We start from the raw sequence: 72,089 nt of genomic DNA, 5'->3' as shown, positions 1-72,089 counted from the left end.
TCTGCATATGGCAAGTTATCGTCCCAACTAGATCCATAATCTAGCGCACAAGCTCTCAGCATGTCCTCCAGAATCTGATTGACTCTCTCGATCTGTCCATCTGTCTGTGGATGAAAGGCTGTACTGAATTCTAGTCTGGTACCCAAAATTTCATGTAACTGATGCCAGAACTTTGAGGTAAACTGGGTTCCTCTATCTGATACAATGCTCCTCGGAACTCCATGCAGACATACGATTCTGGTCATGTATATCTTTGCCAACTTAGCACTGGTGTAAGTGGTCTTCACTGGGATGAAATGAGCTACCTTCGTCAAATGATCGACTACAACCCATATTGAGTCATAACCTGAATGAGTCCTGGGCAATCCCGTGATAAAATCCATGCCTAGTTTATCCCACTTCCATTCGGGTATCGGCAATGGCTGTAGCAATCCTGCTGGCTTCTGATGCTCTGCCTTCACTCTCTGACATACATCACAAACTGCTACATACTCCGCAATATCCTTCTTCATTCCGGTCCACCAGAAAGTATCCTTCAAATCCAAATACATCTTGGTATTTCCTGGGTGAATCGAATATGGCGAGTCATGAGCCTCCTGCAGAATCAACTTCCTGATCTCCGGGTCATGAGTGTGTTGACATGGCTCTTGCGGCTCAACGCATCTGCTACTACGTTAGCCTTTCCGGGGTGATAATGCAATCTCATATCATAATCCTTTATGAGCTCCAACCATCTCCTTTGCCTGAGATTCAACTCCTTCTGCGTGAAGATGTATTTCAAACTCTTGTGATCCGTGTACACCTCACAGTGGTTTCCGATGAGAAAATGTCTCCATGTCTTCAACGCATGTACTACGGCTGCTAACTCCAAATCATGCGTAGCGTAATTCATCTCATGGGGTTTAAGCTGTCATGAAGCATATGAAACAACTCTTCCTTCCTGCATAAGCACTGCTCCAAGTCCCCGATGAGAAGCGTCGCAGTATACTTCATAATCCTTGCGCTGATCTGGCAGAATCAACACTGGTGATGTAACCAAACGTTTCTTCAACTCTTGGAAACTAGCTTCACATTCCTCAGTCCAGTTGAACTTGGTGTCCTTCTTCAACAGCTCCGTCATGGGCTTAGCAATCCTCGAGAAATTCTCAATGAATCTCCGGTAGTATCCTGCAAGTCCAAGAAAACTCCGGATCTCTCCAACTGATGTGGGTGATTCCCAGTTTGTCACAGTGTCGACTTTGGTGGGGTCTACTGCTATTCCTTCTCCGGATATAACATGTCCGAGGAATCCAACTTCCTTCAACCAAAACTCACATTTGCTGAACTTGGCGTATAACTGATGTTCTCTGAGCTTCTCAAGTACGAAACGCAAATGTTCCTTATGCTCCTCTTCATTCTTGGAGTAGACCAAAATATCATCAATGAACACCACGACGAACTTATCCAAAAACTCCATAAACACCTTGTTCATCAGGTTCATGAAATAGCCAGGTGCGTTAGTCAGACCAAATGACATAACAGTATACTCGTACAGTCCATACCTAGTGGTAAAAGCCGTCTTAGGTATATCCTGCTCTCGAATCTTCAACTGATGGTATCCTGACCGCAGATCGATCTTGGAAAATACCTTAGCTCCTTGTAAGCGGTCAAACAGATCATTGATCATCGGCAGTGGGTACTTGTTTTTGATGGTCACTTCATTCAGTCCTCAATAATCAACAACCATCCTTAACGATCCATCCTTCTTCTCCATTAGAAGCACTGGCAATCCCCAAGGTGAAGAACTTGGGCGAATATAGCCTTTATCCAGCAACTACTTAATCTGCTTCTTAATCTCCTCCAAATCCTTTGCAGGCATCCTGTACGGTCTCTTAGATATTGGCCCCGTGCCTGGCAAAAGCTCAATCAAAAACTCAATGTCTCTATCCGGTGGCAAGCCTGGCAACTCCTCTAGAAATACGTCAGGGAAATCCTTCACCACTGGTACTTCCTCCTGTACAACTCCTGATAAAGAATTCACCTGAGTCCTCTTCGGCACATGCCAGGATACATACTTGATACTTCTTCCTTCTGGGGTGGTAAGCAAAATCGACTTACTAGCGCATTCAATGTTCCCTTCATACTTCGATAGCCAATCCATGCCTAATATCACAACCAGTCCTTGCGATTCCAATACTATTAGGTCCGAGGGAAACACGTAGTTACCAATCCTTAATGGTAACCGATCACACCATAGACTAGCCATATACTCTGCTCCTGGCGAGGTTACTAACATGGGTGACCTAAGGGCTTGGGTTGGCAATTTATACTTATCCACAAATCCCCTTGATATGTATGAATGCGATGCACCAGTATCAAAAAGAACAAGTGCAGTAAATGACTTAACCAAAAACTTACCTATTAATCCATCTGGCTGGGCTTCAACGTCCTCCATGCTAACGTGTTCACATGTCCTTTGTTGAAAGGTTTGGGCTTCTTCCCAGAGCTTCCTTTGCCATTTCCATTCTTAGCTTCAGGACACTCATTAGCATAATGTCCAGTCTTCTGGCACTTGTAGCAAGTGACTTGGCTCAGATCTCTCTTAGCTGGGGTCGATGGGTTGGTACGGTTCTGTCCGTTGCTTCCTCCATTCCCATTACCATTCTTGGGTCCACTATGGTTGTGCGAACCTCCTGCTCCATGGGTATGCTGAAAAGGTCCTCCCGAATTCGGGGTAAAACGTGGCTTCTGCTGAGCTCCAGAATTGTACTTCCCTTGTCCATACTTCCTCTTGCGGCTTTCAATCTGCTGCTGCTTCCCTTCAATCATGAGAGCTCTATCTACCAACTCCTGGTAGTTGTTGAAGGTTGCTACCATCAACTGCATGCTCAGCTCATCATTCAGCCCTTCCAGAAACTTCTCCTGCTTGGCTGCATCTGTAGCAACGTCATCTGGGGCATAACGTGCTAACTTACTAAAGTCCTCCACATACTGGCCTACGGTGCATCCTCCTTGACGTAAGTTACGAAACTCACGCTTCTTCATGGCCATAGCTCCTGCTGAAACATGGGCAGTATGGAAAGCTTGCTGAAACTGGTCCCATGTGACAGTGTCGATGGGGTGAGTGGCTGTGTAATTCTCCCACCATGATGCTGCGGGTCCATCAAGCTGATGTGCGGCAAAACGCACTCTCTCCGCATCTGTGCATCCTGCAGTGGTCAACTCCCTTCCAACTTTGCGGAGCCAATCATCTGCAACAATCGGCTCGGTGCTACTAGAATACACCAGCGGATATAGCCTCAAGAAACGGGTCAAATGATCAACAGGTGGTGGTGGTGGGTTGTTGTTGTTGTTGTTGCCTTGGTTATGTACTAGTGCTTGCATCAAGACATTCTGCTACTGAATCAACTGAGTGATCTCCGGTGGGAAAACAAATCCGGTGTCGCGTCTCGGAGGCATTTGATGGGTTTAGAAAAGATGAGAATTTAGAATAGAATGAGGTCTAGAGAGAAAACACTACCCATATGCACATGAGACAAACACAATCAATATCACTGAAATCAATTCAAACAAGGCATACAATCGATCTAACTATCGTCACAAAGTGCTCGGACTATACTATATACATGGTGGAATACTACTACTGATTATGGTGGTCTACTAGAAATTTTGATCGGTCGAAGACTCCATGATATCTGCTCTAGCTTCATCAACAAAGTCATCTTCACTGGGGTCCGAGTCGGTGTTGTCGATGATGATGTAGTTATCCGGGCAAGCGCAATCATCGTCTTCTCCTCCTGGTGCTGGGTCTCCCATGAATACTCCGATCTTCTTTATCAGGTCGTCATTCTTCTCCAACATCGTGGCGATCTCCTCCTCATATCCATCGCGCGTAGACTTGAGTTCTTCCTCCAACTCCGTGATCTTGGTCAATGCCTTCTTCAGATCTATCATGCCTGTGCACATTTGGTTCTCCTGGCGACGAATGTGTTGGTTTAACTCCTGGATGAAAGCTGCAATTGATCTATCCTTCTTGGTGCTGATCATCTCCCATTGCTCATCTCGGCGCCCACAAATCTGGTAAATGGTATCCTTAAGCTCCTTGTGGTAAATTTCTCCAATGTGTCCCATGGTGATGTGGGCTGCCATGCTCTTTCCTAGACTCCAGGTTGGTGCATCAAAGGAAAACACTATGGGCTCGGTGACGGGCATGAACGTCCTTCCTGGAACTTGAACTTGAATCATCCAACGCTCCTCTTCTGGTAGTGTGGCGTTGTAGGTTCCGGTGAAGCTTGGTATTCCGATGTTCAGGTATCTAGTGACTTCCTTCAAGTGGCGTCCAAAGGGTGTATCTTCATCTGGTTGCATGAACTTGTTCCTGGCATCCGCCATCCTAAAAGAGTGGAAAATGGAGAGGAGTCAGAAATGAGAAGAGAATAGTGATCTAGGGTTTTAGCTTAGTGGTCGTGTCCTACAGTCAGCATGTGCTCTGATACCATCTTGTAGCGACCAGACCTCAGACGGTCAAGTCTCTGTGCATCAGTCTCATCCCTGGATCAGTAATGCTGACACGCACAGTACTCGAAGGATTTATAACAGAGTAGCAATCACACACTTATTACATCGAATGTCTCAAAAGAGAACTTAATACAATAAATATGGCTTAAGGCCATCTAAAAACGATAACAGCGGAAGACTTGGAAGATAAGCGAGTCCATCAACTCCAACGGCATCACTGAGTATAGAACCACGACCTAAGGCACCTTACTCGTCGTCTGAAGAGTCTGCAACATGAAACGTTGGAGCCCGAAAACGGGTCAGCACATGGAATATGCTGGCAATGTAACACATAGAGAGTAATGAACAGAATAATGCTATACTACATGCATATTTGGCTGGTGGGAAGCTCTATGGTTACAGTTTTGCGAAAAGCCAATTTTTCCCTACTACAAAGGAATAAATTTTATTTAACTATCATGGTGGTTGTTAAACATTGAGAATGGGTGACACCATCTCAATCCCAATTAAGTTTCAACGTTAATCCCAACAAAATTAATTAAAGTAACATGATGAGATTCACATGATAATCCAAGTACTAGATACTCAAGTTGTCCATAACCGGGGACACGGCTAACCATGATTAGTTTATACACTCTGCAGAGGTTTGCGCACTTTTCACCACAAGACTCGATCTCCTCCGTTGGGATTCTCGCACTACATGATGTTTGAGAAACGGATGACGGAGAGATAGTCTTTCAGAAGCGTTTGCACCTTACGATCGGGTAGACAGTACCACCTACAACCCCTACATATGCTAGTCTACCACTGTAAGAGTTCACACAACTTAATCAACTATGCTAGAGCCCATAATAGCTTGTGGCTGCACACGGAAGTTTCTAGCATGAATAACCTCATGATCCCTTTGAGCCTGGGTGGCGGTCCACAAAAAAAACAGGCAATCGCTAGAATACCCAGGTGCCTCAATCCACCCAGATGTGTGTTTAAGTAGCCACCTTAAATTGAACCATTAATTAACAATCTCACATCTGTCATGGATACACTCACCCAATCCACGTCTACTAGCATAGCATAGCAATATAAGCAAACGTAGAAGTAACTCCCAAGGGTTTGGTAACAAACAGGGCAATAGGTTCTACCTCATCAGCTACTTCCCAACCCACAATTTAATCAGATCCTAACCATGCAATTGTTTGACGATTGATCTAATGCAATAAAACTGGGTATGAAAAGACGTATGATCAAAGTGTTACTTGCCTTGCTGATGATCCGTGAAACCTAGGCATTCGAAGTAGCAAGCGGTGCACTCCAGGTACTCTATCGCAAACAAACAAGCATACAATAAGTACTCGTCTAATGCACAGGTAAAACTCAAATAAGAGATCTAACCAGAAAGTTCAACTTAAGAACTCCGGTTTGCAAAAAGAATTAAATCAAACGAAGCAACGAAAGTCAAACGGCGAAAGAAACAAGCTTCGTTTACTAATCTGGACCTAAGTCAAATTTTACAGTAGCAACAACTTGTTTGAGTTGGTTAAAAAGAAAGAGGGTTTCGAGATGAAACTCTAGGCGCTTGATCCGCCTGATTCCAACAAACGAGCGAAAAGTTAAACCAAAACGAAAAACAGACCGGAAATCGCGATCAGAAATAATCGCAGAAAATCCGAGAAAAGGAAAAACTGACGAACAGTTTAACGAATGGATGTTCGTTAACTGTAACTAAACGATGAACACGTTCGTTAAAACGAACGAACGAGCGAACGCTCGCTAAATAAGAAAACCCAAAAAAAACCAATCTAAAAAAAACCTAGGGTTTTCTAAAAAAACTGAATCGGTTTTCTTCAGAAAACCGGGCGGCGGGCGGCTACCTCGGCTCGGGGCTTCGGCGAAGTCCGGTGGCTCCGGCGGGGCGACGGGAGGCGCCATGGGGCGGCGGGGCTGCGGGCGTCGGCGGCGGCGGCTTTCCCGGCGGCGGCGGCGACCTTGGGCGGCGGGACGGCTCGGCGGTGGGCGGCTCCGGCGGCGGGGCTGCTGGTTCGGTGGTGGGGTGAGGGGCGGCGGCGGCTATTTAAGGATGGGGGGCGGCGCGGCTTGGGGAAGGGGGCACCTCGGGAGGCGTGCTCCTCCCGGACTCGGGCGGCGGCGGCGGTCTTTGATCCGGAGACGGCGGCGGGAGGCGGTGGCGCGGGCGGGCCGGCCTGGTTCGGCTGGGCTTCAGCCCAGTCGGGCGCGCGGGAGTTAAAAAAAACAATTCCGCCGAAACTGAGAAAAATTCTAGAAAATAAAATAAAATTCTAAAAATGCCAAAATAAATTTTTCACCGTCTAAATAAAATATTTAGAACAAGATGAACATTTTCTTGGCCCTAAAATGCAATTTGGAAAAACGTGCAGTTTTCCTAAATTCAAATAAAATAGCAAAACTCCAAATAAAATAAGATTTGATTTTTTTATTAAATCCTCAATATTTCTTATTTTTTGGAAAGTCATTTTATTCCCTCTCTCTTATTTTTATAAATGAAATAATTGAAGATAAAATAAATAAAATCAAATGATCATATTTTCAAAATTTGAGAAAACCCAAATATGAAAATAACGAAATCCCCAACTCTCTCCGTGGGTCCTTGAGTTGCGTAGAATTTCTAGGATCAAACCAAAATGCAATAAAATATGATATGCAATGATGATCTAATGTATAACATTCCAAATTGAAAATTTGGGATGTTACATGAAATCATCAGAGACAGGCAAGTCAGGGCCGCTAGAGCCAAGGGCACAAATGTGCCACTGCTTTTGGATCCAAAGTTGATCCTCGACTATATTGATCTCTGGCACAAGGACCCAAACACTCCTATGCCTGACTTCGAGCTGACTCCTGGTCAAAGTCATATGCTGACTGCCTTCATCCAAGAAGAAAAATGGAAATTTGAGAAGGCCAGGCAGCTCAAGAAAGCACAGTACAGGAAGGAGAATTTCTGAAGAACAACGTTGTCTCTATGACAACTGATGAACTTGTGAAGATCCAGTCTGAAATCAAAGTCCTCAACAATGATTTCAATGCTTATTATGCTGATTGGAAAGGAGCCAAGGTCAGGTTTGTCAAACTGACTAAGATGTTCACCTCAAATGTTGCAGCCCCATCGCAACAAGAAATTCCTCAGGCTGAAGCATCTGCTCAGCCAACTGAAGAACATGCCAGCACCGCTGATGACAATCAGGCTGCTGAAGAAAATGTAAGTTCCAGGGCTGATGATTGCATTTCAGCCGCTGATGAAATTGCCAGGGTAGCCACTAGTGGTGCGCCTGAAGAAAATGAAGAGGTCAGGGCAACTGCATCAGTTGTGCCTGAAGAAAATCAACAACATTCCTCTGCTCCTCCTGCGCCTACTCCAACTCCAATCCTTCCATCTGCATCAAATGTGAAGAAGACCAAGGCTGCAGAGCGTGCAGTAGTGAATAAAAGGAAAGCATAAGCTCCTTCAGACTCTTCAGCACCGAAGAAGATGAAGAAATTAACAAGCTCATTTGCTAATCCAATTGATGCTGTTCCAGTTTCCTCCATGCCATCAAAGGAAATCATCCCTTTTGATGAAGAATATGTGATCCCTAGCGGATCTGATGAAGAAAATCCTTCTACTGCTTCCTCAGAGCAGATGGATGAAGAAATTGAAGTGGATAAAATCCCTTCAACCCCCACAGCTTCCTCGCCTATGCCTCAGTTTACTACTGAAGAGGCTGGCGTTGAAGAAATGGCAGATGAAGATGTGGACATTGGCTGTACCACACCAGTGAAGAATGATGACTTTTGGGAAAGTCAACACCCCAATTCTCCACTCTTCACTCCACTGCAGCAAATTCCTTAGTCCCCAGCCACTACAGTTCAAATGGGATCTGATGAAGCTCATGAAGACATTCCAGCCGCTAGTGCTGAAGAAAATGAAAATGAAGAATTCAAGAACCAGGCTGTCACTGAAGAGGAACCAGAAATTCCTCAGCCTGAAGAACCTGAGATTGCGATTCCTGAGGTCATCATGCAACTGACTGACACTCCTCTGCCCAAGCCAAAGGATCCATTCTCAAGGAAGCAAAAATTCAAGGCTGATGATTTCTTCAGTGAGCACGTATTCTTCACTGACTACAACCCCTATGACTCTGCTCGCATTAGGAAGAGGCGTTTCTGGACTGCCAGCCAGGACAATTTTTATTCCTCTGTGTTGTTCAACAAAGACAAAGTCTTCGATCATGAGCACATTCCTCACGTGGATATGGAATCTCTGCCATGCTTCGGGCCAGTCCTCAGTGTTCTCTACGACGCTGGACTGTTAAATTTCTGCACTGACATATGTGATTGGAATGAAGAGCTAATTCTTCAATTTTCTGGAACTCTGCACATCACCGGCAACTCTGAAGATGTGAATTCATGGGTGCTGGACTGGATGTCTGAAAGCACTCACTACAAAGCACCAACTACTGAATTGCTTCGTGCTTTGCCTCTCAGTCCTCCCCTTGAAGCTGCTTGTTGCGTCTACAATGAACCTGAGCTTACAGATCACTATATGCAAGTGCTGATGAAGCCATTGAAGCCAGGTTAGGCCCCAAGAACAAAATTCCTTGTGAAGGAATTATTATATGTGCCTCGGACTGTCGATCGCATTCTGACGAAGACATTGAGTTGTCATGACCGGATTTTTGGGATATAAATTCCCAGAAAAACGGCATGTGCGCTCATCAGCCCCAGGAATACTGTTAGCTGATGAGGTACCAACTCGATACAAGAATTCCAAGCAAGTACAAAAATATGTAGTACAAGACCATTCAGGCCTAGGAGTACAACATTTGGTTTTTGATGATTGAGGGCGGAAGCGATAGGGTACATCTGCGTCTATGGGACTCCATTTCCCACAAGAACAGCTGACCAGGATAACTCCTATCTTCGCGATGCTGTAAACGTCAACGCGTAGGTTCCGGGGTTGTCCCGCGATGCTTATCTCCGAGCAAGGAATCTGGCCAAGACAATAGCCAGGGACAAGCCAGTGAGTATGTTGGAATGTACTCGCAAACATTAAGAACACGGGTATAATATATCAAACATGCTCCGGGTTAATATGTGGTCACACGTCTATCACGAATAGATACGAACACCATGATGCACACATGTGGTAAAAATAATTCAAAGTAAAATACTGGGTGCCAAGCGAGTGTCTGAAAGACTCCTCGAGCGGAAAATGCGAAATAATAATACAGGTGCCAAACGAGTGTCTGAAGGACTCCTCGAGCGGAAAATGCGAAATAATAATACAGGTGCCAAACGAGTGTCTGAAGGACTCCTCGAGCGAAAATTGCGAAATAATGATACAGGTGCCAAACGAGTGTCTGAAAGACTCCTCGAGCGGAAAATGCAGAATAATAATGCCGCAGTCGGGCGTCGGGGCGACGCCACAGAAAGGGCTTATAAGAGAATAATCATAGTGAATATCCAGGAGGTAGAACCGTCCCAGGGATACTCAATAATATACGCAGTGTAAATGGTTAGTCCAAAATAATAAAGATCATAATCCATAGGTGCCACAATCATAAACAATATTTAGTACAGTCGTTTCTCCATCCGAAAACCGATAATTTAGTCAAGCCGTATCTCCATCCGAATACCGCTGCTATGATCTAGTTAACCGTGTCTCCATCCGAATACCGCTACAGAGTTCTAGTCAAATCGTTCTCCATCCGAATACCGTTACCAGATTTCTATTCAGACAGTGGTTCATACTCAAGGACATGACTATCCAACAGGATATATCCTCTGCAGAGGGAGTACCATTTTCCACGAGTAACGGGATTACTCAGTCCCTCGGGACTAATTCCGTCTACGGTCTTTTGATTGAAAACTCGCCTGACCTGCACACACCAGCTTAACTCACCAGTGTCTGGAATCACCCACGACACCTGCCAAGCAAAAATCTAAGTGGGGAGGCTACAACCTCGACGTAGCATGGGATCACAAAATTTATACCGCGCGCAAACTAGGGGAGCAACCCCCCTCGGCTCCAACCGGGAACACCCATGCCCCCAGACCGAATGACAGGCTTTAATCCGTGGCCACGGGACCCTCATCACGGCCTCTCTGTACGGTGTGTGCTTTGGAAAGGGGTTGACAACCTACTGAATCATACCCTGTCCCCTGCAGGGACAAGTGGTGGTACCGACAAAGAAGGAAGCTATTGATCAAGACTCGGTCTACAACCGACTCAGGTGGTCCAAGTATCCACCAACAATATCACCACTAGTGAAATGAATCACCACTCCTCGAGCCTCACCATGCTGTGCCGGGCATACTCGTCTCGATGAGGGATTAGGGGCAAGCTCGTGTCTACCCAAGACCACGACTTTCCCGTCTTCCTACCGGTGTGCAAGAGAAGCTCACGAGGATGACCCAAATCACTAGTGTATCCATTGTTGATCACAAAACAACTCCAAAGTGCACTCATGCACGAGACCATAACGATACATAAAGCTATCACATACTCCAAGTCAAAGGTGTTGTGATCGCATCCAAACACCACAACAAAATATTATGCCAGAGTTTAGAAATGCTTGCCTTCAAGAGTATGCAAAGGATGCACTTATTGGAAGCTTTCCTTTTCCTCCAAAAATCCTATTTTGCAAAATACACAAATACAAATATTTCAAACACAGAACCAAAACCTGTCTCAAATATTTTTGAAATAAATCTTAAAATAAACTAGATGAAATTTGAGAGAGGTAGGAAAAAGAATCAACTCATTTGGAGTTTTATTTTACAAGTTATAGCCAGTCAAAGTTTGGTCAACTCTGTTTTTAAATAAAACCAGAAAAGGAAAACGCTTCGAGGGAAATACGCTTTCGCAGCAGAGAAACGTACGCGGGGTTTTGCGCCTCCACTTAACCAGAGAGGGCGGACGCGCGGGCCACTGACAGGGGGTCCAGAGGGCCCACTGGTCAGGTTTGACCGTTTCTTCCCTCCTTCTCCTCTCTTCTGCCCGACGGGAGCGGGGCTCCGGCGACCGCTGTCGACGAACGGCAGCGCCTCATGGGCATCCAAGGGCGGGGATGGAACGGCTAGACCGAGGCGGTCCTTAGGGTGGTTGATGGGTCATCGAAGGTGGAGGGAATCGCCGGCGGCGAGCTCCGCGGCGGAGAAAAGCTACGGTGGTGGAGTGACTTTTGTGCTCCGGTGGTCTCCGATCGAGCTTGGGTAGTTGGGCAGCTCCGCATGGACTAGACGAAGCTACTAGTGGCGTTGGATTGGCGAAAGGGTGGCTGGTTGCGACGAATCGTGCCGGGGTTTGGCGGCGGCCGAGCTGGCCGGAGTTGGGGAGGACGGTCCTCTCCGGTCAATCTACTGCGAGGGGAGCTCTATGGGGAGGGTCTGATGTCGTCTGAAGCCTTGAACGAGCTCGGGGACCCTTTATATAGCGTGACGAGGCTGGCTCTGCGGCGGCAGAAGATAAGATCGCCGGCGACCACTTTCCTGTAGTTGCAGGGCATCGTGGCGGCGACGAAAGCGTTGCGACGAGCGGGAGGATAAGCACGGCCTGTGCTCCGGGGCAGCTGTCGTGCGCTGGTGGTTTGGGCGGCGCCGTCCGCGGCGGAATCCGCTGCGGACGCCGGCGTGCTGCCAAGGCGGCGCTGCAGGGTGCCAGGGCGAGCTTGGAGGGTACTGGAGAGAGGGCGAGTGCGTGGCGTGGTTCGGCAGGCGAGCAGGGGTCAGAGATGGGACGCGACGAGGGCGGCAGTGCGGCGTGTCGGTGTAGTGCGCGCGCGTGCAAAACGTGCGCTCTGGGCGCGCCCAGAGCACGCACGGCACCTGCTCGACGGAATGCCAGCGCGCTCTAGAGCTCGAGGGTGTAGCTGGTACTGCACAGGATGGAGGTAGGGTTAGCAAGACACTCAGTGGACAAGGTGGATAGGTCAGGGGTTCCAGTCCACAATGTAAACCAGAGAGCTTGCCAAAATTGACTGTGCACACTAGATGTTCGACAGAATGCCATATGCACTTAGGCAATTCTTGGAGTGGCCAAAATCTCCAGATCAGTGTCTCTTTAGATGTAGAAGATGGTGGTAAGGTTAGTTTGGCAAAAAACAGAAAGTTGATAGTGCAAGAATTTTAGAAAACCAGTTTTGGGCAGAAACTAAAGGCTAATATTGCACGCACCAAAAATATGCCAAAGGGTCCAATCTCCTGGACTTAAGAGTTTGGTAGGGAGGGCTACAAGTAGGAGAAAGCTCAGGGTTACTAGAGCAAGGAAAAATAAGGTTGCAGTACAAATCACCAAATTGGGTCAGAATGCAAAAGAGGTTGATCCACTCAAATTTCCCAAGGAACATCACTGGATTTTTGCTTGAAGATGAATTGTATACATCCCTTGACATCTCCAAACACTTGGAAGAATTTTTAGAAGAATATTTAAATGGTTTGCAGTGCAAAAGTGCCTACTGGACCAGATTGGAAAAGTTGGTGAAGAGCTCAAAATCTCCAATGGCCAGAAGGTATTTTTGCATAAAAGTGATGTGGAACCATCACATGACATCCCCAAATTTTGGTGGAATTTTTAGAAGCATTTATCAAATGGTTGTAGTGCAAATGGGCTCCAAATGCAAAAGAAATCATTTTATAAGAGCAAAGTTTTGAGAAAATAAATCTTGCAACATTTGAATCCACTGAATAAATAATCGTTTTATTATGGAGAGAGATCAAGTCCAAGAATACCTTTGAAGGTTTTCCCCACTTGAAGCAAAAATCCAAAGATCACAAAAGGTAAAACTTGAAAAAAAATGAAAAAGTTTTATTTCCTGGCAACATTTTAATAAATGAAAATAAGGCCAAAATTTTGGGTGTCACAACACTACCCCCTTAAGAAAAATCTCGTCCTCGAGATTTGTTAAAAGTTGTTTTGAAATAAATTGTTTTTATCAAGGAAATTCTTCAATTGCATAAAAACAAAACGGCTGCGGTGAGAGGGCAATAAGTGGTGCAAAACCACAATGGTACACTGGCGTAGCGTGGAAAAATCCACGGTTAGGGAAAACGAGATATTTCTACGAGGATACAGTAATTTAGAATAAATTCTAAATTACTAAAATACGTTGGTCGCACCCGAGAGCACAGTGCTCTCTCTGGCTGACAGGTGGGCCCAGGGCCCACTGTCGGCCTCTTCTCCTTCCTCTGGCTCTTTCTCTCTCGCGCGTTCTCCCGCGCTTCCTCCACCGGCGATGCCTAGCTCGTAGGGCATCGAGGCCGTACCGTGGTAGTGCGCGACGTGTTAGCTGCCGGTGCAGCGTGCACTCACCTCGCGGGCCAGGGCGCTGTCGGCACTGCTCGCGGACTCGCCTCCGAACACCGGCGGCCGAGCGACGGGTGGCGCTGGTGGACCTCGCCCACCGTACACCAATCTCGGGCTATAAAACGCCCGCGGTGCTCCTCTCTTCTTCCTCACACCCGGCCTCGCTCCCACTCCTCCTTCCTTCTCCTCCATTGCTGCTAGCAGGAGCTCGAGCCGAGGCTCTAATGGCGGAGGCAATGCCGGACTGGTATGTGGTCCTGGTGTGTGGAGGCTTGGCGGTGCTGCTGGGGTTCTCCATGCTCCTGTGCGCGATGATCCTGGATGATCGTCGTGATGCTACCGCTCGAGTGTTAGCTCTTCGCGGCGGCGGCGATCACGTGGATTAGGCGCGGCATCGGGGCTGACTGCTGTCGGTGTGCTAGGGCCGCTCGCGCTCGGATGAACACTCACAAATCTCTCTTACTGAGACTGTGGTGTCCTCGAGTGTGGTTCGATAGGCGCAAAAATGTGCTTGAGGATTTGTAACAGTGCTCGAGGTCGAGTGGTGGCTGCGGAGAGTTTGCTGCTACGATGCTGCGCGAATAAAAATCTATGTCGTGAAAATATATACGCAGCAGTGACTCGGAGAAAGAAATCTCCTCGAAAAACATGTTGCGAGAGAAGAAATAATTAAAACAAGACTAACAGCAGTAACACTGCTCACAAAACAGGAACTAAAGAAAAACTCGGATCCGTTGCACAAAGATTTTATGAACTTGTTGCAACACATAAATAGAAGTACTGGACAATAAATACATCGGAGGCGCTTACAAAGAAAACGGTAAAGCGACAGGGTCCTGAGAAAACGCCTCTGGCACCGGGGCACACTCCTCTTCTATCGGGGGAAGCGGGTTGACCAGTCGATGAATGCGCCCTTCTTGGTCAGGCCTCAGTGGTCTGCCAATAGCGATCCGAGGATTTAAATCAGCGAGGCTCTGGAGATAACCCATTACCCGCTGAGTTAAACGCTCCTGAGTGATGACGTACTGGGCAAGGTTGGCCAGTACTGGATCTCTCTCAATGCGCCCACCGAGAAAAGATGCAACTTCTCCGGGTGCTGCACGGCTCGGAAAATAATAGTATCCTCGTTCGCTGGCATAGGGCACTGCAAATCGAAGACGAGTGAGCGCCTCGTATGCAGCAGCTTCTATGGCCATCTGCGGAGTCGGCATGGATTTCCCCACGAAGGAGACTTCCGTTGGGTCTTGGTTTGGGTATGCGGGAGGGATGTGCACCACTGCCCAATATTTCGAGGTGGAAGGGGTGATCCTCCATTTGAGCAACTCGTACTGGGGTGGACGGGTGGCGCTCATAGTACTGCAGGTAAAGTCCCACAATAATTTGACAAAACTGCCGGGGGTTGCGTTTGGGGTTCTCAGATAAATGCTGGGGGTCAACATGGCAAGGAATGGCTATGGGTGCTGTGCACAAAGGTGAGGGGTGCTCGGCAAGGTCACGAAGTGCCTTTATATAGCACCGGGGCTGGGATATCTACCGGGGTGAAGGGTAACTGACTGCCGATCCTGTTTTTGGGTCAAAGCCACAGACATGCACATCACATAAATGTGACGCATTACTGTGTGCGCCGACGGGGTTGGTCTAGGTAGCTGCGCCCGAAATATAAAAAATGCAACTGTACGCCAACGTACACATGCATAGCTACTACTCCAAAAAAACAAGAGCGCTCAAACAGACATCATACAATAAAGGCGATACAAGGCCACACATTACAAAGCGTAGGAAAACTAAGGCTCGATACAACTTGAGCGACTTAGTCTACTTCGTTAATGTCTAAGTGGGCTGGCCTTGCGGATGACGATGCTTCTCCACGGTTCTCACCGTCGGGATTCGCTGGTTGAGGCTGAGGTGCTGCAGGGTCGGGAAAATGGTGATGACCATCCCGTGGGTTGTTGGCCCAAATCCCGTTGGAATGGGTTTCCAAAAGGTGACAAAGCGCTTCTGGGGTCACCAAAGTGCTCTGGTTGAGGGCTGGCGCAGACCTCAAGGGATCGATCGGGTGTCCGAACAGCACGACTGGGTTGTCGGTGTCGGGCTCCGCTTCTCTTCTCGCCGGGGCTCGGTGAACCAGCTCTCCACGAGCTGCGATCAGATCAAGAGTGACCTGGTCGAACAGTTGCTCTAGTGCGCTCACATAGCGCACCAGATGCAATAGCGCAGGATCCGTCTCGTGGTCTCCGTTGGCAACCTGGGGCGGCCTACCATACCCGTTACGAATGGGGTAGTAGTAGAACGAGCGACAGTTAACTCTGGGCGACAGGTGCCGGAGTTGAACTATAGCTTCGCGGGCTGCCAGTTGGATGGCTTGTGGCTCGAAGGGGGTTGTCCTTCCAGTGAACCTGTAGGGGTGTTCTGGCGACAGACCCCTACCGTAGATGTGCACAGTGGCCCAATACTGACGGCTCTCACCGTACATGGGTCCCTGGTACACAACATACTCAGGAGGCTCTTCTAACGCATAGACACGGTGGGTGAGGTTTGCGAGCATGGTCACAAAACCTCCAAGGTTGGTCGCTGTGGTCTCATTGTGGACAATGGGGCCAGGCATCGTGGCTCGGTTTGGGGGGAAGAGGCTGTGTTGTGATTGAGGCTAGCGTGCCCTTTTTATAGGGAAAGGGGACGGAGTCTTCCTCCGCACACTTGCGATAGAGACGGGTTGGGTGTCGGTCACTGGCGCGTGATCGACGGGCTAGGCTGATAGGTTGGGCACCGTCCGCCGAAAAGGGCGTCGGGTCACTGTGGGGCTACCTTACGCGGGAAGCTTGACCGGGGTTAAGCTAAGGTCTGATGGTTTGGGTTAACCTAGGTTTATTGACCTGGCTAGGATAGGATTAGCCAATGGCCAGCCTGGCTCTGATACCAAGTCTGTCACGACCGGATTTTTGGGATATAAATTCCCAGAAAAATGGCCTGTGCGCTCATCAGCCCCAGGATTACTGTTAGCTGATGAGGTACCAACTCGATACAAGAATTCCAAGCAAGTACAAAAATATGTAGTACAAGACCATTCAGGCCTAGGAGTACAACATCTGGTTTTTGATGATTGAGGGCGGAAGCGATTGGGTACATCTGCGTCTATGGGACTCCATTTCCCACAAGAACAGCTAACCAGGATAACTCCTATCTTCGCGATGCTGTAAACGTCAACGCGTAGGTTCCGGGGTTGTCCCGCGATGCTTATCTCCGAGCAAGGAATCTGGCCAAGACAATAGCCAGGGACAAGCCAGTGAGTACGTTGGAATGTACTCGCAAACATTAAGAACACGGGTATAATATATCAAACATGCTCCGGGTTAATATGCGGTCACACGTCTATCACGAATAGATACGAACACCATGATGCACACATGTGGTAAAAATAATTCAAAGTAAAATACTGGGTGCCAAGCGAGTGTCTGAAAGACTCTTCGAGCGGAAAATGCAAAATAATAATACAGGTGCCAAACGAGTGTCTGAAGGACTCCTCGAGCGGAAAATGCAAAATAATAATACAGGTGCCAAACGAGTGTCTGAAGGACTCCTCGAGCGGAAATTGCGAAATAATGATACAGGTGCCAAACGAGTGTCTGAAAGACTCCTCGAGCGGAAAATGCAGAATAATAATGCCGCAGTCGGGCGTCGGGGCGACGCCACAGAAAGGGCTTATAAGAGAATAATCATAGTGAATATCCAGGAGGTAGAACCGTCCCAGGGATACTCAATAATATACGCAGTGTAAATGGTTAGTCCAAAATAATAAAGATCATAATCCATAGGTGCCACAATCATAAACAATATTTAGTACAGTCGTTTCTCCATCCGAAAACCGATAATTTAGTCAAGCCGTATCTCCATCCGAATACCGCTGCTATGATCTAGTTAACCGTGTCTCCATCCGAATACCGCTACAGAGTTCTAGTCAAATCGTTCTCCATCCGAATACCGTTACCAGATTTCTATTCAGACAGTGGTTCTTACTCAAGGACATGACTATCCAACATGATATATCCTCTGCAGAGGGAGTACCATTTTCCACGAGTAACGGGATTACTCAGTCCCTCGGGACTAATTCCGTCTACGGTCTTTTGATTGAAAACTCGCCTGACCTGCACACACCAGCTTAACTCACCAGTGTCTGGAATCACCCACGACACCTGCCAAGCAAAACTCTAAGTGGGGAGGCTACAACCTCGACGTAGCATGGGATCACAAAATTTATACCGCGCGCAAACTAGGGGAGCAACCCCCCTCGGCTCCAACCGGGAACACCCATGCCCCCAGACCGAATGACAGGCTTTAATCCGTGGCCACGGGACCCTCATCACGGCCTCTCTGTACGGTGTGTGCTTTGGAAAGGGGTTGACAACCTACTGAACCATACCCTGTCCCCTGCAGGGACAAATGGTGGTACCGACAAAGAAGGAAGCTATTGATCAAGACTCGGTCTACAACCGACTCAGGTGGTCCAAGTATCCACCAACAATATCACCACTAGTGAAATGAATCACCACTCCTCGAGCCTCACCATGCTGTGCCGGGCATACTCGTCTCGACGAGGGATTAGGGGCAAGCTCGTGTCTACCCAAGACCACGACTTTCCCGTCTTCCTACCGGTGTGCAAGAGAAGCTCACGAGGATGACCCAAATCACTAGTGTATCCATTGTTGATCACAAAACAACTCCAAAGTGCACTCATGCACGAGACCATAACGATACATAAAGCTATCACATACTCCAAGTCAAAGGTGTTGTGATCGCATCCAAACACCACAACAAAATATTATGCCAGAGTTTAGAAATGCTTGCCTTCAAGAGTATGCAAAGGATGCACTTATTGGAAGCTTTCCTTTTCCTCCAAAAATCCTATTTTGCAAAATACACAAATACAAATATTTCAAACACAGAACCAAAACCTGTCTCAAATATTTTTGAAATAAATCTTAAAATAAACTAGATGAAATTTGAGAGAGGTAGGAAAAAGAATCAACTCATTTGGAGTTTTATTTTACAAGTTATAGCCAGTCAAAGTTTGGTCAACTCTGTTTTTAAATAAAACCAGAAAAGGAAAACGCTTCGAGGGAAATAGGCTTTCGCAGCAGAGAAACATACGCGGGGTTTTGCGCCTCCACTTAACCAGAGAGGGCGGACGCGCGGGCCACTGACAGTGGGTCCAGAGGGCCCACTGGTCAGGTTTGACCGTTTCTTCCCTCCTTCTCCTCTCTTCTGCCCGACGGGAGCGGGGCTCCGGCGATCGCCGTCGACGAACGGCAGCGCCTCACGGGCATCCAAGGGCGGGGATGGAACGGCTAGGCTGAGGCGGTCCTTAGGGTGGTTGATGGGTCGTCGGAGGTGGATGGAATCGCCGGCGGCGAGCTCCGCGGCAGAGAAAAGCTACGGTGGTGGAGTGACTTTTGTGCTCCGGTGGTCTCCGATCGAGCTTGGGTAGTTGGGCAGCTCCGCATGGACTAGACGAAGCTACTAGTGGCGTTGGATTGGCGAAAGGGTGGCTGCTTGCGACGAATCGCGCCGGGGTTTGGCGGCGGCCGAGCTGGCCGAAGTTGGGGAGGACGGTCCTCTCCGGTCAATCTACTGCGAGGGGAGCTCTATGGGGAGGGTCTGATGTCGTCTGAAGCCTTGAACGAGCTCGGGGACCCTTTATATAGCGTGACGAGGCTGGCTCTGCGGCGGCAGAAGATAAGATCGCCGGCGACCACTTTCCTGTAGTTGCAGGGCATCGTGGCGGCGACGAAAGCGTTGCGACGAGCGGGAGGATAAGCACGGCCTGTGCTCCGGGGCAGCTGTCGTGCGCTGGTGGTTTGGGCGGCGCCGTCCGCAGCGGAATCCGCTGCCGACGCCGGCGTGCTGCCAAGGCGGCGCTGCAGGGTGCCAGGGCGAGCTTGGAGGGTACTGGAGAGAGGGCGAGTGCGTGGCGTGGTTCGGCAGGCGAGCAGGGGTCAGAGATGAGACGCGACGAGGGCGGCAGTGCGGCGTGTCGGTGTAGTGCGCGCGCTTGCAAAACGTGCGCTCTGGGCACGCCCAGAGCACGCACGGCACCTGCTCGACGGAATGCCAGCGCGCTCTAGAGCTCGAGGGTGTAGCTGGTACTGCACAGGATGGAGGTAGGGTTAGCAAGACACTCAGTGGACAAGGTGGATAGGTCAGGGGTTCCAGTCCACATTGTAAACCGGAGAGCTTGCCAAAATTGACTGTGCACACTAGATGTTCGACAGAATGCGATATGCACTTAGGCAATTCTTGGAGTGGCCAAAATCTCCAGATCAGTGTCTCTTTAGATGTAGAAGATGGTGGTAAGGTTAGTTTGGCAAAAAACAGAAAGTTGATAGTGCAAGAATTTTAGAAAACCAGTTTTGGGCAGAAACTAAAGGCTAATATTGCACACACCAAAAATATGCCAAAGGGTCCAATCTCCTGGACTTAAGAGTTTGGTAGGGAGGGCTACAAGTAGGAGAAAGCTCAGGGTTACTAGAGCAAGGAAAAATAAGGTTGCAGTACAAATCACCAAATTGGGTCAGAATGCAAAAGAGGTTGATCCACTCAAATTTCCCAAGGAACATCACTGGATTTTTGCTTGAAGATGAATTGTATACATCCCTTGACATCTCCAAACACTTGGAAGAATTTTTAGAAGAATATTTAAATGGGTTGCAGTGCAAAAGTGCCTACTGGACCAGATTGGAAAAGTTGGTGAAGAGCTCAAAATCTCCAATGGCCAGAAGGTATTTTTGCATAAAAGTGATGTGGAACCATCACATGACATCCCCAAATTTTGGTGGAATTTTTAGAAGCATTTATCAAATGGTTGTAGTGCAAATGGGCTCCAAATGCAAAAGAAATCATTTTATAAGAGCAAAGTTTTGAGAAAATAAATCTTGCAACATTTGAATCCACTGAATAAATAATCGTTTTATTATAGAGAGAGATCAAGTCCAACAATACCTTTGAAGGTTTTCCCCACTTGAAGCAAAAATCCAAAGATCACAAAAGGTAAAACTTGAAAAAAATGAAATTTTTTTATTTCCTGGCAACATTTTAATAAATGAAAATAAGGCCAAAATTTTGGGTGTCACATGAGTCCTATCAAGGGCCACGACTCGAATGAAGAAGTCGTTGGCATCATGAAGAATCTGCTTTTCAATATCATTCATGGCGTTCCCGTCAACTTCCATGATTTCTTCATGAGGACTCTGGCCAATGTTGCAATGTCACCATTTGAGTTGAAGCCTTATGCACCGTGGATTATGAGACTCATCAAAACAAGGTCTTCACTCAACTACAAAGCTGATACACTGAACCATTGTAGCTACTTGCCCCCGATTGAAGTCTTCAAACGGACATTTTCCTCAGCTGATGAAAAGGGCAAGGCTACGGCTGTAATTGATGAAGGCATTCGTCCATTGGATGGTCAATTTCGCAAGGCTGCATCCTACTCCACCAATGATGAGTCTGCCACCCATGACTCTGCCGCCAACGCACCCAAGCAAAATCCTCAAGGCACAGCTCCCAGGGTGATGACTGACCGTGAGCTTCTCCTCAGTCTTCACCAGAAGGTTGATCGCAATCACAAATGGGTCAAGCGTCAGTTTGGTTCAATTCTTCACAACATGACTGCTACCCACAATGCAGTGAAGAAAAACCACTACTACCTTCATGAAACCCTCAACAGCACGTGGGCTGTTCTGTCGCACATATATGGTGAAGAAGATCTGAAGAAAATGGGTCTCAAGGAAGATTTTGACTGGGCTGCACCTCCTCCGAAGAAGTACAAGAAGGTCAAGGTTCCTTCCTTGGTGGCCAGCTCCTATTCTTCATCACGTGACACTGATGAACATGAAGACTTGGACGACACTGCGGCAGGCCCTACTACAACAAACGACCCCAACAACGCTGACGCTCCTTCATCAACTTGATATTCTTCAGGGGCGTTAGTCCTCATTTTCGAACCTTTTGGTCATTCAATGACAAAGGGGGAGAAATTTGAGTTAGTCTTCAAGCGGGTCTATTATATGGGCGTTTTTTCCTAAGTTACAACTCTCGTTCTTCTGATGACTTTGTTGGATCGAGTTGTAAACTTAAACTCTATGGTGGCCTGATACTATTGTTGTTTCTTCTGCATGCTTATTCCTCGTTAATGTTATTGCACGCATGCTGAATTACATCAGTCACCATATTTCATCATGCATTTCAAATTCTTCATATATTATGTCAAATGCGTGTATGAATTACAAGATATAGGGGGAGATCTCCATGATTCAACTCTTCAAGTGTGCATTGCTTCAAAAGCAAATTCCTCACTATGCACATCTTCAGGGGGAGTTCTTCTATATCTTGCAATAAAATTCCTCAGTATCAGTATTTACACTTCATATGTTTATCCCCGTTGAAAACTTAACCTATATTGTCGTCAATCACCAAAAAGGGGGAGATTGTAAGTGCATCTAGTGCCCCTTAGTGATTTTGGTGTATTGAAGACTTATAGGTTAAGGGACTAATGTGTTTATGAGTGTACACAGGTCTATAAGTCTATGAGGAGTTTGATATTTACAGTGAAAGTCGACCCCTAAAAATGAAGTTCTTCGACAAAAGACTTTGGATTTCTGAAGACTTTCTGAAGACTTTGAAAGTGAAGAAATTGGTGTGACCTTGAAGACCTGGTATTCATTTGAGGAACATGAAGCGTGAAGACTTTGTTTTTCGTAGTTTCATTTTCTCTTTCTTGAGTCGTAGGAAACACCGTATTGTTAAAGGGGGTCGAGGAAATACTAAGGAAAAATTTCCATGTGATCCTCAACTCAAAATCCTACACCTACCAATCCCTTCGAGTGAAGCCATTGGAAATCTCATACAGTTCAGTCATATTCTTCAGTGACAGAGACGAAGTTCTTCTGGTCTCTGAGGAATTTGTTCTGACTGAGGAGTTAGGAATTCGCCAGTGCGGATTGCCTACACAGTGAGGAACATGATAGCCCTGAGGAATTTGATACTCAAATTTCCGACCGTTGCTGTGCTATGCGCCAGCTGTCCCAAAATATCTACCCACCTAACGGTCATATCATTGAAGGGCATTTATGTCTTATCATGCCGGGCTGCTCCCTAGGCTATACATAGCCGCCCCCTACAACCACTAGCTGGTTGGCTGCTCCGAGAGAAACTGACACTTGTCATTTGAGAGCATCCCATCCTCCGAGGACTTTGAGCGAAAATCATCAAGTGAGGAAAACCCAAACCCAAACACCCACAAAACCAAAGTGATTGAGCATCACTGAAGAGATTGATCCTGCTTGGATCCGACGCTTGTTACCTTTGAAGACTGTGCTTCTTCCAGACGGTTAGGCATCATGGTCTAGAGCATCCAAGAGGAAATTGTGGATCGCCGAGTGACCGAGTTTGCGAAGGTTCGGAAGTCACCTGAAGACTTACCACGAGTGATTGGGCGAGGTCTGTGTGACCTTAGCTCAAGGGGAATACGGTGAGGACTAAGTGTCCTGGACTGCGTGTTCAGGACTGTGTGTCCTCGGGTTTAAATACCTAGCCGCCCTAACCAGATGTACAACTGAGATAGCAGTTGGAACTGGTCTACCAAATCATTGTCTTCACCAAGCCTACTGGTTCTATTTCCTCAACTCTTTCATTTCCTCATTACTGTGTTGTGTAGTTGTTCATTCTGTGTTTGAAGACTTTGACTGAAGACTTTCTCAATTTCCTCAGTTCAATTTCTTCAGTCTGTTTGTCTTCATCCTGTGCTATCCTGTGTTTACGCTTCTGTACTCTGTGCTTATCTTCATTTCATCATGATGACCATGCTTGTGTTCTGCTATGCATACTTTTGAGTACTTATTCCGCTGCAAGTAGTTCTTCGCTAAAGAATTTCCTCAACCGCAAATTCCTCAGTGAAGAATTCATAAAAATTGCCTATTCACCCCCCCTCTAGTCGATATAACGCACTTTCATTAACCTAGAGACCAGTGCCAGTTCCTGTTTTTTCCTTGTTTTTGAGTTCTACAGAAAAGGAATATCAAACGGAGTCCAAATGGAATGAAATTTACGATGATTTTTCTTGGACCAGAAGACATGCACGGGACTTGGAGTCCAAGTCAGAAGAGTCCCGAGGGCTCCACAAGCCCTCAGGGCGCGCCCTAGGGGGGCGCCCCCTGGCTTGTGCCCCCACCCCCCGGGAGTCCACCGACCTCCCTCTAAGTTCTATAAATCCCCAAATATTCCCAAATGACCAGAAGCGTCCACCAAAATACTTTTCCACCGCCGTAACCTTCTGTACCCGTGAGATCCCATCTTGGGGCCTTTTCCGGCACCCTGCCGGAGGGGGATTCGATCACGGAGGGCTTCTACATCAAGTCTATTGCCCTTCCGATGAAGCCTGACTAGTTTACCACAGACCTACGGATCCATAGCTAGTAGCTAGATGGCTTCTTCCCTCTCTTTGATCTTCAATACAATGTTCTCCTCGATGTTCTTGGAGATCTATCTGATGTAATCTTCTTTTGCGGTGTGTTTGTCGAGATCCCATGAATTGTGGATTTATGATCAGCTTATCTATGAATATTATTTGAATCTTCTCGAAATTCGTATATGCATGATTTGATATATTTGTATTTCTCTTCGAATTATCGGTTTGGTTTGGCCAACTAGATTGGTTTTTCTTGCAATGGGAGAGGTGCTTAGTTTTGGGTTCAATCTTGCGTGATTTCACCCAGTGACAAAGTAGGGGTAGCGAGACACGTATTGTATTGTTGCCATGAAGGGTAAAAAGATGGGGTTTTCATCATATTGCTTGAGTTTATCCCTCTACATCATGTCATCTTACTTAAGGCATTACTTAGTTCTTTATGAACTTAATACTCTAGATGCATGTTGGATAGCGGTCGATGTGTGGAGTAATAGTAGTAGATGCAGGCAGGAGTCGGTCTGCTTGACACAGACGTGATGCCTATATTCATAATCATTGCCTTGGATATCGTCATAACTTTGCACTTTTCTATCAATTGCTCGACAGTAATTTGTTCACCCACCGTATTATTTTCCTTCAAAAGAGAAGCCTCTAGTGAAACCTATGGCCGCCGGGTCTATTTTCCAACATATATTTTCAGATCTATAAACCAAAAAACCCCAAACTACCTTGCTGCAATTTATTTACTTTTATTTTGTTTTACGTTTTAGTAATCTTTTATACCTATCTCTATCAGATCTCACCTTTGCAAGTGACCGTGAAGGGATTGACAACCCCTTTATCGCGTTGGGTGCAAGTGTTTGATTGTTTGTGCAGGTGCATAGATTGGGGACTTGCTTGTATCTCCTACTGGATTGAATACCTTGGTTCTTAATTGAGGGAAATACTTATCTCTACTATGCTACATCACCCTTTCCTCTTCAAGGTAAAAGCTAACGCAAGCTCAAGAAGTAGCAACAGGTTCGAACTTTAGCGGGCCCAATAAGTTGATGGGCTGTAACTAGGCTGAAAGCTCTATTGGGATGCTATAATTGAAATGAGCCAACAGTTAATGCTTGGCCCAGTTACCTCTAGGGTCATTAACAGGCCGAAAATGAAGCGGGCAATAAGTGGGCCCATTCGATTTCACGGGCCGTTAACAGGCCGATACTAAGGTCCTGATGTATATGGCCCAACTGTATTGTGGGCCTTTAGTAGGCCGAATGAGACAGCGGGCTGGTATTGGACCATGAAGAGCATGGGCCGCTATGAGGCCGAAAGTCAGGTCGGACTATCTATGGACCAACTGTGTTGTGGGCCTTTAGGAGGCCGAAAGAGAAACCGGTCTGGTATTGGACCATGAAGAGCATGGGCCATTAAGAGGCCAAAACTAAGGTCAGACTGCATATGCACTGCAAAAAAAAGACACATCCGTGACGTTTTGGGCCAAACGAATTTTTTTCTATCATAATTATGACACTTCTATGATGATAATTGTGACAAAACACGGTATCATCATAGATGTGGTGGGGTCCTACTTCTATGACAAAAAATCATGATAGAAAATGGGCTTTTCGTCCTGGGTGGGCCAGAGACGCAGCTGCATGACATTCTTTGGGCCGTCCATGACAGAAAAAACCATGGTAGAAGCGAGGGCGAGGAAAATATCGGGGTGTTCCCGGTTACAGTGGGTGGTCGGGGCTGAGCGATGCGCGTTTCTTTCGTACATGCACGCGCGTGGGTGCGAGGCGTTGGGCTCTAACTGTACCCGAGCGAGGCGTTGGGCTCTAACTGAACCCGAGCGATTGCACTATAGGCTACGCGTTACTGAACCCGAGCGATCGATCGATGGCTGTTAACTGAACCCGATCGAGCGATTCCTTCGCTACTGCTGCTAACTGAAGCCGATCGATGCTGCCTTTGGATGAACAGTGAGCGTTGCTGGGGGGGGGTTTGGATGAACAGTTCCCGATGGGGGTGGATGAACAGGACCCCGTGGTGTTGCCTCTGGATGAACAGGACCCCGATCGATCGAGCCGGTTGGGGCTGGATAAACAGGACCCCGTGGAGGGCAGGATGAACAGGACCACCCTGTGGAGGGCAGGATGAATAGTAGACGGTGGAGGGCTGGATGAACAGTATCCTGTGGAGGGGTGGTTGAACAGGAGCCCGTGGAGAGGGCTGGTTGAACAGTAGCCGGTGGAGTAGCGCGCGGTGAAGGCTGGATGAACAGGAGCCCGTGGATGAACAGTCGCAGGTGGAGGCTGGAGGAGGTCGACGGTGGATGAACAGTAGCCCGTGGAGGCTGGAGGGGGTTGACGGTGGAGATGAACAGTATCCCGTGGAGTCCCGTTTTGCGGTACGCCACACCCCTCCCGATGAACAGGACCCCCGTTTCGACTGTAGCGCTCCAACACAAGTCTGTTTCCTCTGTTTTGCGGTACGCCACACCCCTCCTGATCAACAGGACCCCCGTTTCGACCATAGGAGGTCCGTTTCCTCCGTTTTGCGGTACGCCAGACCCCTCCCGATGAACAGGATCCCGTTTCGAACGTGCCGGTCGAACACAAGGCCGTTTCCTCCGTTCTGTGGTACACCAGGCCTCGTTTCCATTGGGTGTTCTATCCAAGCCCTCCCGATGAACACGACGACGTATTCCGTTCCGACCCAGCCGGTTGGCTCCCCATGAACACGACGACGACACTGTTTCTCCGTTCCGACCCAGCCATGTACACGAGCCCTGGCCGTACGTACACGCGAGTAGGCGTTCGAGACCCCCCCCCGTATGTACGTACGTGGCCCTATTTACTTTCTTGCACCCTGGCCGCTGTACGTACGTGTACATGCTACGTGCGCGCCTCTACATTGACCAGTATGTACGTCCACGTTCGCGACCAGAATGACACGCTACGTACACTTCGACCAGGTGGGTCCCGACTGTCAGGCACTTCCTTGCGTGCGAAGATGTAGCTGGTGGGTCCCAGCAGTCAGGGGGTGAATCGTTTTTTTGTTTTTGCCCGGACGCACTTCCTTGCGTGCGAAGATGTAGCTGGTGGGTCCCAGCAGTCAGGGGGAAACATTTTTTGTCACGAAATACGGTGGCCCGTCTGGTGGGTCCCCGCTGTCAGGTGGAGGAATAATTATTTTGTGCCTAATAAGGAGGCACTTCCTTGCTGCGGCCGTGGACCCAGCTGTCAGCCTCTCCACGTACAGTCCATGTCCGATGGAAGCCGTTCCTTGACCACGTTGACCACGCCGCACCGAGAGCACCAGGGCAGTGGACGACGGCGAGGCCTAGGAAGGGGACGGCGCGGAGCCGGGGAAGACGCGGCAGTGGAAGCCCGCGCGGAGAGGAGTACGAGGGTTCACTGGTTCGGCTGCGGTGTGAGGCTACCGACACCACAGGGCCTGGCCAGCGGTGGGAATAGTAGGGGCGGTGAGGCCTCCGCGGCAGCACAGCCGGCCACGGGAGCCAGGAACATGCGGCACGACCGACGCTGCTTTGGGCGGTTGGAGCAAGAAGACCAGAGGTTGAAGAAGCACTACGGCCGTTGGATGGACATCACGGTCACTGGAGCTAGAATCGTTCATATTGACTAAGTTGACAAAGCACTCCATCCCCGTCAACTTAGTAGGCCCACAAGTCAGCCACCCACCAAGGTGGGTCCCAACTAGCAGGGGGAGTATTCATTTTTTGTGCGTAATAAGGAGGCACTTCCGGTGGGTCCGAGCTGACAGCGGGGGGAACGTTTTTTTCGCGAAATACGGTGGCCCGTCCGGTGGGTCCTAGCAGTCAGGGGGGAAACGTTTTTTCGCCAAATACGGTGGCCCGTCCGGTGGGTCCCTGCTGTCAGGTGGAGGAATAATTATTTTCCGCGTAATAAGGAGGCACTTCCTTGCGGCTGTCGTGGACCCAGCTGTCAGCCTCTCCACGACAGTACTGTTCCGCAAGATATGATTTAGATTTGAACCTTGACCATCCTTTAGCATCAATCATCATGCGACCATCCTTTGTACTTACGGTATATTGAGCAGGTTCATTCACACCAAGGCTGCGCATGGTAAGAGAAACTTGGCCGCTGTCGCCCGGATTGTTGAACGACTCCCTCGTTGCTCTAGGAATTCTCTGTTTGCAAACAAGAAGACATACCCAAACAGTTAGATCAACACAGTGAATCATGCGAAACAACATGGAAAGAAAAAAGAACGAAACACTTGGGCGGCCAATGCTTACCAAGAAGGTGGACATGTCGGTTTTTGTAAGGACTTTGGTATATGAAGTGCGAACTGCAGCCCAGTCTTTTGCCGGTGCAACTGCTCGTTTGGTTGCCGCTACACGGGCCGGAGCAGATGCAAGTGCAAGTGTTGGTGCAGGTGCGGAAGCCGCTGCTGCTGCCGGAGATGGTGATCCTTGTAGAGCTGGTGTCGGTGTCGATGCCCGATCCTTCGGTAGATCAGCCTGATCCGCTGACGCGGTCGGTGCCCTATCCTCAGCTAGATCAAACTGAGCTGCTGCCGCTGTCAGTGGTAGAGCAACTGTCGGTGCTCGATCCGTTGCTGATGGTGGTACCGATGTGCGACACAGTGGCGATCATGTCTGGTCTGCTATGATCAGCTTTCTAACTTGACTAGGCTTCATGACCGTGATCCAGTTTTTTTCTTCATTTCTTTTAAACGCGAGAAGGACTAATTGTGGAGTTTTTGTTAAACCAAACTACAGTTCATCATAGGGATTCAGCTTGTACTCAGACAACAGAATGATCTAATTTTTTCCAGTAATATAAGTGATGGACAGTGCCTTCGTTACTGACACGACATAAGAAGTGAAACCTCCAAAAATAGCCATCGTAGAGCAAACCAAACGGTTTATTCTGTGATGAATGTCACATGGCAAAACTTGCATCGTAAAATTGCAGGAAAAGAAAGAAAACATGAGATTAAATCAATAAGATTTAGACAGTAAATCAATAAGATTTACTTGATGTGACACGAGTGAATCCTTACCAGGAAATCACTATGTTGAAGTACTAAACAGAAGATTGACCGTCCAACTGCGGGTGGCATCCAGGGGCCCTGCCTACTCCCACAAGCAGGACAGTCCAAAGGTCGTGACAAATCGTATGGACCGAACATCCATGGGACTAGAAATCCTGGTGGGAGCGATAAACCCTGCAATGCATACAGATATTGGAGTGTAACCATAATTGATAAACCGTCCTCACAAAAAAGATGATCTGGATACTTCAAAATATACAGACTGAATTGAGTGGACAGACATTAACATAGACCATTCTCAGGACTGACCACACACCAAAAGCGGCAGTACTAATAACAATACAGGGTTCACAAACACAAATCAAGTACTGAACAATAGTACTTACTACAGACAAGCAAAGTTGCACTAATTAAACTCTGCAGACTATTTCTTGCCACCGACCTACGGGATAAACCCCGCATAACTGACTAGGCCATGGACTTCATGAGAGATGTCTACATGCACCATCACCATCACGTCAACCTTGGAACAATAGTACTTACTACAGACAAGCAAAGTTGCACTAATTAAACTCTGCAGACTATTTCTTGCCACCGACCTACGGGATAAACCCCGCATAACTGACTAGGCCATGGACTTCATGAGAGATGTCTACATGCACCATCACCATCACGTCAACCTTGGAGAACCTAACAGAGTGGTCTTTCCACTCATAAACATGATCATGAAGACACGCCGCATCAGATTTGTTGGGAAGCTTTACAAGAACCACACCCTTCGTAATCGAAGGCACAACCAGGAAATTGTTGTGGTCAAGTACAACCTCGAGAACACGCCTGACAACAATGCTACAGGAAAACACTAGTTCAGGACACGTGGCGACAAGGACACAGCAGCTGGATAGTTTAGCAGTAGAACTCATCCTCAGGTCTTCCAGTTCACACGGCATGACTTTGAGAACTTCATCTCCACCGCGGACCTGGTTCTAATTCAAACAGAAACCATATTTTATTACTACCTCCGTTCAGAAATATAAGACGATTTTCGATATTATACTCCATATATGACTACATATACGCATAGAAATGAGTGAACAAAGACATTAGAACATGTCTTCAAAGGCATGAGAGCAGAGGGATTACTTGCAGTATCCATAACACAAGTTACCGAGGAAAATATACCCTCTTCAAAGGTAGCATTGATGTTCATAAAGTACTCCCTCCGTCCGAAAATTCTTGTCTTAGATTTGTCTAGATACAGATGTATCAAGTCACATTTTAGTATTAGATACATCCGTATCTAGACAAAGCTAAGATAAGAAATTTGGGATAGAGGGAGTGGTTGAAAGTAATCTATAAGAAATCATTGTCAACCTCTCGCATGTTTTGGTCAAAAGACGAATTTAGAACCGTCATTTGGCACGCAAAAATCACATGCAAGATCACCCAGAAAGTTGTACTACTAGTACTAGTACTGCATGTTAGATGAAAAAACACGATCACGATCGAGAAAAAGATCGTCAAGAAGAGATATTACCTGGACTTGCTTAATGAGGGATCCCGGAGAGGGGGTCTTGGACAGGGCGATGGCTTTGAGCTTGTCTGCGGTAGTCTCGGCGGGGTGCTTGCGCTTCTTCGTACCATGAGCCTCGACGGTTTTGGCCAGAGCCATAGACATCACTTCGGCCGGTGCTCCAGCGTCCATCAAGAAACTGTCAAATAGAAATAAAAGAAAAGAAACCATAATCACAAACCCAAAAGAAGAAAAGAGAGGGAGTTATAGGATCAGTCTCGGGGTTGCAAGACCGGGCCTTGGCTAGAATCAACACCATTGATGCGCTCACCTTTCCTTCTTTGGGAGAGAAGAACAATGGCAGAAGCAGGTCGGGGTTTTCTTGAAGAAATGAGGAACAAGATGAGGAAGAAGCGAGTTGGGTAGAGAGGAAGCTGAGAGAGAAGAGTGAAATGATGGTTGCTTCGTCCGTCCAACTTACTGCTGAAAAGGAGGGGGTTTTGTGATTTGACGGCTCATTGGGCATTACTGCGGCGCTTTGACCGGGGTAGTCTACCGTCACTCTACTACGGATTAATTTAGTGCATGGCTGGTGGACCCCGATGCTGGCTGTCCCACACGTCGGCGAAAGTGAGTAATTTAGTGCATGGCTGGAGGAGGATCCGCACGGTAGAGCGTGTCCACTGTTTTTCTGAAGAAAAAATGATTACAGCAAGCGTTTCCACTCTTACGACGGAGGAGTGCGAAACACGACAGCCACTTAAACATACACAGTGCTCCTACTACTAGGCATGTGCAGTGGTTCATACGTCAGTACTACAAAATCTTGTTGCTAGTGTAGTAAGATATGACGATAATAAATGATGTTGTGCGCATGTCAACTATATGAACAGTAATGTAGTAACATAGTACCGCTTTCTCGAATGTCCGGTCAAGAATGAACGTTGAGATAAATGTTAACAGAACTAGGTCTACAGCGCATGGAGATTACGGTGCTACAGTACTCCACGAAACATGAACCATATGAAGCACGAATAGTGTTAGGCAGGGTGTATGAAGGGTGCACGAGGTGGGAGCAAAAGTTCCCTTCTCGACCCACTTTTGGGTGTTTGGCAGAGTGCATGAAGGGTGCATGAGTCCACACTAGTAGGTTAACACAAATACACGAAGAGGAAACAACTATATTGAGATGAGAATGCAACCAAAAACACCCACACGCTTTGTGCTACAATGACCGATCTGCACCGTCTGAGTTTGATCCAACGGTCGTGTTGTGCACTACGACCAAGGCGGAGAGGAAAATGAGAACACTTATTGTCTTTTTACTAATTAATAGCATTTCATGCAATGAACTAACCACCGCATGTCATGTTTATTAGTCTCAAGTCATTGAAAGCATGCACGGCCCACGTCTCTTATTGGTTGATATGTCACAAAACAAGAAACGGGAGGGAGTTAATGTACCGTGCCTAAGTGTTTTGGGATTATTTGGTTTTCGTAAGGTGACTTACACACCTAGACAGAGGAGTATATTGAGATGAGAATGCAACCAAACACACCCACACGCTTTGTGCTACAGTGACTGATCTGCACCGTCTGAGTTTGATCCAGCGGTCATGTTGCGCCGAGACATGGACATGCCCATGCAGAGGGCGCCTAAACACCACCGAAGTCCCTCTACTTCTCGAGGCGCACGACGTTGGTGACGCAGGGGGCGAAACGGCTGAAAGGCAATGCAATCTATGTGAAGGCGGAGGGAGCCAGCCGAGGAGCGGGGAATCTTTTGGTTTTCACCATGGTAAAACACCAGTCGACGACTTCGCACATCAGGGAGCAGTGGGTTTTACAGGCGGAGTCATCATGACTAATTGCTGCTGCACCTGCTCCCGTCAATCAAAAAATTAAAAATCCTGCCGCGCTTGCTCCCGTCAATCAAAAAATTAAAAACCCTGCCGCACTCAAACACCAGAGCAACGCCGCGGTGGATAATTAAATTAACCTGCCGGCAAGTAGATAAAAAAAAGGGGTGAAAAAACAAATGTGGCGGCGGCCTAGCTAATCGGTCGAACTAGCCCAACTAGCTAGCCACCGTGCTTCACTGATGTACTCGGCGGGAAAAGTGGTCTTTCGTGATTTGACGACTCATTTACTTTCTTCAGCAAAAACGCGCGGTAGGGCGTCCCACGTCAGGAAGAATATATGCGTGCACCACCCGGGAGGACCCCGAAACCACGCGGTAGGGTGTGCCATGTCTCAGCACGGAGGAAAAATGTGCGTGTAAAAATTTACTGTGTCAGACGTAGTACCTATGGTTCGACCTCGGGACCCAGCCAGTCGGTCGAAAACACCCCACTAGCCACACAGCTTCATCATGCAAACATGGCACGGAGGATAGGTGTGGTTAGCTCCGTCTCGACCAGTCACAACGTCTCTTGTTCTAGGCGATTCTTCTATTTTCCAAGCTTTTTTAGTTGTAATAACACCACGGCAAGCTAGCGCCGCTCTTCGTGTGTGCCCGTGCAAAGGTTAGACGATGGAGAGAAGAGAGAGATCGCAGACCTGGGACCCACCAGTAAGTGAGTCAACGTTCATGCACGTGTTGACGAGGCACTCCCTCTACTCTACTCAACGTAATACTGTATAAAATCAAGTTATGGGACAAAGCCAACAACCGTTGTTGTTTCAGCCTATCGACTTACGCTTTGTAGTCCAGGTTGCCAGTTCGAATCTCGTCTTTTATATTTGTTAGTTTTAGGTCCAAATTTGAGTAATGACAAGTGGGACCCCCGTGTGTTGTTTCGATATTTCAGTGTAGGATGGTTTTTTTGAACAAACAATTTGCGCGGTTAGACAAGTAACGGCACAAGTTACACGTATTTTGCAAGTTTACGAACAAAAATGACAACGACATAGAATATCACATCCACCCCGCAGCTTAGATGCTATAGTGATACGAGTTTTTACACCGTTGGAAGTGAGATCCAATGGCTTGGGAGTAGTCTTTGTAATTATGCGCAATTTCCAAACTCTCCAAAGGTTTTTTTGCAAATAAACCATTCAGGCCTCGTGTGTGCCGCTGCATCTTGGATCCAACGGCTGCCCGTTGCTCATATTAGGTGCTCCCCGTAGCTTAATTACCCGCTACGGTGATATGAGCATCTAGGTCGTATGACAGTGATCAGATGGCACATGCGTAGTACTTGTACTTTCTGCGCAATTCCCAAACTCTCTCAGCCGTATATTGCAAAAACATTCAAACCTCCTACTGTGGGCCGTTAGATCTCCGTGAACTCGTATCACCATAGAATCTACGGTGCGGGAGCACCTCATATTCTTCCGTGCGAGAAAACATAAGGTGCTCTCGCAGCTTGGATGCTACGGTGATACGAGCTTCAAGGTCGTTTGATCTGAGATCCAATGGCATCTGAGCAGTCTTTGTGCTTGTAAGCAGTGGCCGAACTCTTTGGGGGATTTTCTGCAAAAAACCATTCGAACCACCGAGGATGTGTTGGGTCACAAATCCAACGGCTCCGAAGAGCTTGTATCACCAAAGCATCTAAGGTGTGGTAGCACATGACATTCTTACATACAGGAGAATATGATGTCCTCCTTCATCTTAGATGCTACGGTGATACAAGCTCCGAGGTCGTTGGATATGGGATCCAAGGGCATCTGAGTAGTTTTTGTACAAATTGTGTGCAATTCTCAAACTCATCAAGGTTTCCTGTAAAAATATTAAGACATCATGTGAGCTGCTATATCTCAGATCTACAAGCTCCAAGCAACTCGTATCGGCATATAGCATCTAAGGTATGGGGGCACATGATATTCTCCTGGGGAGGAGGGGTGGGGGGTGCACAACCAATCGGTGGTTGGGAGGGTGGGGACAAATATAATCTAAACAACCCTAAACAAAGCTTCACAATTTTATCTAAGGTCGAGGGGGTGACCCTCGACAATCATAGCTCCGCCTAATTAAACACAACATTTGCATGTACTGTAGTACTAGACTTAATATTCATGTTTCAGTTTCATGTTCGTTTTAAATATTGAATTGAGGACCATGCATGTCTTACATTTTACTCCCTTCGTTCCTAAATATTAGTCTTTTTAGAGATTTCAAGTGGACAGGCACATACGGATGTATATAGACATATTTTAGAGTGTAGATTCACTCATTTTGCTTCGTATGTAGTCGCTTGTTGAAATCTCTAAAAGACTAATATTTAGGAATAGAAGGAGTATTTTTGAATTCGTGTCATACATGCATGGTTTGAAAAAATAGATGCACTATACTTATTGGATTGTTGTTGTGTTCGTGTGTGGGTGTCTCTGTGTGTGTGTGTCTGTGTGTGTGTGTGTGGTCATATGCTTGATACATACAAAGTTTTCTCACCTCCATATTGTTCATCTTTTAAATTTGAATTTGCATTGAAAAACTTACCAGGGATACCATGAAATGTGAAATCCACGTTGAGATCACTATATCACAAACTCACTCTAATTCAACAACTCGTCATAAATCAATTACCACGTTGAGATTAGTATTTGCAAGGAAAATACGGGCATTGTAATACACATAGATTCGTTCGGCAATTTAAAAGGTTCCTTTCGTATTCTCGAATGGTAGGACCCAATGGTGTACAAGCCAGACCTTGGCTTGTGTTGATCCTAAAAAATAAAAAATAAAAAAACCGGGCTCGTGTCCTTCTGGTGGCGTGCGTGGTATGCACATTAGGCAACCCCAACCAGTCGAGCCTCCGCGTCTCGAGTCGAAATATTTGGCAGCCAGAATTCCAGCCCTAGGAAATTCCCCTCATGTCCCCGGTCCATAATGACTACCGATGAACAACGGAGTGATGCTTTAGTAACTAGACAACGTTACCTACCGTGCCAAGCATGGTTCAATTCCCTCGGTCGCCGCTCGCCAAGGTCACTTGTCAACTGCATTGCCTAGTACTACTACTACTACACCAGGATGAGCACAGAATTGAGCCCGTTTGTTCGTGCCTAGTACTTGAGTTAATATATCAGGCAATGCATTGGTACGGAGGGATTATCCTTTTGCTCTGCATATATAACTTGTCTGAAGTCTAACTAAGCAAAATGTTTGACCAAATCCTTTCTTAAGAAATACAACATGACAGATGTATGGCTTCAAAATTTATTGAATGATGCAGGTTATGGTATTGTTTCGAATCCTGGATCTTAAATTTTAGAAAATCCAAAAGTGACCATAAATTCTTGAAACTGAGCATGGTCACGTGATATGGCACAAATATTACTTCGTAATTTTTTTCTTCAATTTTGAGACAAGCTGCTTATGACAACTTGCACAAATGAAGAGCCAAGGTATTTTGGAACAAAGACCTGTCACGTTAAGGTGAACGCTTTCACTATTGAAACCGTGGGCGTTTACGTGTCGCCACGAGTCCCGCTTCTCATCGGCAGGTGCCGTCCGAGCAAGCATGTGAGTCGACGGGAGGCGTGCGAGCAGACCGCTGCGCCGGCTGACAGGGAGGCGTGCGAGCAGACCGCTGCACAGGCTCACCGGGAGGCGAGCCCTTTGACCAGGCTCCGCCGCCCACCTTCGTCCCAACTGCTCCCACTTCTAATGTCGCCGGCGCCGCAGTTTAAAATCAACCCCGCACTACCCGGTATCGCTACAATCTTCTCTTCCTCTCCGATTCTCCTGTCGTCTACCTTCAACCATCCTGACCTAAACGTACGCCATGCTGCATCACGATGGTCTGCCCTTATTCTTCCAGTTTCCTGAGGAAGACACCCAGCCGGAGTCTCAAGAACATAAGGCGCTTTGGGACGAGCTTGAACTGGCCTTGCGGGAAGACGTCGTGCCTGTCCCCGCTCCCTTTCCGGCTCCCGTCGCCCCGACTGCGCCAGCGCCCATCCCCGTGGCATTGATGGGCTGGGAGCCGCACATTGTCGCCGAGCTTGATGCCACGGGGTTCCATGAGGTCCCCACCGACTTTCACGCGCCCGTGCACCTGCCATCGCATGCGCCTGCGCGTGCACTGATGCGCACGCCCGTGCCGGTGCCCGTGCACCTGACAGCGCTTGCGCCTGCGCGTGCACTGACATGCGCGCACGTGCCGGTGCCCGTGCACACAAATGTCTCCGCCGTGCCGTTGGCAACGCCTGTCCCCGCGCGGGTGCTAGTGCCCCCCTCAGCGGCATGGATGGCCGCCATCGACCGCTTCCTTGCACCAACGCCAATCGCTTCCTCCCGCCAGTTGACTCGCTCCGAAGTCCTGAACATTTTGGCCTTCCTTGGAGCTAGGCCAACGTCCATGAGTACGCCAACAACGGCACAAGGCGCCGCCGTCGCCGTCGGTCAGTGGCCCGACGACACACAGAGCACGGCAGAGGAGCCGCTTCCCACCGCAAGACGCCCCCGCCGCCGCCGCGTAATCTAAATTTGCCATGAAAAACGTTCGGATTGCCATGCTTAAAATCCGAACGTTTATCATTTCCGTTTATTTTAGATCGATTGTCGTATAATTTAAAGTCGGAGTCGGACTGAACGAAATCTTTGGTTTGATCGATTGAATGTTCTGCTAGAGCCGTATCAAATTAAATATAAAACGTCATCAAGCCACATGTATTCCTTGTCATCCAACGACCTAGACCGCTTCAATGTCGAGCGCTCAACACGTTTAGCGTGCAGTTAATTTCATGCCAAAAATAGTGCTAATCACATAATAACACGCAAATAATATCCTACTTAATATCCGCAGGCACTTAATATACTTCCAAATTAACGTGCATTGCACGTACACACTGACTAGTGCTGCTAGCACGTGAAACTGGTGATGTAACTTGTGAACGCGTCCAGATATGATCAACGGCAACATCGCCCGCGAGTTCTTCGTGTTTGCCCGTGCGTCTAAACGCAGAAGGGGAGGAGAGAGAGAGAGCACACATGGAACCCACCAGTAAGTGAAGGCGAATAGTACTAAAAATAATATTATAAGTTATCGATTAAAGAGGTTGTGGTAATATAAAAACATTATGTGAACAAAGGGAGGTACAACAAACATTGTTGTTCTATGTATGTTGCCTATTGACGTGCGGCTTGAAGGCCCTGGTCGCATGTTCGATCCTCGTCCTTTATTTTTTAATTTGTATATGGGTCCAAATTTGTTTCATGACATGTGGGCCCCTCGGTGTGTAGTTTGTAGCACTTTAATTTGTGGGTCGAAATTTGTTCCATTCCAAGTGGACTATCGGTGTGTAGTTTCGTAGCTTATTTATAATAATTAAAGAGAACAATAGAGTTTTTTGCAATAATACCATGGTGCGACGTTGAAGGCGAGAAAGGACGTGCGAGAGAGCGATGACCGAGCCAGAGGGAAATCAACTAGGGGAGTTGCGGGGGTTGCAACGGTGTTTCGAGTAGTTGTGGGCCGAATGCTACGAAAATATAATCTAAACCGGCCGGAATAAATGCCTACACAAATTAATCCAAGGTTGGAGTGCCCCTCGCAATGTAAATAGCTCCAGCTTTGCGAGGGATGGAGAGGTAGCTTCAATGTGTGGAAGATACGGCGTGAGAAAGCGAGGTCAATCGAGAGACATATAGATAGAGAGACAAAGTGAGTGTGGACCGACATTCATTGAACAAATATATATGCTCTGGAGAGATATTGTCCGATTGAGCTTTTGGCAAGGGTGAGGGCTGTAAGATAGAGCTTGAGAGATGATCCAGTCACAGACGTGTAGATATATTTTGTGCGTGGGAGGAAGCAAGGTCAATCGATCACATAGGGTCGTCGTGCGAAAGAGTGAGACGGGTTGGAGAGAGTGACCTAGATAGACAATGTGCGTGAGAGAGTATACAATGTGAATAAGTCGAATTGGGCTCAAACGTGGTGATATGTCGTTTTTGTCCGAGAAAGAGCGAGGTCAATCGAGACATACAAAGAGAGAGAGAGAGAGAGAGAGAGGGAGAGAGAGAGGGAGAGAGAGAGAGAGAGCATGGCCCGCCATGAGGTCGAAAGAGTGGGGGCGGCTTTGATGGACTGACCTAGATAGACAATCAACGTGAGAGAGTATAGAGTGTGTCGATCGATGCCCGAACAGGGAGATATATCATTTGTGTGTGAAAGAAAATGAGGTTAAACGAGACTCAGATAAAGAGAGCGAGATTGAGCGAGTGTGGCCTGCCGTGCGGAAGAAAGAGTGAGACAGTCTCGAGGGAGTGACCTAGATAGACAACGTGCGTGCGTGCGCACGAGAGGTTGGGGGGCTAGATTGGCAATGCATGTATTTAGCGCGAGAGGGTGAGAGGGAGAGGGAGAGAGAGAGCTCGGCATGGGGTGCAATCGCGGGTGTGTGAGGTAAATACATTTTGTAACAGAGTGGAAAAGGGGGTTGTGTAGTTGAGAGAGTTAGAGATCAAAACATGGAGAGAAAGAATGGATGTGTGTTGGAAACCGATAGCTTCCTAAGGTGGTTAGGAGAGGAAGATTGACCGATACAGGAAGTATGTAGCGTGTGTGCGGGGGGGGGGGGGGGCTAAAAAGAACATTTGAATGTAGATAGTACGAGACTTAATATCGATGTTTCAAATCGGTGTACATTGTAAGATTTGAACTGGAGACCATGCATATGGGTAATTATTTCGAATTCGTGCCATACTAGGTTTCGAAAAGTTGACATTGACTCGATTTGTTGTGCTATGTTGTAGGTCATATGTTTGAATCCATCCAAAAGTTTTCTCACTACCATGGTGTTCATCATATACATATGAATTTGTATTAAAAAAGTAGCGTGGATACAGTGAAATGCGAAATCCACGTTAGAATTGGAGATCGCTATGTGACACACACTCTAATTCAAATAACTAATTATGTGACACACACTCTAATCCACGTTAGCGTGGATACCGTTTCGACTTTTTTTTCAAATAACTCCTCATTGATTAATTTATAGTATCTCGTTTCGAATGACTAATTATTGCAAGGAAAACACGGGCATGGTAATACATATAGATTCGTTTGCAAATGAAAGAAGATTCGTTTGCATTCTCAAATGTAGGCGCACCAGGCAGACCTGGGTCGTGTCGTGGTGGTCACGTGTGTCGGACGGACGCTTAGCACCCGCAACCCACCCCCTCCCTCCCTCCCCCCCCCCAAAAAAAGGACGGCGACAAAATAAGTTGGCGCTTCCACGTTTCGGATTGAAATATCTGGCGGCCCCAATTCCAGCCCTGCAAAATCTCCCTTCTCCACCGTCCCCTTCCGCTCCCAGATTGCTCAAATCCCTAATTCGCCGCCAACTCAAGCAAAGTTCGAATCGCCCCTCATCTCGTCTCTTTCCCCACCTCTGTGTCGGACGAAGACGACGGTCGCGCTTCACCACCGCACCGGAGCTACCTCATCTACGCCCTCGTCCACCGCACCGGGTGGTCCACCGACAACGTCGGCCGCCGCAACCGACGTGCCTCACAGACACCGACTTCCATCGCATCAGGTGCGCTTCACCGACATCGTCTCCCAGCTCACCGGGGCTACTTCACCGAGCACATCGTCGCGCCTCCGCCCCCCGAGGCCGCTGGGGCTTCACCAACGGTCTCGTCCACCGCATCGTAGCGCTCCGCTGCCACTCAAGATCTGCATTCGTGCGCAGCCAGCCAACGCCAGCTCATCACCCTCAACGGCCCTGAAGTGACCCGCACTCTAGCTAGGCGAGCATGCCCAAACGCCGGCCCGAACTAGGTATCCACACATCACTCCCTTGTGCACTGTTCCGACGATGTTTGGATATCCTTTCACTGCTCTCTTAGCTTTCACGCCTATCCAACTCTGACTTTAACTCTTATTTCTTCTGGAGATATCATCTGAAACAAGCAAATCCATTTTTTAGTGAAGCATGACGGCACTACGGGATCTGGTACACATCCTGCACACCCGTATAACCTTGTAAGTATCTGTCCTCTGGTACAACAGCAAGGTCGATTCCTCTTATTTGATCAGCCATTCGCCGTGTCAAAAATGCAGAGGGGGATGCAAGGCCTGCACATCCAAGCAAGTGGTAACATCCCAAGCGCAAGCCGAGCTGCATCGAGCCTGTACAACGAGCTAGCGTAAGTCCTTGCATTTCATTTAATTCGTACTGGCATTCGTGTATGATTTGTGTGCAGTGGCGGATCCACGAATTCAAGTTACTAGGGGCGAACATTTAACTTAAAAAATACGAAGGCACTTGCACTCCGGAAATCAACATAACTTGAGAAATGTGAAGCTACATGCACTTTGAAAACCAGCTAATGATCCAAAGTAGTTCAGATTATAAACACTAAATGATGCAAGCACCAAAAAACACAAAATGCAACATGGTGTAGAAGGACTACAAACATGGTCTGTACCTGCTTGAATTATTCGTTCTCTGGCTGAAAATATCAAAGTGTAATTGCACCTATAACCAGTGCGCAAACTGCATATCAATATATCTATCCTGCACAAGTATGCCAATAGTTTCAAACAACAGATTATAGAAGTATTTATGCTACATTGTCATGATACGGGGACTTTCTGGTAGGATACGGGGAATTTCTGGTAGATGTCCTCGACGTTTCCTCAAGCCATGAAAATGCACTATAATTTGCTTATCATCAATGCCGGCAAATCTCTATGTCTCTCTCAACATAGCAGATCATCATTAGACACTAAATCCTTCAATGGGAGTGATGCGGAGCATCCTACGATCATCCCCATGTACCTACCATCGTCTCATCAAGAGCCAAGAGGACCTATGACACGAGAACGAGCTAGAGCTCTCGAGAACGAGGTGACTTCCTTCCTTAGTGATATCACATATGATCCACTCGAGACATGGCTACTACCTAAGTCCGATATGCTATGCATGATTAGGTGTCAAGAGGAACCTCCCGAGGATGCACGTGAAGATGGACAAGCCACCAAGTTCACGGATGAAGAGAACCGCCGGAAGGAGAAGAAGACAGCTCCAGGGCCCGGACATCCGGCCCCAGCCCCGGACATCCGGCCGCTGGAGACATCAACAACAGCAGCAGCCCAGCCAGCGAACTACTACAGGGCCCGGACATCCGGCCCCATGCCCCGGACATCCGGCTCTTCCGGAAGCCCCAGAAATCCGGCCTCTCGCCCGGACATCCGACCCCGCCTATCCATAGACTACAGAAGTTTGCACCGCCAGCCCGGACATCCGGCCCCCAGCCCGGACATCCGGCCCCTCCTGAAGCCCCGGACATCCGGCCCGACGCCCGGACATCCGGCTCCGTCTGTCTGCGCATGGTAAAGGGCCGAAGCCATGTACCCCTTCGCCCCCTAGACTATATATACTCCATCCCCTTCCTCTTTCTAGGGTTCGCATTGGTTTAGCTCCTATGTGAGATAGAGCTTTGCTCATCCATTACGGATGTACTCCACGAGAGAGACTGCGGCCCCTCTACGGAGAAGATCACCTTGGATTCAAGACCCCCTCTTGGGTGGCCCCCATCAAGGCCTCCTTTCGGAGAAGAACCGGTTACCTTTGTATCGTCCTTTGTTGGACTTGGATCTTGTATCTTACCTTTGTGTTCATCGATCTAGCGCATGTGTGATCTATTCTTGTTGGTTGAGTGATTTCTCTCGTGTTCCCCTCGTGTTACCCTCGTGTTTCCCCTCGTGTTCATCGCGTTCTTCGTGGGGATCTGCTCCTTTCGTGAAAGATCGGCCATCTAGGGTTCCACCCTACATCATCTTGGTATCATGAGCCAGGTTGATCATGATTTCGGAGCCCCCTCTCTTTGTTTTCTAGCTTGATTTTTTTTGTTTTTCGTCCTAATCCGAAAATTGCCCCACAAAAATAGCCCCAATTTTTTTTTATTTGTTGGTGTGATGAAGTTTTGTTGGATTTGATCCGCGGATTTCGTGTGTTGCAGGTAGATCTAGCTTTTCCCCATCTTTTTCCCAAATTCCATCCACAAAATCTTCCGAATTTTGCCCTGGATTTGACCTCTCCACGCGGTGTTCTTCGAGTTCGTCCACGGATCCCGAGCCCGGACATCTGGCCCGACAGCCCGGACATCCGGCCCGCCCCGGACATCTGGCCATCAGCCCGGACATCCGGCCCTTGACAGCAAAATGTCCATCCTCCACTCCGTTTACCGCCTAACTTTCGTCCAACTTTGTTCCGGGGCCCACATACACTTTCGCATACCACCACCACTTCCGCATAGCACCACCATAGCCTTTCCCGCTACCAACTCCGACAATTTTGACCCGTTTTGCTTTGAGAATTTGAGCTGTGGTTTCCGTGTCCTATTGTGTTTCGGTTATCTAGGTACGGTTCGGCATCAACATCACCACCGCTCATCTTCGCCAAGGACTACTACGAACGGCTACATCACTTTGGTATCGTGATATCATCATACTCTCTTGCATTTGCATTGATAACCCCATGGCCTTACTTTTGCGTAGCTTACCCATCGAGACTAGCCTTTGAGTATTGCCGGCAACGTGACTTGTGCACATTAGTGATCATACTTCCCATAGCATACATACCATCATCGTGTTGCATATCTTGGTATCATCTCTTGTGTCACAAAGTTGTCTTCGCGTACACAATTGATATCTTGGTTCGTGAAGCATTGCATGAGAAAAGAGCTCAAACAACAAAGAGCCAAACAAGCTTTTAAGCAAAAGAGAAAGATAAGCAAAGAGCTTATAAGCAAGAACCATAGCATCATACAACATTAAGATTGTCATACTCGATCATCTTGGATCAAAAGCATAGAAACATCATACATATAGCATACTTGGGATAGAATTCATTGCATTTTTGCTTAGTAGGTTGTGCACAAGTTCGTATCCGCCTATTGTGCAATCGTGCTAGCGTCTCTCTAGTGTTGTGCAACAAGAGCATCTTGGTGGATTCCACATTTTTGCTCATCCTTGGTTGCTCAACCCCACTTATCTATTTGCGTGTGTGTTTCCGTGTACCATATCTTGCTATTGGTCTACTTGTTGCATTTACAAGTCACGAATCGTTTCCAGCATTATTGAGTCTCACTTACAATTGCATCAAATTTTTGTGCCACCATCCTAACCAAGCTCCACCATAAGCTTTTACTTGTGCAGGTGTGAGAACCGACAAGAATTGGTACCAATTGTGCTATTTCCTTGCTACACATTGGAGTGATCTTTGATCCATTTTCAACATCGGTCAAGGTACATTTGGTATTGGTTCTTCTCTTTCTCCCACTCACATATCTTTGTTTGGAATGATGGATAGGCCAAGTACTTCTACCAACCCACTTTTCTTGGAGCAAGACGACGACATGTCATCCTACGTCACCAAGACCCAACTATTTGGTGCACATCGGGCTTTGCATCAAGAACAACTTGCTTTCGGCGACCGCATCGACAATCTTGCCACTGACCTACGACAATTCGAGCAACGTACAAGAGACTACTTCGACACATCCATGAGTTCCCTCAAAGAAGATATCCGAACCGTGATGGTCCGCTCTTCTACAACTTCGTCCTCGTCAAGACGGAGCCGCTCAAGTCGTCACTCCGAAGACACCCTCTCCGGTTCAAGTACACTGACATCAAACACTCTTCGTCGTGCCACGCGTCAAGACCGTCAAGCTAACTGCAATCCTCTACACGACACCGACTCTCAAGAGCATCGACATCGTCAAAACCAAGCTGCTTTCGCACAAGCACAAGAACGGCAACGCCAACGACAACAAGAACAAGAGGAGCGAGCGCGACAACATCAAGATTCACAAGACGCCGAGGCGCAACGTCAAGAACAACAACTACGTGAAGCTCAAGCACTTGAGGCGCAACGTGCCCTTCAAGATTCAAGTCGTGCCATAGCCAATCGAGGCCGACAAGCTCGACTACATCAAGAAGCACTTCGCGATGAAGCTCAAGAAAGGATTTACCAAGCACGCGTGCATCGACAAGCTCCTCGTCAAGATTGACAAGCTCCTCGTCAAGATAGACAAGCTCCTACTCAAGCGAGACAAGAACATCAAGTCCATCGAGAGCAAGAAGACAATGGACCCCCTCCTCGCCAAGAGCAACATGAGATTGTCAATCCTCACCGACATGGGCGTCATCATCCCCGACCCCAACACAATGAAGAACAACGATATGGCAAGCTAAAGTTCACCATGCCCAAGTTTACCGGAAGCAATGACCCCGAAGAGTACATATCATGGGCATTGAAGGTTGACAAAATCTTCTGCTTGCACAACTACGAAGAAGAGAAGAAGATCGCAATGGCATCCCTCGAATTCCAAGACTACGTCCTCATTTGGTGGGAACAAGTCATTGAGCGCCAAGCGGCAAGAGGTGAACCACCCATCACCACTTGGGCACAAATGAAGGATGTCATGAGAGCACGATTCGTGCCAAACTACTACAACCGCGACCTCTTCAAGAAACTCCAACAACTCAAGCAAGGAACCAAGAGCGTTGAAGAATACTACAAGGAAATGGAGATTGCCATGATACGAGCCAATGTCAAAGAAGATGATGAGCAAACTATGGCGCGTTTCTTGAATGGACTCAATCACCCTATCAAGAAGATTGGCGACTTCCAACCTTACTCGAACCTCATCGAGCTAGTGCATCAAGCTACGAAAGCGGAACGGCAAGTCCAAGACGACTTCAAGTATGCCAAGTTCTCATCCAAGTCCTACGGCTTCTCCAACAATCAAGCTTCAACGACTCCCACTACAAGCAACGGCGACAAGTCAAGTTACAAGAAAACTTCGACAAGCTCAAGTCGTCCTCCTACTACAAGCAACTCCAAGAAAGCTTCATCATCATCTACCCCAACCGATGAGACCATCAAGACAAGTTCCATCAAATGTTTCACATGCGGTGGCCGAGGCCACAAGTCCTTTGAGTGCACAAACAAGCGCACCATGATCCTCAACAACGATGGAACCTATGACTCCATGAGTGAAGGAGAAATGGAAGCCCTTGAGCAAGTGGCCATCCACCGACAAGTGAACAATGAAGAAGAAGATGATCACATCTTTTGTGACGAAGAATCAAGTCCCGCTCTTGTTGTCTCCAAGGTCTTGACTCTTCAACATCAACAAGACGAAGATCAAAGATGCCATATCTTCCACACAAAGGCCGGCATCAATGGACGGTCCGTCAAGGTCATCATCGATGGAGGGAGTTGCCATAACTTGGCAAGTGAAGAACTATGCTCCAAACTCCAATTGGTCAAGATGAAGCACCCGCACCCCTACAAGGTTCAATGGCTAAGCGACAACGGCACCATCCAAGTCGAGCATAGGGTACAAGTCTCTTTCAAGATCGGCGCCTATGAAGACACTTTGGAGTGTGATGTCCTTCCGATGACCGTTTGCCACCTCCTTCTTGGACGGCCATGGCAATTTAACCGAGGTGTCATTCACAATGGGCGTACAAGTCACTGTAGCTTCAAGATGAAAGGGAAAGAGTTTGTGCTACGTCCTATGTCTCCAAGCCAAGTGCTCGCCGACACGCAAAACACCCATCGTGGAGAGAATAGTGAGAGACCGAACCACCAAAAAGAGAGTGAGCGCCACAAGCCCAAATTGAGTGCCTCCACGATGAGCGACAAGAAAACCTTAGTTCTCTTTGCCACCAAACGTGAGATGAGAGAAGTGTGTGAGAACCCATCAAGTGTCCTACACTATGTCCTATTGTGCAAGGACGAGGCACCAAAAACTAACAACTCTCACAATATTCCTCTAGTGTTATCTTCTTTATTGCAGGAATTCCAAGATGTTTTCCCTGATGAGCTACCTCCGGGTCTACCTCCACTACGAGGCATTGAGCACCGAATTGATCTCATCCCCGGAGCGCCACTTCCAAACAAAGCTCCCTACCGCGTCAACCCCGAAGAAACCAAAGAAATATAGAGGCAAGTAAAGCATCTCATAGACCATGGTCATGTGCGTGAAAGTTTGAGTCCTTGTGCCGTACCGGTCATTCTTGTGCCAAAACGAGACGGTAGCTTTCGCATGTGTTCCGATTGTAGACATATCAATGCTATCACCGTTCGTTATAGGTACCCCATTCCACGCCTTGATGATATGCTTGATGAACTTTGCGGTGCCACTATCTTTTCCAAAATTGATCTTAAAAGTGGTTACTATCAAATCCGCATAAAAGAGGGTGATGAATGGAAAACTGCTTTCAAAACAAAGTTTGGTCTATATGAGTGGTTAGTCATGCCTATGGGTTTATCGGAAGCACCCGGTACCTTCATGCGTCTTATACATTATGTGTTTCGCCCTTACATTGGTGAATTTGTTGTTGTCTACTTTGATGATATCCTCGTTTTTAGCAAATCTCTCAAAGAGCATGTCACCCACCTTCGCACCGTGCTACAAACTCTTCGAAAAGAGCAACTTTATGCTAATATGGAAAATGCCTTTTTGGTGTTGATAAGCTTGTTTTCTTGGGTTTCGTAGTATCTTCTAAGGGTGTTCATGTTGATGAATCTTAGATCAATGCTATTAAAACTTGGCCCCAACCAACCAATTTGCAACAAGTGCGTAGGTTTCTTGGTTTAGCCGGTTTCTATCGTAGATTTGTGAAGGATTTTAGCACCATTGCTTCACCTTTGCATGCTTTGAGTAAGAAAAATGCACCGTTTGTTTGGGGAACATCCCAAGACATAGCTTTCAATGAGCTTAAGAATTTGCTTACTCATGCTCCCGTGCTTGCATTACCCAATTTTGACAAACCTTTTGAAATTCATTGCGATGCTAGTGGTAATGGCATAGGAGGTGTGTTAACGCAAGAGAAGCGCCCCATTGCATACTTTAGTGAGAAACTCTTCGGAGCGCAACTCAACTATCCCATCTATGATAAAGAGCTATATGCTTTAGTGCGAGTTTTGCATGAATGGGAACATTACCTTCGCCCTCATGAGTTCATCATCCATACCGACCATGAAAAGCTTAAATACCTTAAGGGTCAAACTAAGTTGAACAAGCGTCATGCTAAATGGAGTGAGTTTATTAAGTCATTTCCTTATGTCATCAAGTATATTAAAGGTAAGGAAAATGTTGTGGCGGATGCACTTTCCCGTATATGCATGCTTGTCACTCAACTTGAGTTAAAGTCATTGGTTTTGAGCACATAGAAGACTTGTATGAGCATGATCCTACATTTGCTATTCCTTATGCCAAGTGTTTGACGCATACTTCTTGGGATCGATACTACATCAAAGATGGATATCTTATGAGAGCTAACAAACTTTGCATTCCCAAGTCCTCTCTTCGCTTGTTGCTTCTGCAGGAATCTCATGGAGGCGGACTCATGGGACACTTTGGACGCAACAAGACATTTGCTACGCTCTCCAAGAACTACTTTTGGCCCAAGATGTTTCACGACGTCAATCGCTTCACCAACCGATGCTCTACATGTCACAAAGCTAAGTCTAAAGCGCAATCTCATGACCTCTATATGCCACTTCCAATTCCATATCACCCATGGGAAGATATTAGCATGGACTTTGTGCTTGGTTTGCCTAGAACTAGAAATGGCAAGGATTCCGTTTTTGTTGTTGTGGACCGATTCTCCAAAATGGCTCATTTCATTCCTTGCAACAAGATAGACGATGCTTCACATGTTGCAAATTTGTTTTGTAGGGAAATCTTGCGACTTCATGGAGTGCCAAAGACGATTGTCTCGGACCGCGACATCAAGTTCTTGAGTTACTTTTGGAAGACCTTGTGCACCAAGCTCGGAATCAAGCTTTTGTTCTCTTCGGCATACCATCCACAAACCGACGGCCAAACGGAGGTGACGAACCGCACGCTCTCCACTCTACTACGTGTGTTGATAAAGAAGAACATCAATGGGTGGGAGGAGTGCCTACCCATCGCCTAGTACGCCTACAACCGAGCAAGACATTCGACTACCGGCAAGTCCCCCTTCGAGGTCGTATATGGCTTCAATCCATTGTCCCCATTGGACATTCTACCTCTACCACTACAAGGGCGCACAAACATGGACGCGAGTGCCCGAGTCAACTTCCTCAAGAAGATGCATGAAGATACAAGGAACACCATCGAGCGCCAAGTACAACGACTTGCGACCAAGCTCAACGTCAACAAGCAACCCATGATGTTCAATGTTGGAGATCTTGTGTGGCTACACCTTCGCAAGGATCGCTTCCCCAAGGAACGCAAGTCCAAGCTACTAACCCGAGCGGATGGACCCTTCAAGGTGCTTGCATGCTACAACACCAACGCATACAAGATCGACATCCCATGCGACAAGTACTCCGTGAGCGACATCTTCAACATCAAAGATCTCTCCCCGTACCATGGTGATGAGGATTTCGATCCGAGGTCGGATCTTTCCCAACGGAGGGGGAGATGATGCGGAGCATCCTAAGATCATCCCCATGGACCTACCATCGTCTCATCAAGAGCCAAGAGGACCTATGACACGAGCATGAGCTAGAGCTCTCAAGAACGAGGTGACTTCCTTCCTTAGTGATATCACATATGATCCACTCGAGACATGGCTACTACCTTAGTACGATATGCTATGCATGATTAGGTGTCAAGAGGAACCTCCCGAGGATGCACGTGAAGACGGACAAGCCACCAAGTTCACGGATGAAGAGAACCGCCGGAAGGAGAAGAAGACAGCTCCAGGGCCCGAACATCCGGCCCCAGCCCCGGACATCCGGCCGCTGGAGACATCAACAACAGCAGCAGCCCAGCCAGCGAAGTACTATAGGGCCCGGACATCCGGCCCCATGCCCCGGACATCCGGCTCTTCCGGAAGCCCCAGAAATCCAGCCTCTCGCCCGGACATCCGACCCCGCCTATCCAGAGACTACAGAAGTTGCACCGCCTGCCAGGACATCCGGCCCCTCCTGAAGCCCCGGACATCCGGCCCGACGCCCGGACATCCGGCCCGACGCCCGGACATCCGGCTCCATCTGTCTGCGCACAGTAAAGGGCCGAAGCCCATGTACCCCTTCGCCCCCCTAGACTATATATACTCCATCCCCTTCCTCTTTCTAGGGTTAGCATTGGTTTAGCACATATGTGAGATAGAACTTTGCTCATCCATTACGGATCTACTCCACGAGAGAGACCGCGACCCCTCTACGGAGAAGATCACCTTGGATTCAAGACCCCCTCTTGGGTGGCCCCCATCAAGACCTCCTTTCGGAGAAGAACCGGTTACCTTTGTATCGTCGTTTGTTGGACTTGGATCTTGTATCTTACCTTTGTGTTCATCGATCTAGCGCATGTGTGATCTATTCTTGTTGGTTGAGTGATTTCTCTCGTGTTCCCCTCGTGTTACCCTCGTGTTTCCCCTCGTGTTCATCGCGTTCTTCATAGGGATCCGCTCCTTTCATGAAAGATCGGCCATCTAGGGTTCCACCCTACATCAGGGAGCTTGCAAAATGCTTGCATTAGATGCCTCATTAGACACTATATGTTCATCACCAGGAGCATGTAAAATGTTTGCATCAAATCCTTCATTACCAGTCTGTTCATTAGACACTTCAGGCTCAAGAACAACATGAGCTTGGATGTTTGCACCGGAAACTTGATTAGATTCATCAGATTCAGTCAGTTCAGTATTGATTGGGGGAGTTATAAAATAAGTAGAAATTGGTTTCATTTTCTCATAGATTCCCTACATACAAGCAGTTTTACAACACCGTCAGGTTTAACTATTGGCCAGAAATTGAAGAGTTGAATTAGATATAATCAGGGATGTGATGTACCTGCTCGTTGCGCATGCTACTCTTGCAAGCTGTGACTGTCCATTTGCGCAAGCTCGATGCCATGCCCGTGCTGCCGCCGCTGCCTCCCACGCAGGCTACACCCAGGGTTGGATCTTCATCTTCTTGTCCTTCCGTTCGCTTGAAGCCCGGCGACCGCCCTCCAACGAGGGCGCGAGGAAGTGCTATGTCGGTCTGTCCAGCGGCGGCTAGGTTAGGAGCGAACCAGACTGGAGGCTGGAGCGGATGAATTGGGATTTTTCCTGCTGTCGATCGATATGGGAGGCGCTCGTTTGTGTCGCGAGCCTGCTATAGGGCCTGCCTTGCACTTATGTTATTGACCTATCCAAATTGAAACATTTTTCTTCATTTTTTACATTGCCTGCTCGTGCGTTGGGACAAACAAAACTAGCCTGGGCCAACCTGGACGACTCAAACTAGGTGCACACTTTCGAGCCACCCAAGGCGGCCACCCATACCAGCCCCTATGGTGGCGTCGCCCCTTTTTGCGTGTATGATCGGGGTAGTGAAAAATATTCCAGTGGCGCTTTTGATTTACCCACAGAATGGTTGAATTGCTTGTTTCTATGAACTGAGTTCCCCAATAATGTGAAGGATGCCGGTCTTTTCATCCTATTGTAGATTGCTTAGATGTCGATATGCCAAAAGTAATCGCATGAAATATACAGTAAAAGCCAGTGTGATGTGTGTGGCTACAACTAGTCTGACTACACATCCTCATATAACATATCAAGGACACACCATATTACCAGATTAACCATTCGATTTACCAATGCAGTGTGGGAAGAAAGAAGTATTGGGACTGCGTATCCAAGCAATTGATGTCATGGACTCCTTCGTACAACCTTGTAAGTGAAAAAGAAGTTGCAGTGTGCCTGTACAAAGAACTAGCGTAAGTTCAGTTACCTGCTTCTTGGAATTTTAGTTAGCCACTTATTGCAAAATTGTTCAATTACGTTGATTGGCTTAATTTAGTTTGCTACTGATTACATAATGCCACAGCCTGTTAATCCTATTATAGACTGCGCCTATCTATGTGTTTGATACTTACTGTTAAGAATTACCTGTTTTCCTGAACTTATATAGCTACTTGTTTGTTTAACTGCTTTGTTGCTACAACAACGGGTTACAATGATGTCAATAACTACTTTTCAGCATCGAATTGGAACTCTTTAATTCCTTGTTTGTTTAACTGGTTTGCTGTTATAACTCCCAGTTGAGATATTTTGCTAACTTCAACTTTTCTGAATGCAATCGGAACTTTAATGGCAAAACAGGTTAGCCCAAGATCAAAGAGCGAGGTCCCCATGGATGTTGTATCATCCCACAGCAGTGGCACCGGCCCAATCGTGCATTATGAATTGCCAACTGTTGATGCTCTAGAGGCTAAACTAGTGGTAGAAAGAGATTCTGCTTCTGCACTTAGATATGAAGTCGACATGTTGAGGAAGCAAACAAAACAATCAGTAGCAGTACTCAAGACAACCATTAAATATTTGGTGAATTTCAAAACGAAGCAAGCTGAGACTGACCACATTGTTAAGGTCCTGAAGGAAAAAAGGAAATTAAATCCCCACTTGGTAAATCATAGGTGAAATGTTCTTTCCATCGTTGAATAACCTTTGTGTTGTTTGTTCATGTAATCAATCAAACCATTTGTTTTAGATATCATGTAATAATTGTTTTTTGTTTTTTGTTTTTTGGTTTGTAATTTTATTGGAGCACAAGTCTGTATTAATTGATAAGACTCGGAGACATTTCATTTTGATTGTTGTGCCAGACCTACAAATATGCCAATCGGGCTGAATGTGCATTCAGCAATAATAGTAGTATAGATGGACCATAAGTGGCACGCATCAGAAAGGGCCAAGATGCTGTAATAGCTTGGCTAAAAAAAGGATGCTGTTGTAGCAAAGAAAAGTACAGCGGCCTGGCTTATGTATGTTAGTTGATATTACTGATCCATATACTCTATAAGTGTTTATATGTCTATTAGTTCTGTACATTCTTGGTTGATTCACTCGGTATTTGAATCTTGATACATCGCTTGTGTACATATCTAAATGGGAGTACACATTATGCTGCGTGTGACATTTGAGTTGGACATGAAGTGTTCCAAATATTCGAATTCACCTTAAACTGGATTCTAGCTTCTGAATTTGAGTATCGGCATTTGTAAACCATATTCATATATGACACTGAAATACATCTTTGTCTTCCTTTTGAAGATATATAAAAACACATAGAATGATGTATAAAGATTCGTATAGGAATACAAAATGGATTTGAATTTAGTTGCCAGGGTAAATGTGGATGCTTATTGTCCCAAAATTCGAAAGAAGCGGCAAAATGCCCACTCCCACGTCGGCTGCCCGAAGCTAAGTGTTTGGGAGATGGAAATTACTGTCTACCCATTACACGGACAATCCATCGGCCCGATTTCCACTGCTCTAAATAGGGGTAGGATAGTAACTTCAATTAGACGTGACACGACCGCCTCTGAGCCCATTCTGACACAGTGGGCACCAAACATGGGCGGCAAAACACATTTGATTCAAGCTCGTCCGAAAGACCTCTGTTTCTCCCTCCATTTCCCCATTCATACATGGTGGGCGGCAAAACAAACTCGACTCGGCCGAAATCGATGTAGGCAAATATTTTCAATAGGGGCAGGTTTGTAACTTCACTCAGACGTGACACAACCGCCCTACCTGTCATCCCCGTTCATACACCGTGGGCGCAAACCACCCTCTCCTCGCCCGAAATCGCTCTGGGGAAATATTGGCGAGATGTGAGATTACTGTCGTATCCCCAACCGACGAGACGTCCAAATTTAAACGGGGGCTAAGTTCGTAACTTTCCCATATTTCAGACAGGCGCGTCCCAAAAACATGGTTCCCCGTACCTCTCCCTCCATTTTCCCATTCATACACCGTCCGCGCTAGAACGCCATCCCCACACCAGCCTCCGTCCGCCACCCCATCTATCGTCGCCGTCCTCCACCACATCCATCGCCGCTGTCCTCCACCACATCCATTGCCACCGTCCTCCACCATCCTGGAGCGCCTACCAAGACCGTGTCGTCCACTGCTAGTGATGGACGTTTCTCATCCATGGCGACGGACCAAGAGCCTTGCATCACGTCCTCTCGCTTCATCGGCGTCGTCGTCCTCTTTGCCGGGGCCGCTCACACGACCTTCTCTTCCACCGCAACGGGACTTATCCCCCGATGCACCCGTCTACCGTCGCAGATCTGCTTCAACACCACCGACAGCCATCGCACCCCCGATGCCTACACGGCGCCGCAAGAGAGGTGGTACTTCATATCTCCTCAACTTTTTGATCTCAACCAGAAAATAGATCTTAACTTGGTTACTCTACTTTCTTTTCAGCTCTTAGAATTTAGTCCTTAGTTCGATGCAAACAATGGCTGCTAAATATAATTTCTCTGGTTTCCCCCTTTTATGATCTCTATACAATCAGAATATGTGCTTCGTGGCATAATTGCACTGCTCGACCCATCAAGCTAAACAAGCATAGTTGTTCAAATACGAATCTGATATTATTAAAACAAATTCGTTTAATTGGTCAGCTAAATGTTCCTAAATTAGTTTTGAAAATGCAAGTTCGCCGCTCGGGTGTGTATCTCTATAGGGTGCCCATGGTGGGCCGGCCCACCCTGGGATTTTGGGTCATCCCAGGCCCCGACTCCCCTTTGTTCTGTTGCGCGCTTCCGATCTCTACTCGCCCCCAGCCGCCTGCCTCGCTGGCGACTTGCCGTCCCCGGACAGCATGACTCTAGGAGGAGACGCCAGACTAACAGGAGGTCAGGAGCCGCTCGCCCAACAGCATCACCGCTGCCCGGGCGCACCGCCGTGCCTACCTTCCCATTCCGTTCAGGGCTCAGGCATGCAGCACCCACTAAGCCAACCCGATTTATCCTGAGATAAGTCCTCAACACTGAGCAGCCACTCCTCATCACCCCTTTTCTAATTGATTCATTACTCATTAGGCAGGACTGTCATTAGGGTTTGTTGTGTGCTCACTGCTACCTACACTTAATGGTTCAGATGTATTTCAGTAATCTTTAGTACCTATAAAGTTCACAGGGTTTTCAAAATTCCGGCCCTAGGATCAGACACTAGTCATTTTGGATTGTTGGTCGTAGTGACATTGACCCAGATTACTACTGCAAGCCTGGTTTGTTGACAATTTTACTTGTCTTTCTTGCTCATTTGATATAATATCCAATTATTCACGTCGATTAGTTGCAAACAATAAGTGCTAGACAAACTTCTTGATTCAGATTTTGGACAGTCTCTTACTGCAGTTACAATTCTGCATACTTGTCCTAGTAAGCTCACAAGTAAATGATTGATTCACTACATCTATGCTTGCCTTGTCATATTTGTTGTCAATATTCTTTTAGGGTGGACCACCCTGTTTCTAAATACTGCAACCGTAGACATGAGTGAATAGGATTTCTCTATGTGATCTCTTCCATCATGTGTGGGCAACAAACACTGCATTGTATAGAAAGAAAGTGTCATTTCCAGCTTTTACATAGGCTTCGATCTTTTACATGGAATACAATCTGCCTACTTACTTTGTGTCGCACTACCAACACTCCACCCTTGAAGCTAAACATTATGCCACTCATAATTCCTTAGTTTATTTGTTCAAATACGAATTTCATATGATTCTAATGTTCCTAGTTCAGTTTTGAAATGTGTGTCTGCCTGTTATAGAGACATAAGGGGTTTGTTTTTCTGTGTGTGGTCTGGTCAGCACGGTTGGGGGTGAACTTTGCATATGCAAGGGTTTATAGGGATTCCACAATGCATTCCATAGATAATCTGACTGCTTTTTATGTTTTCATGAATCTCAGATTCTGAACAGCATCATAATGATTATGAGCTTGCGCGCATGAAAAGAATAAAGCAGAACAATGCCATGGCTGTCAAACTTGGCATTAAGGGACTGAAATCAAGTATGGATGCAATGCAACGCAAACGCTCTCCACCTACAGATTCATGCTCAGAATATGATCCTAACAGTGATTCTGAGCTAGAGGGAGACCTAAGTCAATGTAGCTCCCTAGTGGAGGAGTCAGAGGAAGATGCCCTATCTTATTCACCCATCAAGGTGCTTGCTCTAACTTTCCAAGGTTATATTTGTCGCACATATCTTGCAACTGATGCTTTGCATTGCTTCTACTTTGTTGAACTGCCATTAGCTTAGTTTACACATCGTGTATGTGAATACGCCCTGCCTATCCATTTTCAGTACATATTCCATCTGTCATCATACCATATTTATCCATTCAAATGTTGTTCTTGTGTATCAGACGTTCAAAAGGAAGAGGGTGATTGCTGATCGTGGAGGAGCACAAGCAAAGTATTTGGAAAAGGTAGTGGCACCTGATAAATCAAATAGCCCATTAGGTGTAGTTGTAATATCACCTTACCCACAAAACACCCTAACTCTAGCAGACTCTAGCCCTACTACACTAGTCATTTCTAATGCCCCAACTCAGAAGACCCCAAGTGCAGCAAACATTCTGATTATGCCAGTTGACATAGCACCAGTTGTACGACGCAAAACCCCCATTCCAGCAAAGAGTACACCAAATCCAGTTGCCAAATCCCTTTTCGAACCAGAGAGAGCCCCAATTGCAGCAAATAGGACCCCTGTTCCATTTCTTCCCAGTTTAGAAGACAAAGCTTATATTGTTGTCAGGAACTTTGTGCACATCTTTCCTTCATGGAAAGATTATACCGCAGACAACGAACAATTTCCAGCCTTCCTCCGCAACTTACGCATAAGTAATGTACTAATGTTATTCATGGTCATTGCTGCATATGTTTCTGCTGACAGAAGACACAAGATTTCATTCTTTTAAATAGGCGAGGACCAAACTGGATTGTGAAGACGAGCAAGGGTTGGTTGCGCTTTTCAAGCACTCGTTGATGAAGTATCGTTCCTACCTGAGGCAAGCGCACTTCGATGGCAAGCCTCTAAAACGAAATTTCTGTAAAGTCTCTGGTGCTACATTTATCCGACGGTGACTCGAATAATCTTGTTACACATGGGTCTCGGCTGCAGCGTAAGGTACTATCTATGATATCACATCACAATTTGAACTACATTTCTGCATTTGCCTTAACGTCTCACTTGTACGAAAACTGTTAGCAGAAGAACATTTATTCTCAAGGGACCACAGAATCTCGCAACTATACTGCACACTACATTGCTCTTGTGAGTACCTCTTGCCCTGTATGACCATACTTACTTTCATAACTGTTTGATTATGTAGCATCACTGCACATGTTAGCCTCGTTATCGTCCATTTGGTGGACATTATAAGATCCGTATGGACTCTTACATAAATTTAGAATCAACCCATGCTTTTGAAGAGGTTTAGCTCTGCAGTCCTCTTGTAAGGACTGAACGTCGTCTATCACTGTACTTACATTAACAGCTACTCCCTCCGTCCCATAATATAAGAATGTTTTGTATAGTACACCAGTGTTCAAAACACTCTTGTATTATGGGAAGAGGGATTGGTTCATTGTGTAGCATTCTGCATCTTATCTCCCTCGCCCACCATTTACTAAAAAAGATCAGATCTATATTTAATCTTACCAAAAAGTAGAATACACAGACAATGACAGTGCAGAAGTGTAGCCCATTGCTCTTGTCAGTACATTTTGTCCTGTAATGCTTGTACTTCCAGAGATTGGTAGTTGATTATGTAGCATCAATCTGCATCTTATCTTCATTATCCTCTATCCCTTCCAGTATTATCATATCTATAATTACTCTCTACAAAATGTAGAGTACATGCAATGCTTATGAAGAAGATTCTGTGCTGAAATTCTTGAGTTATCCTTCCCTTGACATGGAGAAGGGCATTATAAAGCCGGTGTTAACTGTTAATGTAAGTCAGTCCTTCTAAAGCCTTTATCCTCAACTGCTGTTTAATTTGCTCATACTCCCTATCGTTTACTGCTGTTTAGTTTGCTGTTTCTACCAAAATGCATGTTCGCAAGAACCGTAAGTTCTAAGTTTTACTTGTAAAACCAAATTCCTTATTCATACCATGCACATTACTCAATACTCCCTATATGTATGCTTGTTTTTGTGGATCTATAATCCAGTGTGTGGTGAAGCAGCCCATGTTTGCACCTAGTCATCTCCTGTTTTATCTTACTGATGTGGCTGATGATATGAACAACATGCCATGCACGTTAACCAAAATAGATACAATGATTTTCTTTGCCCTTCATCTATGCTTGTTATGTTGACATGGTAATCCAGTAGTGTGGTGAAGCTCCCCGCATTATGAACAATGCCAAATTATGCTATTGATATTTTGAACTTACTCTTTATTTTCTAATTTGAAATTGGATGGAATTGACAGCACAGTTATCATCTTTGTTTATACACGTGCAAAACATGTCATCTCTCTACTTTGTTTTAGGGTGATATGCCTGATGGCATGCACAAGTCTGCTGAAGGCTGTGAGACAAACCCAACATATATTGCAGCAAAGAAGGCAAAACATCTTGAAGATAGCGAGACAGCCCCAAAGTCTTGTCTTGATGCGGTGTTCAAGTTTCTTGAGACTAGCAGTCAGACAAGCTGACAGAATTCGTTGTCTGAATCAGTTCGACTTCTTTAGTCCCAAGTTCTAGCAGAAAGGCATTCTGCAACTCAACTTCGACTTGAAGTCCTATCTCTAATAAAGATTGCAGAGAACACCAATGAGAACCTCATCGCTAAACAGCTACACCTGGAAGCTATGACCGACATGCTAGGCCGGTTTCACAGCCTTGCTCAGCAGCTTGCGCAGCAGTTCCCGCGCAAGGCTAACCTTTCTTGAACTGTCTTGGAAGTGGTCTCGGTTCAGTATTATTTTGTTACGCTGCAATGGTGCCCAGTTTTTGTAATCTGCTTCTTCGTTGCGCGTTATGATCACTGGTGGCGAACTTCGATGCCCAGTGGATGTAATATACCATGAATCCTTTATTGTATAGTGTAGGTTTATTCTTAGTTACTATGCCGTAATTTCTTTATTGTATAGAGTAGGTTTGTTCTTAATTCCTACTAGTTACTGCCATCATTCGCTATCTGAAAAAATCAGATGTAGTCGACCGGGCCAAAACATTCGCCTCTAACGGGCCTGGTGTTTAGCGGGCCACAATTGGGCCGGCCTGCATCTTTCTTGGGCCCGAATCATTGGGGCTTCACACTTTGCGCGAGGCCCACAACTTACACCGGCCTATATTTTAGTTGGGCCTTTTGTGGACCCAGCGCTTAGTTTGGCCCAGGTAGCGTTGGGCCATTAATAGGCTGAAGATTGTACTAGCCTGTTACGGCCCAGATGAAACCATGGGCCTTTAGCAGGCCGAAATGCATATTGGGCCTTAATTTTCACTAGTCGTCGACGGGCCTTCAGGAGGCTGAAATGTAGACCAGGCCTTTTTGGGCCCAGTTATATCACGGGCAGTTACCAGGCCGAAACATATCTCGGGCCTTAGTTGGCCCACTAATATCATGGGCCTTTAAGAGGCCGAAAGCTTAGTACAGACATCAACGGGCTGAATTATGCGGCAGACCTTTAACAGGCCCAAAGTCACGTTGGGTTTAACTGTTGCCACCTTTATCACGGGCCGTTAGTGGGCCCGATGTCCTGTCGGACCATATATGGCCCATGGACAGCACAAGCCATTCCCAGGCCGAAAGTCACACCGGGCTGAAATGGGCCCATGTCTACATCGGGCCTCTAACATGCCGAAAGTCACTGGGCTGTAATTGGGCCCAAATACTCGGCGAACAATTAACGGGCCAGATCTGGCTGCGGGCCATTAATGGGCCCAAATATTCGGCGAACAATTAACGGGCCAGATCTGGCTTTGGGCCGTAAATGGGCCTTTATTAAGCATGCCGTTATTGGGCTGGCCCACTAGGACCTGAGTAAGTACTACGGGCCCTTGACTGGGCCGGGCTTTTTAACCTATATGGGCCTCTGTTGGGCCGTGCCACGTGTCGACGTATCATAGGCGCTTTGGGTCCAATGAGTGGATGATATCTGTCCCAACAGTGAGCCAACACGTGTTTCCTCCAGCCAATGATGATTTTACCCGTGGAAAATCCCCATTGGTCGGGGCTGTTAATGGGTTACCGGATCCAAAACCGGACCCGATAGCTTAATGGCGTTCCGTTACGGTGGATGCCACGTGTCGGTCACCCTTGACGAAAGCACTTCTGTGACGCGCGATTTATCGTCATGGAAGTGGACACTTCCATGATGATAATTTTGGTAATGTCATGGAACACTTCTACGACAGCACAGGTATGACTATCTTGATTCTGTCTTAAATTTGTCATGGATGTACATGCATGACAGAAAACGTGACCTACTGTGACAAACACGTATCATCACAGAAGTGTATTTTTTTGTAGTGATGGCCCAACTCCTTTATGGGCCGTTAACAGGCTGATAGATACACCGGGTTGGAAATTGACCCAACACTTAAATGGGTCGCTAAAAGGCCGAAAGTCGTACATCCTGAAAATTGGTCCATCCCTTGAATGGGATGTTAACAAGCCAAAAGGACGATATTGAGCCCAAATATATAGCGGGCTGCTAACGGGCTCGAACTAATGATGGGCTGCAATGGTGTCAAATAGTTAACGGGCCATTGGCAGCCCGTATTAGCACATCATGTATGGGCCGTGGGCCTAAATGGACCAGACACAAGTAGGCCTATATGGGTTGGCCTGCTGATTTTGACTGGGCCGGCCTCTTTCAGCAAAATGGGCCACTGTTGGGCCTTGCCACATGTCAACATATCATAGGCGCCTCCCGTACAATGAGTGGATGACATCTGTCCCAACGCTGAGCCGATACGTGGATCCTCCAGCGAATGAGAATTTTACACGTGAAAAATCCCCATTGGTTCAGGCTGGTAACGGGTTATTGGATCCAAACCGGAACCCGATTGCTTAACGGCGACATGTCACGGTGGATGCCATGTGTCGGTTGCCCTTGAAGAAAGCACTTCCATGACGCGCAATTTATCGTCATGGAATTGGACACTTCCGTGATGATAATTTCAGTATTGTTATGGAACACTTCTACGATAGCGCATGTATGACTATCTTGATTCTGTCATAAAATCATCATGGATGTACATGCATGAAAGAAACCATGACCTACTGCCACAAACACGTATCATCACGGAAGTGTTTTTTTGTAGTGTGGTGCCCTTGAAGGCGGCGATCGAACCTTTACAAACAAGGTTGGGGCAATCTCCACAACTTAATTGGAGGCTGCCAACACCGCCACAGACCTTCACCACATTGGAATGTGGCTCTGAGGTGATCTCAACCATCTGGGGTGTTTAAACACCCAATAGTAACAAGATTCGCAAGGGATTAGTAGGGGGAATTGATGTCTACTACGCAACTTTATTCTTGTAGACTCGTGTTGGGCCTCCAAGCGCAGAATTTTGTAGGACAGTAGCAATTTTCCCTCAAGTGGATGACCTAAGGTTTATCAATCTGTGGGAGGCGTATGATGAAGATGGTCTCTCTCAAACAACCCTGCAACCAAATAACAAAAAGTCTCTTGTGTCCCAAACACAGCAAATACAATGGAAAATTGTATAGGTGCACTAGTTCGGCGAGAGATGGTGATAAAACTATAATATGGATAGTAGATATTGGTTTTTGTAATCTGAAATTATAAAAACAGCAAGGTAACTGATAGTAAATGGGCACAAAAAGGTATTGCAATGCTTAGAAACAAGGCCTAGGGTTCGTACTTTCGCTAGTGCAATCTCTCAACAATGTTAACATAATTGGATCATATAACCATCCCTCAAAGTGCGATGAAGAATCACTCCAAAGTTCCTATCTAGCGGAGAACATAAGAAGAAAATGTTTGTATGGTACGAAACCACCTCGAAGCTATTCTTTCCGATCGATCTATCCAAGAGTCCGTACTAAAATAACACCAAATAATTTCAGATTCATAATACTAAATCCAACACAAAGAACCTCAAAGAGTGCCCCAAGATTTCTACCGGAGAAACAAAGACAAGAACGTGCATCAACCCCTATGCATAGATTACCCCAATGTCACAGCAGGAATCCGCGAGTTGAATGCCAAAACATATATCAAGTGAATCAATATGATACCCCATTCTCACCATGAGTATTTATTTGCAAGACATATATCAAGTGCTCTCAAATCCATAAAAGTATTCAACCCGATAAAACGAAATCTCAAAGGGAAAACTCAATTCATCACAGCAAGATAGAGAGGGGAAAACACCATATGATCCAACTATATTAACAAAGCCCACGATACATCAAGATCGTGACATCTCAAGAACACAAGAGAGGGAGATTAAACACATAGCTATTGGTACAAACCCTCGGCCCTGAGGGTGGACTGCTCCCTCCTCATCGTGGTGGCCGCCGGGATGATGAAGATGGCCACCGGTGATGACTCCCTCCTCCGGCAGAGTGCCAGAACAGAGTCTAGAGTGGTTTCTCATGGCTACAGAGCCTTGCGGCGGTGGAGCTTCTCATCTAGGTTAACCTCGAAGGGTTTTGGAATATTTGAGAATTTATAGGGCGAAGAGGGGGTACGGGAGGCCACCGAGGTGGGTACAACCCACCAGGGCGCGCCCTGGTGGGTTGTGCCCCCCTCGGGGCACCCCCAGGTGCAGCTCTGGCCCATTGGGTGTCTTCTGGTCCATAAAAAATCCACAAAAGTTTCGCGGTGTTTGGACTCTGTTTGATATTGATTTCCTGCGATGTAAAAAACAAGCAAAAAGATAGCAATTGGCACTGGGCACTACATCAATAGGTTAGTCCCAAAAATGATATAAATTTGCTATAAAATGATTGTAAAACAACCAAGAATGATAATATAAGAGCATGGAACAATAACAAATTATAGATACGTTGAAGACGTATCAGCATCCCCAAGCTTAATTCCTGCTCGTCCTCGAGTAGGTAAATGATAAAAACAGAATTTTTGATGTGGAATGCTGCCTATCATGTTCATCACATTCTTTTCTTTTATAGCATGGACATTTGGACTTTTATATGGTTCAAAGCAATAGTCTAGTTTTGACATGATAAAAACTTAAATACTCAAGCATATCAACAAGCAACCATGTCTTTCAAAATATCAATGCTAAAATAAGTTATCCCTAGCACATCATGCTTAATCATTGATCCATTCATGAAACACACTCGCATATTAGCTACCCCCAATGCTCAAGTACGATCATAGTGCCCCTAGTTGGTGCTTTATAAGAGAAGATGGAGACTCAAATTAAAAATAAAAATTGCATAAAGTACAAGAAAGGCCCTTCGCGGAGGGAAGTAGGGATTTGTAGAGGTGCCAGAGCTCAAAGCAAAAAACTTAAAGATAAAAACATTTTGGGAGGTGTGCTTTTCCCACCAAAGAAAACGACTTCGAGTTCCCAACACTTTCCATGCTAGATATATCATAGGCGGTTCCCAAACAGAAAATACAGTTTATTCCTTTTTTCCACCATACTTTCACTTTCCATGGCTAACCGTATCCACGGGTGCCCTCCATACCAACACTTTCCAAGCAATTTATTATTTGAAAACATAAAGTAAATTCATTTTTCATTTCAGGACTGGGCATCCCTAATACCTTTGCCTTACTCTCATGCAATGACAAGTGAATAAACACTCATCGTGAGAATAACACATCTAGCATGGAAAATATTAGCCACCCCTTACCGCCCCGTGAGCGGTGCGAGCACACAAAAGGGAAATTTATCTTGAAAACTAGAGATGGCACATACAAATTTGCTTAGAACGGCAAAAGAATACCGCATATAGGCGGGTTTAGTGGACTCATGTGGCAAAACTAGTTTAAAGGATTTTGGATGCACAAGTAGTTATCATACTTAGTGCAAAATGAAGGCTAGCAAAAGATTGAGAAGCGACCAACCAAGAAACGAATAATCTCAGAAGCGAGCATTGAGCATAATTAACACCGAATAATGCACCACAAGTAGGAAGTAGTTTCATTGCATAACTATTGACTTTCGTGCTTGCATAGGGAATCACAAACCTTAACACCAATATTCTTACTAAAGCATAATTACTCATCAAATGACTCACATATCACATCATCATATCTCAAACCTATTACAAAGAATCAATTTTATTTTGTCCAATGATCTTCATGAAAGTTTTTATCATATCCTTCTTGGATATCTATCACTTTGGAACTAATTTTTATGAGTTACTTTTTATAAGCTCAAAAAAATATAAGTGAAGATCATGAGCATAATATTTCTTTCTCTCAAATTAATTTAAGTGAAGCAAGAGAGAATTTCTTCAAAAATACTAAAACACACCGTGCTCAAAAGAGATATAAGTGAAGCACTAGGGCAAATAACAAACTACTACAAGAAGATATAAGTGAAGATCAAGCGAGTAGTTATGTAAAACGGTAGCTATTTGAGGACTCTCTCTTATTTAAAAGTTTCAGATCTAAGTATTTTATTAAAACAGCAAGCAAAACAAAACAAAATGACATTCTAAGAATAGCACAACTCATGTGAAGAAGCAAAAACTTAGGCTCAACCGATACTAACCGACAATTGTTGAAGAAGAAAGGTGGGATGCCTACAAGGGCATCCCCAAGCTTAGATGCTTGAGACTTCTTGAAATATTATCTTGGGATGCCTTGGGCATCCCCAATCTTGAGCTATTGTGTCTCCTTAATTCCTTTTATATCACGGTTCCCCTAAATCTTAAAAACTTCATCCACACAAAACTCAACAAGAACTCGTGAGATAAGTTAGTATAAACCAATGCAAAAACCTTATCATCCTCTACTCTAGCAAATCACTAAAATTATTATTCAACATTTCATACTAAATTCCTCTGCATATTTAATACTCCTATCCTCAAATAGAATCATTAAACAAGCAAACATATGCAAACATAACAGCAATCTGCCAAAACATTACATTCTGTAAAGAATGCAAGAGTATTGATACTTATTCAACTTAAAAAATTCTGAAAATTTAACATACTATAGATTATCAGATCTTATTTTACAAAAAGTTTCAACATTTTATCACATTCTGACTTTTCTAAGGAATTTTTGCAACACCGATAAACTTTCTGTTTTCAAACAACAACTCATATACTTGCAAAATAAGCATGGTGAAGGCTATCATTGCCACTTTTATTGAAATAAGAGACGCAAAACATTATTATAAATAACAGCAAGAAAATCCTTAAAAAATGAAATGACGCACCAAGCAAAACACATATCGTGTGACGAATGAAAACATAGCTCCAAGTGAGGTTACCGATAATGTTGGAGACGAAAGAGGGGATGCCTTCCGAGGCATCCTCAAGCTTAGTTTCTTGGATCTTCCTTGAATATTACCTTGGGGTGCCTTGGGCATCCCCAAGCTTAGGGTCTTGTCACTCCTTATTCTCCTCATATCGACATCTCACCCAAAACTTGAAAACTTCAATCACACAAAACTAACAGAACTTCCTCAGATAGGTTAGTATGATAAAGAGCAAACCATTTTACTTTGGTACTGTCAAATACAAGATTCATAATTGTTTCCACACAATTCCTACTGTAGCATATCATTTCCATAATTTATATTGAGCAATATCAGCCATAGAAACTAGGAAACAAGCAAACTATGCATTGAAAGCAGAATCTGTCAAAAACAGAACAGTCTGTAGTAATGTGTACTCCAACCATACTTCTGCTACTCCAAAAATTCTGAAAAATTAGGAAAACGTAGGGAATTTGTATATTTATCACCTGTCAAAACTTCAGATCAAAAGCACATTCCAGTGAATTTTGAAAATTTCTGGAATGAGCGCAAAAGTTTCTGTTTTTGCACAGATTCAAGTCAACTATCATCCACACTATCTCAAAGGTTTTACTTGGCACTTTATTGAAAAAAAGCAATAAAACATGATTACTACAGTAGCATAATCATGTGAACACACGAAAACAGTAGGTAGAAGTGTTGGGTTGTCTCCCAACAAGCGCTTTTCTTTAATGCCTTTTAGCTAGGCATGATGAGTTCAATGATGCTCGCATAAAAGATAAGGATTGAAACATAACAAGAGCATCATGAATCATATGAATAGCACATTTAAGTCTAACCCACTTCCTATGTATAGGGATTTTGTGAGAAAATAATTAATGGGAACAATAATCATCTAGCATAGGAAGGCAAAACAAACATAACTTCAAGATTTTCAACACATAGAAAGGAAACTTGATGTTATTGCAATACCTACAAGCATATGTTCCTCTCTCATAATAATTATCAGTAGCATCATGAATGAATTCAACAATATAACTATCACATAAAGCATTCTTTTCATGATCCACAAGCATAGAAATTTTCTTACTCTCCACATGAGCAAATTTATTCTCATGAATAATGGTGGGAGCAAACTCGACAAAATAACTATCATGTGATTGAAAATTAAAATCATGATGACAAGTTTCATAGTTATCATTATTCTTTATAGCATACATGTCATCACCATAATCATCATAGATAGCAGGCATGCAATCATTATAATAAACTTTCTCATCAAAACTTGGGGGACTAAAAATATCATATTCATCAAACATAGCATCCCCAAGCTTATGGCTTTGCACATCATTAGCATCATGGATATTCAAAGAGTTCATACCAACAACATTGCAATCATGCTCATAATTCAAATATTTTGTGCCAAACATTTTATTGACTTCTTCTTCTAACAATTGAGCACAATTTTTCGATCCATCATTTTCACGAAATACATTATAAAGATGAATAATATGATGCAATCTCAATTCCACTTTTTTGTAGTTTTCTTTCATAAACCAAACTAGTGATAAAACAAGAAACTAAAAGATTCAATTGCAAGATCTAAAGATATACCTTCATGCACTCACCTCCCTGGCAACGGCGCCAGAAAAGAGCTTCGTTGACGGGATGTGAGTGCCGCTTACCTAGCCTCCCCGGCAACGGCGCCAGAAAAGAGCTTGATGTCTACTACGCAACTTTATTCTTGTAGGCTCGTGTTGGGCCTCCAAGCGCAGAGTTTTGTAGGACAGTAGCAATTTTCCCTCAAGTGGATGACCTAAGGTTTATCAATCCGTGGGAGGCGTAGGATGAAGATGGTCTCTCTCAAACAACCCTGCAACCAAATAACAAAAAGTCTCTTGTGTCCACAACACACCAAATACAATGGAAAATTGTATAGGTGCACTAGTTCGGTGAAGAGATGGTGATAAAAGTGTAATATGGATAGTAGATATTGGTTTTTGTAATCTGAAATTATAAAAACAGCAAGGTAACTAATAATAAACGGGCAAAAAAAAGGGTATTGCAATGCTTAGAAACAAGGCCTAGGGTCCGTACTTTCGCTAGTGCAATCTCTCAACAATGTTAATATAAATGGATCATATAACCATCCCTCAAAGTGCGATGAAGAATCACTCCAAAGTTCCTATCTAGCGGAGAACATAAGAAGAAATTGTTTGTAGGGTACAAAACCACCTCGAAGATATTCTTTCCGATCGATCTATCCAAGAGTTCGTACTAAAATGACACCAAATAATTTCAGATTCATAATACTCAATCCAACACAAAGAACCTCAAAGAGTGCCCCAAGATTTCTACCGGAGAAACAAAGACAAGAACGTACATCAACCCATAGATTACCCCAATGTCACTGCGGGAATCCGCGAGTTGAATGCGAAAACATATATCAAGTGAATCAATATGATACCCCATTGTCACCACGAGTATTCATTTGCAAAACATATATCAAGTGCTCTCAAATCCGTAAAAGTATTCAATCCGATAAAACGAAATCTCAAAGGGAAAACTCAATTCATCACAACAAGATAGAGAGGGGAAAACACCATATGATCCAACTATATTAACAAAGCCCGCGATACATCAAGATCATGACATCTCAAGAACACAAGAGATGGAGATTAAACACATAGCTACTGGTACAAACCCTCAGCCCCGAGGGTGGACTACTCCCTCCTCATCGTGGTGGCCGCCGGGATGATGAAGATGGCCACCGGTGATGATTCCCCCCTCCGGCAGGGTGCCGGAATGGGGTCTAGGTTGGTTTCTCGTGGCTACAGAGCCTTGCGGCGGCGGATCTTCTCATCTAGGTTAACCCCGAAGGTTTTTGGAATATTTGAGAATTTATAGGGCGAAGAGGGGGTACGGGAGGCCATCAAGGTGGGCACAACCCACCAGGGCGCGCCCTGGTGGGTTGTGCCCCCTTCGGGGTACCCCCTACAATTGGCACTGGACACTATGTCAATAGGTTAGTCCCAAAAAATGATATAAAGTTGCTATAAAATGATTGTAAAACATCCAAGAATGATAATCTAACAGCATGGAACACTAAAAAATTATATATACGTTGGAGACGTATCAGGATTCTCTTGGTGGAGGTGTAGATAGGGGCCTTCTCAACCAATCCCTAGAAAATCAACAAGTTTTATTGGCTAGGGAGAGAGATGGGGCGAAAATGGAGTTTGGGGAGGAAGAGGTGAGTCTTCTTGGGGAAGAAGACCCCCTTTATATAGTGGGGAAACAATCCAACCGGTACACAGCCCGCAGCGCGCACACAAGCGGTACTACCGCTCTAGTAGCGACACTACCGCCCAAGCGGTAGTGCTAGGAAATATGTGTAATGGAACAGGGCCACAAGTCAGTAGTGCCACCGGAGCGGTTCTACCGCTCGCCCCAGCGGTACTACCAATGGGGTTACTGTACTATGATACCGTGGTGGTAGGGCATTGCAGTAATGCTGCTACTGTGGTACTACCACCCATGCTGGGTGGTTCTAACGATTATATATAGTACTTTCGCGCCCTACTACCGCTACAGAAATAGGGGAAGACAGGAGAGCAGAGCCACGAGCGGTAGTGGTAGCGGAAGTAGGCGTGGTACTACCGCTTATAAGTGGTACCACCGCTCCTACTATCGCTTCAACTATCGCTTGTCCAACTGGGTCAAAACGGGCTCAATGGTAGTATGCCAGTGGGATTACCGCTGAACCCGACATGAAAAAATCGAGACCCGAGCAGGGGGCGGTAGTACGCATGGTAATGGCAGCGATATTACCGCCTATAAGCAGTAATACCGCTGTCACGAGCGGTACTACCGCTGGCAGCTCTCCAACCCCCTTCTGGTTCACCGGAGAAGGAACTCCATCGAGATGGAAAGGCAAGAAGGGTGCATAAGAAAATGTGTACGTGATGATTCCACCCAAACCTTTCCGAAGCGGATCCCCTCTTCATAGTACGGTTTTTCCTACGACTCAAGTCCACCAAAAATAAAACACAGGAAAGGAAACCGTCTTCAATCTAAAACTCTGAGGGGCTTGAATCGTCTTGTCTCATATGATCAATTATCTTCAATGCTCAATGCACACGATTAGTCCAGAAAAGCACTGTCATCAATCACCAAAACCACTAAGGGAGAAATATGCCGTAACAATCTCCCCCTTTTTGGTGGATTGATGACAACATGGGATTTGCACAATAGACAAGCGAAGATAATAAACAAACCCAACATCCATAAAATATAGACGGACACCTAGAAGTGTTCACTATTTAGGTATGCTTTTGGAATGCAAAGCACACACACTAGGATCAACACTCCCCCTATATTTTATAGACCGACAACACTTACATCAACAATATATGAGAGATAAGCATGGATGCAAGGAAATAGCATGTGATCATAAAGATAGGGCACAAGATAGATAACATCTCACAAACTAACAGAGTACTGGACATAAAGATAAAGATAGGATAGCATATGTCTCACACCATATGAATTGGTCTCTAGGTCTCACAATCCCAAACCAAAGCAAACTAAAAGAGTGCACGAGCGAAGAAATCAAGCAAATAAGATGCGCTCATGACTCGACAAATCCCTAAACTCTCCCCCCTTTGGCATTGAGACACCAAAAGGGCAAAGAGCACTACTACGGTCGCAGGTGGTAGCAACGTAGGAAATCATCATCATCACCACTCCCCATGGTCACTAGAGTCCTCATCTGCGGCAGCAATAGCCTGATCAACCTCTGAGTCCGTCCACTGGCAATGTTGAGTGGTCCACTCCTCCTCATTAGTGATCTTGTCCTCTGATCCATTGGTAACCTCTAGCCCAAGCTACCTCATGACGAGCTTGTCACGACTACGAGCCTTCTTCTCTGCCACATGAGCCTGATAATGACATGTGCCTCCATGCAGAACAACTTCTTCATCTTCTTCTTGAGGTTCTTCGCCCAAGATGGCTCTTTGCCGGACGGCTCGTAATCGGGCTCATCATCACCCTCATCCTCGTCCTCATCCATAGGATCCTCCATCTCAGGAGCAGGAGTACCCCAGTTGTCCTTCTGCCTCAGTTTAACCACATCATGAGTAGTCAAGTCACCAGTCACAAACATCTCCTCAAGAAAGGTGGATGCCCATGTCTTCTCAATGAGCAGCATCAAGTAGGGACCATAGATAAGACACTTGCGCTCCATGATAGCCGAGTGAACCTCCAACCACATGACATGGGACACATCCAAAACTTGCACGGTGTTCTTCTCCTGCTGACAGAATAGCAACATGTCCACAAGATAAGAGTGAACCTGGCCCAAGTTCCCAATGTGAGGGAAGAGTGTGTGCCTGAAGATGAGATGCATGATATCCAGAAAGGGGCACAGTTCATATGACTCCTTCTTGGTGGTGAGAGAGATCTTCAAAGTGCTATATGTTGGAGATATGCCCTAGAGGCAATCATGTATGATGATATTTCATATGTGTTTACGAATAAAGATAGTCCTTTCGACATTATCAATGATGTATATCAGCAAGTAGGTGTCTTGTTTGTGGGACTATGCATTGTATGATGACTGTCCTAAAAGGTCCCTAGTCGAAAGAACTGTGTGGACGTGCATCCGACTAGACTAGCATATGACACGGTCGATGACTTGGTCTCACTAGCCATGGAGCATTAGATGCTAATCGGATTACATGGACTCGAAAGGATCTAGTTAGGTTCGACATAGTCAAATCCGAGTTGAGATAAGGTCCAAGTCGGACAGACCCAACTATGAGACGCGGCGATAGGTCATCTGTGAGTCTCTAATACAACATAACTTATATGTCCTAAGACCTGAGCTGACGCATGTACTCGGGATGGTGATGGACCTGCTTTGGGCCGACCAAACGCTACTCCGTGACTAGGTAGTTGCAAAGATAGGCTTCGGGCTTATCCAGACCCATTCTGTGAGACATTGTCGATCAAGATGGGCTTTGCCCCTCCGATCATGAGAGATGTACTCTGGCCCCCTCATGTGATCCGACCAAGATAAGCATGGCCATGCGACAAGGATTATGAGATAATCTCGGCATCATTGGAACGAGAAAGAGGTCGGGCTAGCACAAGGATGACAGACTCCCCTTGAGCCCAACAACATGTATCGTGTGGCAATGGGAACAAAAGTGTGATGTACAGGTTCGCTTAGCCAGCTTCATTAGACACTTGGAGTCGGCATGCTTTGCTAGAGGCCGCTACCGACTAGCTGAGCCAGATGTGATATGTCTCATGACCAAGTGAACGAGAACCTAAGGGGTCACGTGCTTAAGGGAAGGAACCTGTGAGGCTAGATCCGACTCCATGAGTCAGATGTGATTCTACTCGGACTCAGGTCCAGGCCGAACAGACTTTGGGCTTTAGGATCCGTGTAAGGTCCAAGTGTTGAGCCCATGACGGATGCCTATAGAAAGTGGAGGTGCGGCACACTCATTTGATTGATCGCTTAGGCACCGTCACTAGGTATTGCATGTGTTTCGAATAGCTACCTCCACTCGACGCCGACTGTGTGATCGGACCTACCAGTCCGCCGCACGGTGTTCCTCCGGCATGACGCGGATACCATTAGAGGTGGTGCACTTGCGCCTCTCTGGGGAACCTGTATGTGGGATCCAACGACCGGTTGTTCGAGGGAGATCGGACGAGGAGGAGACGACTCTGGACATGCTGCCCCGACTCCACTTCCGCTGCACGGCACTGCGCGTCTAGTGGTAATGATCAGTGATCCATTCTTGTAGCATGTTCCTGGTTGTTCTGCGCGTAGGAAATTTTAATTTGTAGTCGACGCGCCCTACCGTAGAATCCAACAGTGGCATTAGAGCCTATGCTATAGGATTTGGATTGAGATCGTTTGCATATAAGATATGTGGAGGCGGCAGAAGAATCCTTATGGGGAGAAGAATCCTTTATCTTATTGCAAATCCTTTTATTCTGGAGACATGTCTGCTCGTTAAGAGAAGCAATCACCTAGTGATACTACATCTACATGTCATCCCAATCTTGGTACTCTTGGGGCTATTTCATTTT

This window comes from Aegilops tauschii, chromosome 1 (assembly GCF_002575655.3).
Source record: "Aegilops tauschii subsp. strangulata cultivar AL8/78 chromosome 1, Aet v6.0, whole genome shotgun sequence".
NCBI classification, from domain to species: Eukaryota; Viridiplantae; Streptophyta; class Magnoliopsida; order Poales; family Poaceae; genus Aegilops; species Aegilops tauschii.
This window is presented reverse-complemented; position numbering follows the sequence as displayed.